Source organism: Moschus berezovskii, chromosome 21 (assembly GCF_049115385.1).
Source record: "Moschus berezovskii isolate FMDL1 chromosome 21, NW_MosBer_1.0, whole genome shotgun sequence".
In the NCBI taxonomy this organism is placed as follows: domain Eukaryota; kingdom Metazoa; phylum Chordata; class Mammalia; order Artiodactyla; family Moschidae; genus Moschus; species Moschus berezovskii.
The window spans coordinates 49,489,417-49,540,854 of record NC_142480.1 but is presented as its reverse complement, the minus strand read 5'-3'; the positions used below and the strand labels follow the sequence as shown (position 1 = coordinate 49,540,854).

Below are 51,438 nucleotides of genomic sequence, written 5' to 3'. Positions count from 1 at the left end.
TGAGCCTTAGAAGGGGCTGAGAGGTGGCTTAGGCAATTTCAGAGTCACCTTGGGTTTCCTGGGCCAGGTGGAGGGTTTGTGACTACTGCCCACCAGTCCACCTGGCCGGCCAGCCAGGGAAACTGGCCAGCAGGAAATATCCAATGCCACAGAGGGACAAGATGACAGACTGGAGTGAAGCTCAGTTTCCCCTTCTGCAAGTGGGACTCCTGGGACTTACTGCAAGTGGGACTTACTGGGGGAACGGAACCATCCCAGAGCAGAGATGCAGAGGGGAAAAGCTGCTCAGTCCCCAGGAGAGGCCCGAACAAGTTTGGTGGTGGGATATGCTCCTAGGAGGGAGTCCTAAAGTCAGTAACCATCCAGAAAGACTCCAGACCCAGACCATGCAGCTCCACAGAGGAGAGCTCTGAAATGGGAAGGAACCCCAGCCCCCAGGGATGGGGAACCCCACCCTCCCAGTTCATTCAGAGACCACAGTCTGAGCCTTTTATTCTGCCCCTGCCCAGCCAAGAAGCCCAGCCAAGCTCTAGGGGAGGAGCCACTTCCAGACTAATTTCCCTGATGAAGTTCCAACAAAACCACACCCTCCCTTTGGCAGCCACATGGCCAGATCTGCAGCCCAGGCGCTGCCTAAATGTGTCAAGGCACACTCCCAAAGTCTGTTCAGGAAAATCCATCTTGTGTCCCAAGACTAAGGGGTGGTCTCATATGCCCCTTTCCCGGCTAGTCAGTCCCTCCTTTATCTGCAGCCCCCCTTCCAGATCACTGATTTGCAGTGTGCCCCCCTACACATGAGCCACTTTCTGATGGCTCCCCGCTAAGGGTGGGGAGTGGGAAGAGGGGTACCCCTGGAGTTTCCTCCCAGCCATGGAGTAAAACTGTCAGTGGCTTCCCAGGACCGAGTGTGCTTATCCAGCAGTGCCTAGCCCCTTTGGCAGAGCCCTGCCACCGTCCCCCCATCCCACACTGCACCCCACCCTGGGGCCTCCCGCGGCTCTAAAAGCAGCCTAGGTTCGCTAAGTTTCTAACAGCTCGTCCAGCCCACCGTTCCAGTGGCAAAGAAAATGGAAACTGCCGAAGGGGAAAACCAGCTGCCTCCGCCTGTTTTCCTGGAGCCGGAAAGGAGCAAAGGCAGGCCTGAAGGAAGCCACTTCGCAGGCTCCCAGGGGCCCCTCACCTGGCAGCAACTAAGGCCCTGGGCTGCATGGCTCTGAAGCAGGAGAACTATGGGGAAGAGTCCTGACCCCTCCAGTGAGACTCCAGCCCCTGCCCCCTAGCAGCCAGGTCCTCCCTCTCTGCAGCCAGGTCAGGTGACACAGAATGCTAGGGCTCAGCGAGGGTTGAGGGCGAGGACAGCAACCAGCCCACGTCTAAGCCCACTGAGTGAGTGAAAGTCGCTCAGTCATGTCCGACTCTTCATGAACTCATGGACTATATAGTCCATGGAATTCTCCAGGCCAGAATACTGCAGTGGATAGCCTTTCCCTTCTCCAGGGGATCTTCCCAACCCAGGGATCAAACCCAGGTCTCCTGCATTGCAGGCAGATTCTTTACCAGCTGAGCCACAAGGGAAGCCCAAGAATACTGGAGTGGGTCACCTAAACCTTCTCCAGCGGATCTTCCCAACCCAGAAATTGAACCGGGGTCTTCTGCATTGCCGGCGGAAGCCCATTTCGACGGAGCAATGATGAATCACAGCAAGCGTTCAGGGAGTGATATAAATATATTTTGGAAGCTGCCTGTGTACTCTGGGGTAAAGAACCAGCACAGAGGGGCTCCCCGCCTTCCCCACGCTCACCAGCCTCCTCCCCCGCCACTCCACAGACCCACCCCACCCCGCCTTCTACCTCTTTCTAGGCTTCAGGATGAGAGTCAAGAGGGGTCTGTGGGGAGTGGAAGGGGATGAGGGGGAAGTCTCGGGGGCCAGGAGTGCAGCGTCATGCCTCGGGCTGTTCTCTCCAGCCTGAGGCCTCAGGGCCTGTTTATTCCTCCAGGGCCCTGGGGGTGTGGGGTGTGGGAGCGGTGCAGGGAGGACACAGGGGGCTGGATATGGAGACCTGGAGAGGCACAGGTCACCCACGCTCTGTAGTTTGCCCTTCCCTGTCCATCCCAGACCTACTCAGCTCCCACCGTGCCTAAGAAAATGGGATGGCTTGAGGGGTGCCAGAGACCCCTGGGAGGGGGCGAGGGAAGAGGAGGGAGGGAGAGGTGACTGGGAGGGAGACACCGCCCACCCCCAGGTCAGCTACAATCAGCAGGGCGGGCGGAGGAGGCAGCAGGTCCACGGGAAGGAGCAGCTGCCCCAGGGCCCTTCCGGTCACTGCGTCTGGCCTGCCACTAACAACCCAGCAGCTCCACGCGCAAGGTGATACGGTTGTGCCAGGCCACAGGCTGGATGCGCACGAAGCGAGCCTGGAACGGCGTCTCAAATATGTTCTTCTTGTGGGAATTATTGTCCATGTTACCAGGGAAAATCTGGAGGCAGAGGAGGTGTCAGGAGGCCCCCAGAGCCAGCCCTCCTCCCCCTCAGACCCCCAGATCTGACTCGCAGGGCAACCCTGGAGTGGGGAAGGCAGGACAGCTGGACACACACTCACCTTGCTTTCCGAGGCCCCCGGGTCCTTGTACTCAGTCCAGGTCACACCATCGTCACTGTAGGCCACCTTGTAGGCAGCCACATATTGAATGTGGCCAAAGTCTCGGGCACCCTGGGTGATGATGCCAGTCACTCGCTTCTGGGAGCCCAGGTCAATCTACAAAGGGGAAAAAAAAAAGAAATCAATCCCGTCTTCTTTGCTTGCACCATTTCCAGTAAGGTAGGAAAAAGTACACAGACACACTGGGGCATACAGTCTAGTCTTGGGAAAATTACTTCATTTGGCAGAGCCTCAGTTTCCCCATCAATCAAATGGGCATAAATAATCCCACCAACTTTGTCAAGCACTTCACTGCAACAAAGGACAGATTTCAGAGCCTGGCCCCAGGCAACCTTTGTACAATGGGAACAGGGGCAGAGAGGCCATAGTCTATAGGGACACGAACTGCTCATGAGGCCCCTGCAGGCTGTCCAGAGCCTGACATTGGTCCTGGGGGATTCCAAACGCACGCAGCTTCTCATGGAACCCAGTCCCCCAGCTTAATGTGCTCCTTGGGACCTAGAGACACCACCACCCTCCTGCTCCCCAGTCCAACCTGGGGAGCCTGCCAGCTGACCAGGGGCAGACCGTGCTCAGTAAGATCCAGGCTACAAACCCATCTCACTGCCAACCAGAAGGGGAGCCCCAGGCAAGTCCTCGCCCTGCCAGGACCTGGCTTCCTCAGAGAAATGAGAGGATGCTCTGGTTTTCCACGACTCTCCTGAGCTTCCCAATTGCAGTGAAATCCAAGGGCTGTCACACGGTGTGCTCTCAGTGAGTTAAAGAGCATCCTCTGGGAGCAGGCACAGAAACCCTAACATGTCCCTCCTCCATCCTGCCCTGCTGTCCCTGGGCTCAGCCTTATCACCCTATGGCAGCCAATGGAGGTGGCCCAACCTCTCCGCACACACACTCATCACCTGGGGCTGAGAGCCTTGACAGAAGCAGCTCTGAGCTCCTCCACCATCCCCCCACCCTTGAGTTACGGAATCAGCAGAAAGGTGGGAACACAAGAGGAAGAAAAGAGCAAAGTCAAACACAAACAAGGCTCAAAGAAACTCCCTCTTGGCAAGAAGCCAGGGTTGGTCCAGGGTCATAGATCCCACAGCCCCACCCAACCCCAACCCTGCGTCCCCGGAGGAGCCTGACCCACCTGCAGCCACTCAGAGGCACTGTTGGTCTGGGCGGTCCAGGCGTTGAACTTGCCCTGATTATCCAGTCGTGCATAGTAGGGAAACCAGCTAAAGGCACTCAGGCCCCATGTTTTGTAGTAGCTGGAGGCTGTGATCTGCTTGTTGGGGATGGTACTATTCTTCAGGCCTAGGGGTTCAGCGCATCCTGCCAACAAGGAGGTGGCGGGTGGGGGGCTGTCACCCAGATCTGGGATCCACAGCCTCCCCCGGTGGGTGTGAAAGCGAGGCAGTGAAGGGAAAAGAACTCTGACTTCTGACAAGCCTCTGGTATCCTCTTGGACAACACACAGAAGCTCCTTCAGGCTTCCCTGGTGGCTCAGTGGTAAAGGATCTGCCTGGCAACGCAGGAGACAAAGGTTCGCTCCCTGGTCCAAGAAGATCCCACATGCCATGGAGCAACTAAGCCCGTGCACCCAGACTACTGAGCCCTGGAGCCGCAACTACTGAAGCCCAGGCACTCTACAGCCTGTGCTCCACAAGAGAAGCCACCGCAGTGAGAAGCCCGTGAACCACAATTAAAGAGCAGCCCTTGGCTGCAGCAGCTAGAGAAAAGCCCACGCAGCAATGAAGACTCAGAACAGCCAAAAGAATAAAATTACACTTAAAAACCATTAAACAACAAAAAAACAATCTCCTTCCACCTTTTAGAGCCAACTAACTGGTCTAAATATTTTCTTGCTGACAGCCCTACCCACACCTCAGCTCAGTTCCCGCCCCACGCCCCTCAGTTGCTCTGTAGAGATCACCCACCACTCTTCTCCCTCTGCACCAGGGCAGGGCCCTGATCCACCACCTCTCACCCTCCTTCAAAGCCTGACTCAGACCCCTCCTCCAAGAAGCCTGCCCTGACCACCTCACTCGGGTGGGACTCCTCTCTCCTCTGGACTCACAGCACTTCCTGCCATTCCTACAGTACAGCTACGATTCATACCGCCAAGTCCTGGAGTAATTAATAATAACCATCTCACTGATTCAGTGCTGACTTCAGCATTTAATCCACCACACAAAAACCGGAATCAACAGGATATTAGCAACCCCATTCCACAGATGAGAAAACTGAGGCTAAGAGCCATTAAGCACTGTCCCCAAGTCTCTCTGACACACAACACACACACACACCATGCCACACTGTGACACTGTCTCCACCACTCCTGCACCCACTCAGAGCTGGGAAGGCCCGCCTGGTGATGACCCAGTGATGAATACCACAGCATTCCTGCTCTCCAGCAGGTGGAAGCTAAGAAGTCAGAACTCCTGAGGCTCAGGAACGACCATGTCTCCATGCCCCACAGCCCCTCCCAAAGGATTTACACATTCACTACTCTGCTGATGTCTGACGTGCCTGGGAAGGTTGCCTGAGAAGCTGGCCTTGGGTTCACTCAGGCCTGCTCCAAACATTCAGGAATGTACCAGGCTGTTTTGTACTCTCATCTGCACCTGCAGGAGGCCAGAAGAGTTGGGGATGGGCAGGAGACAAACTCCCACGAAGGGACTTCCCTGGTGGTCCAGTGGCTAAGACTCCACACTCCCAATGCCAGGAGGCCCAGGTTCAATCCTTGGCCAGGGAACTAGACCCCATAATGCCGAAACTAAGAGTTCACAACTGAGACCTGGTGTAGCCAAATAAATAAATATCTTAAAAAAAAAAAAAAACTCCCAAGAGAATAATGGGTATGTCTCACACATGTCAGAATCTTCTCTGCACAACTGGCTGTCCCTTTGCAGAATCCGGGGTAAGACTTGAAAACCCACGGTGCCATCTGGAAGCAGACTATAGTACACGGTGCTATACATCACCGTCTCCCCAGATGCTGGTCACCTTGCCAGTAAAGACATTTGCCTTCAGACGGTGCCGATGCTGATCAGTCACACCATCTCTTTGGGACGGTGGTACGTCAGGTAACCTCCAGCCTCTCCCATAAAGACAGGCTGATGGGCTGGGAGCTGGCTCATCCCAAAGCTCCAGTCCTGGAAGGCCATGGGGCTGGCACAAACCTGAAGCACTCTGGAGAGGAGCCAAGGCATCATTTGATCACGGTGCACCCTTCTACAGCCTATCTACATCCAGCAGTACATTTCCCCACCATTATGGGCCCCCTCCCCAGAAGTCAGACAGCCTTCCAGATAGAAAAGAACTGGGCAGGGCACAAGCAGAACTCTCAGCTCCGCCACTCCCTGTGTGACCCTGGGGAAGTCTTCTCCCCATTCTGGTCCTCAGACTCCCCATCTAGGTACCAGAGCAGTGTTTCTCATAGATCAGTGGAAGTGAAATGAAGTGTTAGCCGCTCAGTCGTGTCTGACTTTTTTGCAACCCTGGGGACTATAGCCCACCAATCTCCTCTGTCCATGGGATTCTCCAGGCAAGAATATTGGAGTGAGCTGCATTCCCTTCTCCAGGGGATCTTCCCAATCCAGGGATCGAACCTAGGTCTCCTGCATTGCAGGCAGATTCTTCACCATCTGAACCAGACTACTGATGGTTTTTAGATCACTGGTGCGTGCGTGCGAGCTAAGTCACTTCAGTCGTGTCTGACTCTGTGCAACCCCATGGACTGTTGTCCCTCCAGGATCCTCTGTCCATGGGATTCTCCAGGCAAGAATACTGGAATGGGTTGACATGTCCTCCTCCAGGAGATCTTCCCAACCCAGGGATCGAATCCTTGTCTCATGTCTCCTGCACTGGCAGGTGGGTTCTTTACCACTAGTGCCACCTGGGAAGCCCTTAGATCACTGGGGGACCCTGTTAATATAAGGATTCTGTCTCAGCAGGTCTAGGCTGGGGCTGGAAGTTTACAAGCTTCCAAGAGATGCTCATTCTGCCGGGCCATGGAGCTCACTTGGAGTAGAAGACACTCATCCACCCAATCCACTGGCTCTGCCACCCTGACCCAAGCCACCTTATATTCTACATGTCTCCCCCTCACTCACAGTGCCCCTCTGCCTCCATTCTCCCAACACAGCCTGAGGGATCCCTTCGAGACCCAACTCTAACCACAGCCTATCAGCAACCCCCAACAACGGTTGCCTCTTGTTCTGAGGACAAAGGCCTGAATCCTTAAAATGGTCCACGTGGTCCCTGCCTGGCCCATGTCTGCCCATCACCCAAAAAGCTATCCTTCATTTTCTAGGCTCCAGCTCCACTGGCCTCCCTTCTACCCTTCAATGTGTCCCAGGGGCTTTGCACTCACCAATTCCTCACCTGGGATGCCCTTTCCAAGTTCTTCTCATGGCCTGATCTGCATTATTCAAGCTTCTACTCAAAGGCCATCCCAACAGGGCAGTCCCCACGCCATTCCCTCTCTTCACCCCAAGTCACCATCATCACATCTCCTGCTAATTTTTCCTTTATCATTCTTACTGTTATCTGACCTTCCTTTTATATTTGCTTCTTGTCTCACATCAGACTCTCTCATTAGAACCCAACAGCCTTACCCCTAGAGCCAGACACTCTGCTGCTGCTAAGTCACTTCAGTCGTGTCCGACTCTGTGTGACCCCATAGACGGAAGCCCACCAGGCTCCCCCGTCCCTGGGATTCTCCAGGCAGGAACACTGGAGTGGGTTGCCATTTCCTTCTAAAATGTGTGAAAGTGAAAAGTGAAAGTGAAGTTGCTCAATCATGTCCGATCCTTAGCGACCCCACAGACTGAGCCTACCAGGCTCCTCCATCCATGGGATTTTCCAGGCAAGAGTCCTGGAGTGGCTTGCCATTGCCTTCTCCGAGACACTCAGAAGGAGCTTAATAAATACCTTAATAAATATCTACTGAGTTAAATAATCAATTCACCAAGGAGACTGTGCCTGCTGGTGCAGGGCATGCCCAAAAATGTCCAGATCAAGTCCCACACACATGCGCACACGTACACACACACACCAATACTCTCTCCAGCCGCCCCAAACACCTACAAGGGAAAGGAGACTGGTCCAATCCTTAAGGAAAACTAACAAGTCAGCTTCACCTCCTCCCCTTGCCAAACACACCCTCTCTTGGCCTTAGAAGGAGCCCCTGTGACATGAGACTCGGGTCAGCAACTTTAAACAGGCAAGGGCTTCGGACTATGACACCAAGTAGTGAGGGACGCCAGGGAGAGGAGCCCAAGGTGTGGGTCCCCAGACCTGTTTCTGTCCTTTACCAATTGTTTAAATTTTCTTTCAGCAAAAGGGATAGTCTTTAACTCCCCAAAACAAGTAGGTTCAAAAGGCAGTGACCCTGGGAGCAAAAATAAACCGACTTTACTTCATGCTTTAAAAAAAGAATAAACCCAGACAGGCACTGAACTCAGCTCTGAGTGGTTCTGGGTGGTAACTGAAATGCGATAACAGAAAGAGGATCCATAGAGGGGAAGGAGGCGCAAAGGGCAGGCCCCAGGTTAAGACAAGAAAGGCAGAGAGCCATCTCTGCTCAGTTTGCCTGGAGAGCCCTGCAGTTCTGCAGGCAGCAAGCAGGTGGCACTGTGGCAGCAAAGAAAGAAAAATATTCAGCCCTCAGGGAGAAAGCAAGGCTGGACTGAGCAGGCAGACAATGCCCTCAGCCCAACCCCTGTACCCTGATCTCTCCGGAAAGAGAGACAAGAAGCACCGTCTCCAGCCCTATGACCTTCCAAGTCCCGAAATGTTTCTCCTGAATGCAGATTATAGGTTTGGGAGGGAGAAACAGTGGATGAGTGGGTGTCAAAACCCAGGGATTCAGACCAAGTTTTAATATCTACCAGCTGTGTGCCCTTGATAATAATTCATCTGGGCCTCACTTTCCTCCTTTATTCATTCACTCATTAATCAGTATTTATTGAACACCTATGATCAAGGCTCTATTCTATGCCCTGGGAATGCAGCAGTGAACAAAACAAACTCCCTGCCCTTGTAGAACTGACATCTGCAAAAGAGAACTAACATTACACGTTCTAGAAGCTCAAGGAACCAATCAGAGTACGTGAAAATATTTCAAAAACTAGAGTGGTATCTTTTTTCCTCTTTGTTGTCATTCACTAAATCATGTCTGATTCTTTGCAACCCCATGGACTATAGCCCATCAGACTTCTCTAACCACGGGACTTCCCAGGCAAGAATACTGGAATAGGTTGCCATTTCCTCCTGCAGGGGATCTTCCCAACCCAGGGGTCGAACCCGGCTCTCCTGCATTGCAGGCGGATTCTTTATCACTGAGCCACAGAAGTCCTTTTTTGCTCTTCAGTTCAGTTCAGTTCAGTTCAGTTCAGTCGCTCAGTCGTGTCCAACTCTTTGCGACCCCATGAATCACAGCACGCCAGGCCTCAACCAGCAAAGAGTAAGCACCTGGGCAGGACTGCTTAAGGCCTGGTGATCCTTCTGTGTGAGCCCAGGTTCCTGAGCTTTGCTGCCTGCCTACCCAACTCCTCATCCTAGCTGAGAAAAGAGGGGACAAGGACAGCCATCTCCGAGGACAGCAGAGCCACTGGCACTCACCATTCAACTCACAGCCAAGGAGCTCAAAGCGGAGGGTGCAGCCCCGGTGGCAGATGATAGGCACCAGTCTCACATACTGCGCCTCCAAGGGGATATCAAACAGGTTGATCTTCAGGCCACTGTTGTTCACATTACCCATAAATATCTAGAAGGGAAGAGGCAGATTGGAGAAGTGGGTCAGTGTGGGCAGTCCCACTTCCTGGGGTGGTCTCTACCCCGCTTCCACTTTGGGCCTGGAGACAGAGGTGTGCATAGCAGAGTTGGCAGGAGCTCCCTGTTCCTCCAGACAGCCCACAGCCCTCAACAGATTCCCTTTTTCATACCTTCTTTGGTCACAATGGCGTGTAGGTGTAAATCCTCATCCTTCACCCAGAACCACCTATGATCTACAGGGTGTCTCTGTGCAAATTAGGAAAATGTACTCCTCTCTCAGAAGACTTTGTAACAACAATTTTCTCACAGACAGAAGTACACATGAGGTCTACATCGTGAATGATGTGAAGTAGTAGCCCTTGAGCAGTGCACAACCTGGACAACTGTACATGGTATCCGTGAAGGCTATAAATGCATCCCATCTCCACCACTACAGCCACCCTCAACAAGTCACTGAAACTTCTTGAGACTCACTATTCTTATCTATGGGCTTCCCTGGTGGCTCAGTGGTAAAGAATCCACCTGCCAATGCAGGAGACGTGGGTTCAGTCCCTGAGCTGGGAAGATCCCTTGGAGAAGGAAACGGCTATCCACTCTGGTATTCTTGCCTGGGAAATGCCATAGACAGAGGAGCCCAGCAGGCTACAGTCCGTGGGGCCACAAGAGTCAGACATGACTGAGCAACTAAAAACAATTCTTATCTGTAATATAGGCCTATTACTCGTAAATCACAGAGCACAGACCCAATCTGAGCTTCCCAATTTCTGTGCGCCAAGATACACCTGAAAACCCACCTTATGGTTCATCATCCCGCATTCCCTTGCGTCCTTGGGAGCCCTCAAACAGCACTGAGCCCCAGGGGTTGCTGACCACAGCCCTTCTTCAGGGTTCCCAACAAACCTCACCTTATCTCCTGACCGCCCTGCAACCTGGACGAACTGGAATTGGCGCCCATCGGTGCTGTAGGCCACTTTAAAAGTCTTCAGGTACTCGGCACTCCCTGCGCGGCTAGCCCCCTGGGTCACCACGCCCGTCACCCGCATCTTCCGCATCAAGTTTACCTGGACCAGGGCAGGAAGGACAGAACCCCTATCTCCCGGGTTCCTCCTACCCTCCGTCACTCCCCCAATTAGGACAAAGAAGCGGGGGCTTTCTCATCTGGCCCTCTCCAGGCTCTGGACCCCGTGCTCAGGACATAGGGATAAGATTCCTGGGACTTCCCTGCTGGTCCAGGGGTTAAGAATCTGCCTTCCAGTGCAGGGGGTATTAGGCTCCATCCCTGCTCTGGTCGGAGAACTAGATCCCACATGCCTTATGGCCAGAAAAACCAACCAAAAGAAAAGCAATATTGTAACAAATTCAATAAAGGCTATAAAAAAAAAAAAAAAGAACAAGCTTCCAGAGGCTGCAAACAGTGCAAACACCCCTCTAACAGCCTAGTATTCACTCCCTTCATCCCGCCCACCCACTCCAGGCCCCCAGAGCAGCCCTCCACTTAAAGATACTTCACCTGTGCGAACCAGCTACCTTGCTACCTGGGCCCCAGTTCTGAACCCTCCCATGGTGTCCCCCTCAAGGTAGGTACCCACATTCTCCCATCACACCACCTTCACTCCCATCACATCACCCACCCCCGGGCCACCCCTTCCATACCTGGATCCAGGGGTTTTTGTCATAGTTGCTGGATGTCCACGCGTTGACGATGCCCGTGTGGTGCAGGCGGGCCAGCTCCGGGCCCCAGCGCTGCAAACCCATGAAGCCCAAGTGCATGGATGAGGCTGAGATCTGGGAGTCGGCAATGGCGCCCGTCTGCATGCCCAGCGGCGAGGTGCAGACTGAGGGGGGAAGGGCAGTCAGAGGGCCACCCACACAGGCGGGACCCAGAAGACACGAGAACAAGACAGTCGTGGCCTCTGCCGAGGACCCAGAGCAGAAACCGTTCACGGTCAATGAGGACCAAGGAGGAGGTGCGGAAACAAAGTGCAGAGGGAGGAACAGAGCGGCCGGGCAGAGTTGGGAAGAGGTTTGGGACACCAGGCTGCTAGCCGGTTCCAGGCGAGGCCCACATGACACAGCTGGCAGCTGGAGTCCCCCCTCTAGGCTGCAGGAGGTGGTCTCTTTTTTACAGGACAGCAAGCAGCAATTATTCTAACACAGGGGCTGGGCTGGTGACAGACACCAGTATGACCTCCTGTCTTCCTCCATGTCCCGCCCCATCCAGCCCAGCCCCCCGGTCCCCCAGGAGGATGGCTTTGGAAGAAGGGCCCCTCAGACGGCAGCGAACAGTCCTTACACTGCACATAAAGCATTGAGCACATGTGCCTGGAGTTTTCTAGAATCTCACTGGCAGGAGCTTTCTGAATGGAGTGTGAGTGCCATTGTTTTCTCTGGTACCTCTGTGCCTTTTAACTGCTGGTCCTGACCAGCCATCTGGGACGATCCCCCTGGCCAAGGCCCATCACCTTCACCAGTAATGTGGTCTTCGGGGGCCGAGCCTGAAAGCCTGGACCTCAGGTCCCAAGCAGAGAACCTGGGAGGGATCCACTTATGTTCCAACACCCCAGGCTCATGCCAAGCTCGGTGTATGACCCTCCCACAGGGAAAGAGAGGCACAAGCAAGGCCATACGCCCAAGATCAGAGCCAGCCACTGGCTGAACAAAGATCCGAACCCAGATCTGCTCTGTCCTCAGCCCTCATGTCCACACCCAGTGGGCCCCAAACATGCCTGCGGGGTCCTTAAGGGCTCCAAAGACACACACCAGGTAGCAAGTAAGGAGAGGCAGCAAAGGTCCCTATGGGGGATGGGGTTCCTCACCCTTTGTGGTCGCTGCCATATCCAGCCTGGGACAGACCCCAAGCCAAGAAGCAGAAGGAGGCGAGACGAGAAATGCACACTCAGGCACACCCAGGGTTATCTGGGCTCCGGCACGGTAATTAGTGGGCCCACCTGGCTCCACCCAGGGCTCCCAGCGGCCTTGGCCAACGCCCGCTGCCCCCACCTAACATTCCTCTACCCAGTGTCTCAGACACGTTGGTCTCAGCCTTGGGCACAGGGCACAGGCCCTTGGGGCCTGTCTCCTCTGAGATGAAGAGTGAACAGGCACTTACCTGGTCTTCCCCCGGATCTGGCTCCCACCCGGCTGGCCCAGCCCTTTCTCCTTCCCCAGACACCATCCACGTATCTGCCCAGAGCAGGACACTGCCCTCTGTCCACCCGCTCAGTGACAGACCCCCTGGACTGCAGAAATCGGGCACTGCCACCCTCATCCCATCCAGATCTGGGCCTAGATTCGCCCACCCAATCGCAGGTGAAGAAGAGTCCTGGTTTGTGGGAAGAATCTCAGCTAGGCCAGAAGCGAGGACAGCATGGACAGACGCTGCTGGCAAGGTTTGCTGGGCACCCGCCAGGGCCAATCTGTGGCCGGGTGGATAACCAAGCGAGCCAGGCTGGTCAGCCCCTCTGCACACGCCGGGCCTCTGACCGCCTGACCATGAGCAGACGGCCCAGCCTGCCCAGACCTCTCCCTCCTCTCTGAGCTCTGCGAGGAGGCCAGAGGTCACACTTAGGCCAGCACTGTCAGACCCTGAGGATCAAACCTTATTAACTGACTCCCTGGGCCCCAAAAGATTAAGAATGTGTTGGTTTTCCCGTCTCGGTAGAAAAATCCCAGGACTTAACCCTAAGGCTGTATGTCTCGTTCATGGTGGCAGAAAATAACACTCCCACGACCTCTGGGGTCACCACCACCCCTCACTCCCCTGCAGGGACATCAGGCCTGGCCAGCAGTCCCAGGAGAGAGAATCAGGCAGGAAGAAGCCTGGGGAGGGACAACAGAGTCCCTCCCTGCCTCCCCAGTCCCAGTAACTGAGCTCTGCCCTGCTCCAAATCCTCCCAAAGGAGACCCTGACGCAGGAGGAAGGCTGGCATGTGGCCTGAGCCACCAGGCCTGTGGTACAGGGTCTGCCCCTCGGAGCAAGCACCTTGGATACTCACTGCTCTCACAGTGGATGCCCGTGTATCCAAGAGGGCACTTGCAGATGTACTGAGTGAAGACATCCCCTCGGTGGGAGTCGTCAGTTACCTGGCACTCGGCATCATTGTGGCAGGGGTTTGGGAAACAGGGACCTGGGGAGGAAGCAGGTGAGATGGACAGGTGATCATGAAGGAGCTGGAGACAGGCAACGACAGACAGGCCAAGCCCCAAAGGACCCTCCACCCAAATTCGGCCCACAGCCTGCCAGTGCCCACCAGCTCCTCCCTCCCCACTCTCAATCTGCCCGATGGGGCCTAGGCCAGCCTGGAGCCAAGAAGGGTCACGTGGAGGTGAGTCAGCTCAAGTGAAGGAAGCACCCAGGAAAAGGCCGGCGGACAATGGGAGGGGTGCTGGAGACCACTGGCCACAGCAGGACAAGCTAAGCCAGCAGCCTGGGCTGCAGCTGGGAGCTGGTGGGGAGCAGCAGGCATGGCCCAGGACAAGTACCGAGCTCCGTCTCGTTGCATATGAGGCCTGTGAAGCCTTCAGGGCAGAGGCAGTAGAAGGGGGGTTTTTTGTCCTCGTTCAACAAGCAGGTCCCACCATGCAGGCACTGGCTGGAGTCACAGAAGTCACCTGCAATGACAGTTCTAGGTTAGGAACAAGTCATTCATTGAGTAAATATTTGGGCGGGGTGGGGGGGGCAACTACCAGGTATATATTCTGGGCCCCTAAGACAGACGCAGTCTGGGTCTCAGGAAGCCAGAAGAGGGACATCCCTGGTGGTCCATTGGCTGAGACTCCACACTCCCAATGCAAGGGTCCTAGGTTCGATCCCTGGTCAGGCAAGTAGATCCCACATGCCTGAACTAAGAGTTTGCAGGCTGCAATTAAGATCGAAGATCCTGCATGCCACAACTAAGACTGGTACAGCCAAATAAGCAAATATGTATTTTTTAAAAAAATAAGAAGTCAGAGGAAAGAGGTGGTGACCTACAAGTCACCAGGTAATGAGGAGGCACCATAAGCTCTGAAGGAGCCTGCGTGAGGGACTAAGGGAAGATGGTTTCTGCCAGAAAGCTGTAAAGTTCAGAGGTGGGGACATTTGAGCTGGCTAAAAGTCACAGTGGGAAGGTGCCAGGCTGGGGAATGAGGAAAGAACTTTTCAAAAAGAAGCAGAAGCCCAGAGCACACGGTATACTGCTGAACAGGAAGAAAGACATCGCTGAAAAGGGAGGTTGAGGGGGGAACCTTACGAATGACAAGTGGAGACTCTTCATCGGCTCTTAACCCTCCTTCAGTGTCCCCATCAGTGGCCACCAGGAAAAAGTCAGAGATTCGCCAGCATGAGGTGGGAGTGGGGAAGCCATTTCCTAGCTGGTGAGGGAGAATGTCAAGAAAAGGCCATGTGCCGAGATGTGGATGGGCTGCCGGGATAGAGAAGTGGCTCAGAAGTACACAAAGATCCCTCTGGCTCTGCGTGGAAGCGTGACTGAGCAGGTGAGAGAGGAGACCAGGAAGCATCAAGGATGCTGCCAAAGGCCTCCTGGTAAAAGACGAAGTCAGGCTGAGAGGTAAGGAGGAAGGTGGATTCGAGAAACACTGGACAACAACGAGAGGTGGGAAGAGGGCTGGAGACGACTTCACAGCTTCTATCGGGGCCTAGGTGACAAGAGTCCTGTCCCCAGTGCTTTGACTCGGGTGGACTTCAGCCCATTAGGTCCTCCACACCTTCAGAGCAGATTCTAGTTGATCTTTGCATCCCAGAAGGGCTGCCCCAGATCCCACACCCCTACGCATCACTTGGGGTGAGACATGAGAAACCTTTTTTCCTCCCTGCAGAGTCACGCCATCCCAGGCTGGAGGGCCCCCCTCAAATCCCAAAGCCCTGGAGAGCTGGGCGGGGGATCCAGGGAAGGGAACACCGTTAATGAGCGGTGGGGACCTCAGGAGCTTAAGGCGGCTCCCAATGAGCCATTAGTCATTGGCTTTAAATAGCAGGTTAATCCCCTCCCTGACCTGACAGGCAGCAGGCACTGCCTCCGCAGAGGCTTGAGAATGGCCAAAGCCTTGGGCTCCTCCTGGCAAAATCCGACTCCCCTCTGTCCCCCTCCCAAAGGGCCCTCTCCCTGAAGAGCTCCAGGGCAAAGCAGGGGAGGGAGGGAAAGAGAAAGGTGTTCCCTACCTGGCAGGTGCCTGACCCACTCACCCGTGCACCGCAGCTGTGGGGCTTCCCCCTTCCTGCTTAAGCTGGGTCTCCAAAACCACCTTTGGGATTTCAGGGTCCTTGCCTTCTCTGGGAGATCTCCCCAGGGACATTTTGCCAGGGCTCAGGCTGTGGGGCCAGGGGAGGCGAGGCAAGGGAGTTTTAAGACCCAGCCATCTCTCTGTCTCCAAGAGACTTCAAGTGGCTTTAAGGCTTCCACTCCAGTTGTGGCGGGGTGGCGGGGGGTGTCAGACTGGAACCGGATGGCAGAGCCAGGGCTCAACCATGACCCTCCCACCCCAATGTATTTCATCAATCCTATTTCTAGGAAGAAAGGAAGGAGGCAGTGCCTAAACAGTCTTTGCCATATCCCGCTCACCCCATGGGCACCCTTTCCTCAGCCCGCGGTGTAGGGCATCGCCCATCCCCATAACCAGCCTGCTGGAGGCCCAGCTCTCAGCAGGCTGCGTCCTAGGCAGGGGAGGAGGGCCAAGAGAGATAAAGCGGCAGGCCAAGGCCATAGGGAGAGAGGGGAGTCAGGAGCCTCCATCTCCGGTCTGAGCCCTTTTCCGAATTCCTCCCTAGGCTCCTCACCCTCTCCTGGGTTCCCCCCACCCCCACCCAGCCCTAAGCCTATCCAGTCCTCTGGCTCCCTAGCCAGCCCCTCGCTTATCTGACCAAATACCTATTTTTAAACGGAGGATAAAATCCCAATTAACAGACCAGCCGCCGGCATGGCCTAGGAGGGAGTTTCCAGGTAAAGTTGGCTGGAAAAGATTTATTAATACAAGAGTCCTAGAAAATTCCTGGTGGAAGGAGCGCACGAGCACTATGTTAGCCGCTCAGTCGTGTCCGACTCTTTGCGACCCCATGGACTGTAACCCGCCAGGATCCTCTGTCCATGGGATTTTCCCGGCAAGAGTACCGGACTGGGTTGCCATTTCCTCTTCTAGGGGATCTTCCCTACCCCGAGATTGAACCTTGGTCTCCCGCATTGCGGACAGATTCTTTACCGTCTGAGCTATGAGGGATGTGGCCTCATTTTACAGATGGGAAAACAGAGGCCCGACACAGCGGATTCCTTTGTTCTGTGTAAGCCACTTCCCTGGGGGAGGCTGGGCTGTCACCCAGTGTCCCGAGCCCCCGCCCAACGCTCAAGCCTCTAGCACCGGCCAAACCCCCACCCCCAGCAGGAGAGGCCGAGAGCATCCCCGCCGCCCGCCCGGGCGCAGCCGGAGAGGTCGCCCCTCGACTCAGCCCCGGCGCTTGGACCAAGTTTGTAAACAGCGGAGGCAGAGGGAGGGCGCGGCGGCGAACTTCCGAGCGGCGCGGAGAGGAGGGGCGAGGGCGCGAGGGCGGCGCGATCGACTCACCGGAGAAGGCGAAGAGTCCGGAGGCGCAGAAGAGCGCGCCGCAGAGCGCGGCCAGCAGACGGGGACACGGCATGGTGTGCGGACGAGAGCGCGGGACCCGGCGCTGCGGCGGCTCAGACCCGGGGGCTCGCGCTGCTTCTCCTGGACGGGAATAAATCAGGCAGCGCAGCACCTCCCACCGGGCCACGTGCCCCGCCCAGGCCCGCCAGAGGCGGACTCGGGGCGGGGCCCCGCGGACTGGGGCGGGGCTGGGAGGAACCGGGGGTCCGCGGCCGCCCACTTCAGCCCGAGCCACGCCCTGCAGCCCGCCGGGTGCGAGCGGCCGGGCCTTGAGTTCCGAGTGGTCTGAGAGGTAAAGGGCTCAAAAGAGTTTGTTCTTTGCTTTTTGGTTTTGCTTTGGTTTTGGTTTTTGTTTTAACTTTTTAGGCTTAAGAAAAGATGCTCAACCTTATTCATTGTAAGAAAAACCCAGATAACAAGTACGGGTATCATTTGCATTTTTCAGATTGGCAAGCAACAAATTAGTAGCGCACTGTGAGTGCGTGGCTACCGGGATCAGGCTCAAGCATGCATCGTTGGAGAGAATGGAAATTGGTTCAACTTTCCCAGAGAGCTGTGTGGTAATATCTATCAACATGACGAAGGCTGAGACCGGAAGACCTAGCAATTCCCCGTAAAGGAATTCATTCTGCCGAAACGCTCACGCATAAAATGACATGCACACAAAGACTGCATAGCATATCATAGCATCATCCTTTGAAACGGTAAGAGACTTTAAAAAAAAAAAAAATGAAGAATCAGCATATTTTTCTGTAAAGGGCCGGGTAGAAAATACTTCAGGATTTTCATGCTATAAAGTCTCTGAGGCAACTGTTCACCTCTGACCTTCCTTGTAGCAGGAAAACACCTCAGTGTTCCAGGAAATGAAGTGAACACGGTGGTTGTTTAAGGGGGCAGAAACTGGAGTGTCGTGGTCGAAACAGACTTGCTTGTCATGGTTGAATTTTTCCTAAATATTTTTTATCATGTGCAGGTATTGCCTGTTTATGGGGGTAAAAATGTTTTAATAATAGTGTTCTCATCTGACTAGCCACAAAAAAAAAAAAGAGCAGCCAGATATCTCCCCTACCAGCTATGTTGATACCTAGGTTCGGACGAAAGTCAGACTTAACTACTGGCAGGAGACCCTTCTTAAAACCACTCAGAAGGAAAAACACTACACATACATGATCAACTCAGTAGCTACAGAAAAAGCATTTGGTAAAAATCCAGTACCCTTCATGATTTTGTTGTTGCTTAGTCACTAAGTTGTGTCGGGCTCTTTTGCAACATATGGAGTGTAGCTCTCCAGGCTTCTCTGTCCATGGAGTGGGTTGCTATTTCCATCTCCAGGGGGTCCTCCCAACTCAGGGATCAAACCCGAGTCTCCTCCATTGGCAGGGGGATTCTTTACCACTGAGCCACTAGGGAAGCCGGAAATGAACAATACAAAAATGGATTAATAATTAAGAAAATAATTTCATTAACAATAGCATCAAAAAGAATAAAATACTTACAAATAAATTTAACAGAAGAAGTAGAAGACTTGTATATGGAACACTAACAAACATTGAAAGAAATTAAAGAAGACTTAAATAAATGGAAACATTTTTGTTCATGAATTGGAAGACATATAGTTGAGATTTGTTTAGATGGCAATACTTTCCAAACTGATTGACAAGTTGAACATAACTCTTATTAAAATTCCAGCTGTCTTTTTTTTGCAGAAATTGACAAGCTGATCCTAGAATTCAGGTAGAAACGGAAGGGACCTAGAATGATCAAAACAATCTTAGTAGGGGAAGAGCAAAGTTGTAAGACTCATACTTCACAATTTTAAAACCTGTTCCAACACAACCGTAATCAAGACTGTGGGAACTCCTCTGGTGGTCCAGTGGCTAAGACTCCACACTCCCAACAGGGGAGGGGAGTTGGGGGCTTGTCAGGGAACTGGATCCCAAAAGCTGCAACTAACAGCCCACATGCCTCAACTAATTTCTGGAACTGCCAAATATATTTTTTTTAATTAAAAAAAGAACACCATGTGGTACTGGCATAAGGAAAGATACATAGATCAATGGAATAGAACTGAGAGTCCAGAAATAAAGTCATACATCTATGGTCAATTGATTTTCAACGAGTGCCAAGATAATTCAATAGAAAAAGAATAGTCTGGGAATATCCCTGGCTGTCCAGTTGTTAGGACTCAGCACTTTCACTACCATAGGCCTGGGTTTGATCCCTGGTCAGGAGACTGGAATCCCACAGCATATGTGGTACAGCCCATAAAATGAGTAGTCTTTTCACCAAATCATGCTGGAACAACTGCTGCTGCTGCTGCTAAGTCGTTTCAGTCGTGTCCAATTCTGTGCGACCCCAGAGACAGCAGCTCATCAGGCTCCGCCGTCCCTGGAATTCTCCAGGCAAGAACACTGGAGTGGGTTGCCATTTCCTTCTCCAATGCATGAAAGCGAAAAGTGAAAGTGAAGTCACTCAGTCATGTCCGACTCTTTGCAACCCCATGGACTTCAGCCTACCAGGCTCCTCCATCCATGGGATTTTCCAGGCAAGAGTGCTGGAATGGTTTGCCATTGCCTTCTCCAGCTGGAACAACTGGATAGACATAAAAGAATAAAGTTGGACTCCCACATACTTTATACAAAAGACTAACTCAAAAGAGATCAAAGAACTAACCGTAAGAGTTAAAACTATAAAACTTGTAGAACGAAACAGGCATAAATCTTTATGACCTTGGATCAGGTAGTGAATCTGTAGACATGACACCTAAAACATAAGCAACTAAAGGAAAAACAGATCCACTGGACTGCATCAACATTTAAAAACTTTTATACTTCAAAAGACACTTTCAAAAAGGTCTTTTCAACTCACGGAATTGGGAGAAATAAATGCAAGTCATTTGTAAGGATCTAATATCGAGAATATATAAATAATTCAGAATTCAACAACAGAAGGACAAATCAATTTTTAAATGGGAAAAGAATTTGAATGGATATTTCTCCAAAGAAGATAAACAAACAGAAGATATACATGAAAAGATGCTTTAAGTCATCAGAAAAACGGAAATCAAAATCAAAACCACGTGAGGGACTTCCCTGGTGGTCCAGTGGCTAAGACTCCTCACTGTCAATGCAGGGGGCCTGGGTTCGATCCCTGGTCAGGGAACTAGATCCCACCTGCTGCTTCAAAGATCCCATGTACTGCAACTAAGACCCAGTGCAGCTAAATAAGTAAATAATAATTGAAAAAAAAAAAAAAACACATGAGATACCACTTCACATACCCACTACAATGGTTATAATCAAAAAGTCAGATGATAATAAATGCTAGTGAGGATATAGAGAGATTGGAACCCTCACACATTACTGATGGGCTCGTAAGATGGTACAGCCACTGGGGAAAACAGTTAGGCAATTTCCCAAAAAGTTTAACATAGAGTTACCATCAGTTCAGTTCAGTTCAGTTCAGTCGCTCAGTCGTGTCCGACTCTCCGCGACCCCATGAATCACAGCACGCCAGGCCTCCCTGTCCATCACCAACTCCCGGAGTACACTCAAACTCATGTCCACAGAATCGGTGACGCCATCCAGCCATCTCATTCTCCGTCGTCCCCTTCTCCTCCCGCCCCCAACCTTTCCCAGCATTAGAGTCTTTTCCAGTGAGTCAACTCGTCACATGAGGTGGCCAAAGTATTGCAGTTTCAGCTTTAGCATCAGTCCCTCCAATAAACATCCAGGATTGATCTCCTTTAGAATGGACTGGTTGGATCTCCTTGCAGTATAAGGGACTCTCAAGAGTCTTCTCCAACACCACAGTTCAAAAGCATCGATTATTCGGCAATCAGCCTTCTTCACAGTCCAACTCTCACATCCATACATGACCACGGGAAAAACCATTGCCTGCAATTCTACTCCTAGGTACATACCCAAAAGAACTGAAAACAAGTTCATACAAAAACTTACACATGAATGTTCCTGACTCATTATCAACAGCCCACAATTGAAAACAATTCAAATGTCCATCAGCTGATGAATAGATAAACCAACTGGGATATCCATTCAATGAACCATTGTTCAGCCATAAAAATGAATGAAGTATTGATCATTTCTGCAACATGGATGAACCTTGAAAACATGCTAACTGAAAGACAGTTCATGGGTACAAGGTTTCTTTTAGGGGTGATGAAGATGTTCTGAAATTAGCAGTGATGTTTGTACAACTTTGAGAGTGTACTAAAACCACTGTACATTTTTAAAGGGTGAATTTTATGTTCTGTGAATTATATTTCAATAAAAAGGAAATACAGCTCTTCAGAAATCCCACCTAAGGGAATCCCCTAGTGGTCCAGTGGTTACACTCAGTGCTTACACTGTGAGGGCCTGAGTTCGATTCCTGGCCAGGGAACTAAAATCCCACAAGCTGTACAGCACAATCAAAAAAGAAAAGAAAAATGAAATCCCGCCTCAGATAGCAGATAGAGAGGGCTGTGAGTACAGCATCCTTGCTGGTTAATGCCACAAACTCCAGCAGAACTGAAGTTCCTGATCATCCTCACTGACTTTCTGCCACCCACCTGGTACAGATGCAGAGTGACCAACTTAAGTTACATTTCATCATCGAGTCATTCAACAAGCATTTATTGAGTACCAACTGTGGTCAGCATTCAAGCTGGAAATGGTGGCTGCACACTCCCATCAGCTGGGAAGCTTTTGAAAGATACAGATGACCAGGCCACATTTCCACATAATTACATTAGAATCCCTGGGGTGGAGCCTAGGAATCGGTATTCTTCAAGTTTCCCCAGTTAAAGCTAATGCGCAGTGAGAATGGGTACCACTGGCCCCACTCACTAAGGAGAGACAGAAGACCTGGGCCTTGGGATCTGGAGCTGACAGGATTTAACAAGTGAGAGAGGGCTGGAGAGGAAGGGGCTTTTCTTTTATGATCGGCCCCTTTTGGAGTTCAGTGGGATGGGATCTCCTTGGCCTGAACGCTTTCTTACCCAGTACTAGATAATTTCAGGTCTTAGTGCTGCAAAGGCAGCACAGAAATATGACATGATCCGAATAAAGGAGGACAAGTTTAGCTCCGGTGACCTGGAGAGACCTCTTTAAAAAGGTGACTTTCACGCTGATCCTGAATAAGAAACCAGCTTCACAAGCATCTGAAGAAGCAAAAGCTCGGAGAAAGGAACAGAGCAGAGAGCTCAGAAATTAACCCCAATATATACACCAATTTGATCAACTGAATTTTGAAGGTGCCAGGGCGATACCTGGCAAAGGATAGTTTTTTTGAACTAAAAGTACTGGAAGAATCAGATAACTGCATGCCAAAAAAAATTAATCTTATATAAAACTTAACTCAAAAAGGATCATAGAAATAACTCTATATACCAGAAAACTATAGAACTTCTAGAAGAAAGTCTGCGTAACTTCTGTTTGGGTGATGAGCTTGAAATACTGTACTGAAAGCAGGATCCATGAAAGAAAAATTGACAAACTGGACTTCATGAAAGAAAACTGTTTGCTCTGAAATAACATTGTTAAGAGAAATAAAGACAAGCCACACACTAAGAAAACATCTGCAAATCACGTATCTTATAAAGAACATGTATCCAGAATAAAGAACTCTTTTTCCCTGGTGGCTCAGAGGTTAAAGCGTCTGCCCCCAATGCGGGAGACCCGGGTTCGATCCCTGGGTCAGGAAGATCCCCTGGAGAAGGAAACGGTAACCCACTCCAGTATTCTTGCCTGGAGAATCCCATGGACGGAGAAGCCTGGTAGGCTACAGTCCACGGGGTCGCATAGAGTCGGACACGACTGAGTGACTGAAAGAAGAAGAAGAAAGAAAACTCAAAAATAAGAAAATAAACAACCCAGCTTGTTAAATAGGCAAAATATCTAAACTGACAAAGAAAATAGTGAAAGTCTCTCAGTCATGTCCAACTCTTTGTGACCCCATGGCCTATACAGTCCATGGAATTCTCTAGGCCAGAATACTGGAATGGGTAGCCTTTCCCTTCTCCAGGGGATCTTCCCAACCCAGGGATAGAACCCAAGTCTCAGACAGATTAGATTCTTTACTCGAATCTGAGCCACAAGGGAAGCCCAAGAATACTGGAGTGGGTAGCCTATTCCTTCTCCGTCCATGGGATTCTTCCTGACCCAGGAATCAAACTGGTGTCTCCTGCATTGCAGGCAGATTCTTTACCAACTGAGCTATCAGGGAAACCCAACAAAGAAGATAAGTGGATGGCAAATAAGCATAGGAAGAGATGCTCAAAGTAATTTTTCACTAAGAAAATAAAAATGCAAACAACTATTTAATATCGCTGCAGACCTATAGAATGGCCAAAATCCAAAAAAACAAATAAACAACCTTGATCTCCCCCAAATACTTATTGACAGCAATGCAGAGCAATAGGAACCCTCATTCACTGCCCAGGAGGATGGAAGATGGTACAGTCATTTTGGAAGACAGTTTGGTGGTTTCTTATAAAATTTAACATACTTATGACACACGGGCAGTTACACTCGAGATGTGTATCCAAGTGAATTAAAACATATGTTAACATGGAAACCTGTACACAAATGTTTACAGCAGCCTCATTCATAGCCATCAAAAACTGGAAGACTTCCCTGGTGGTCCAGTGGTTAAAAATCCACCTGTTAATGCAGGGGACATGGGTTCAATCCCTGATCCAGGAAGATTCTACATGCCCCAGGGCAACTAACCACAACTTCTGAAGCCCACCCGCCCTAGAGCCTGTGCTTTGCAACTAGAGAAACCATCTCAATAAGAAGCTCGTGCACCACAATGAAGAGTAGCCCTCGCTTGCTGCAACTAGAGAAAGCCCAGGCACAGACAAAATAAATAAATAAAAATGTTTTAAAAACTGGAAGCAACAAAGATTTCTTTTAATCATTGAATTGGCAAATGGTAGTGTAACCGTATGATGGCATACTTATCTGGGAAGACAGTACTGAGAGAGTGATTCATATGGCAACATGGATGAATCTTAAATGCATTTTGCTAAGATAGAGAAGACAGACCCAAAAAGCTAAATGTTTTATGATTTCATTCACACAACATTCTGGGAAAAGTAAAGCTACAGGGATGAAGAATGAATGAGTAGCTGCCAGGGGTTTGGGGAAGCAGGAGTGGTTAACCGCAAACTTGGGGGAATTTTTGGGTGATGGAATATTCTGTATAACACTGGAGTGCTAGATACGTGATGCTACCCAATTTAGCCAAATCCACAGACTTCACAACACCAAGAGTGAACTTTATTAACATAGACAAATACTTAAAAATCAGCCAGGATGGCTGGGGGACCCCCGACTGTGACAGAAGAGTCTAACTTGATTGCAAATGTATGACAAACCTCAGTGTAAGTAGTTGGTGGGGGAGGCGGGAAGGGGAGTGGAGAGGAACTGACATAAGTAGCTTAGGAAAACAGTGTTTTGACTGGAAACTATAAGGCTAAGGACAAACAGGATTCCGCATAATCCCCAAAAGCTAGTCAGTAAAGGCAGTGAAGTTGTTTTTCATGGAGTTTCAGGCTAACACGTGCATATACGTGCTCAGTTGTTCAGTCGTATCCAACTCTTTGCAACCCAAGGACTGTAGCCCATCAGGCTCCTCTGCTCATGGGATTTCCCAGGCAAGAATACTGGAGTGGGTTGCCATTTCCTCCTCCAGGGGATCCTCCAGACCCAGGGATCAAACCGCATCTTCTGCATTGGCAGGCACCTTCTTTACCACTAAGCCACCTGGGAAGTCCCCTATGTGCCTGTATGCTGCTACTGCTGCTAAGTCACTTCAGTCGTGTCCGACTCTGTGTGACCCCATAGATGGCAGCCACCAGGCTCCGCCATCCCTGGGATTCTCCAGGTGAGAACACCAGAGTGGGTCGCCATTTCCCTCTCCAATGCGTGAAAGTGAAAAGTAAAAGTGAAGTCGCTCAGTCGTGTCCGACTCGTAGTGACCCCATGGACTGTAGCCCACCAGGCTCCTCTGTCCGTGGGATTTTCTAGGCAAGAGTACTGGAGTGGCTTGCCATTGCCTTCTCCTAATACTGGGGCTTAAACAAGTGAGTAAATGGATGGCTGATGGTAGGACTCAGATTTCTCACTGTTGGAGAAAGAAGTTGTAGATAAGCAAGGAAGGAGGTTGGAATAATCCACATAGTACTAGATTAATCAGAGATACTAGTATGACTTCAAGTTCAACTTAACCTAGATACAGATGGATGAGTACAGAAATAATATAGATATGTGTGTATACAAGAGTTGTAATGTTGTTGTAGTTTAGTTGCTAAGTCATGTCCAACTCTTTGGCGACCCCACTGACTGTAGCCCACCAGGCTCTTCTGTCCATGGGATTTTCCAAGCAAGAATACTAGAGTGGGTTGCCATTTCCTTCTCCAAAGAGTTATAATATGTTTATTTCCTAGCTCTGTCTGCTAAGAGGGCCTAGAAACAGTGACACCCCAGTAGCAATGAGCACCTTAGTGCTCAGACCTTCATCTCTAATACCATTCTCCAACAAAAGGGATGAGAGTGCTTTGGAGAAATGGCTGGTTCTAGGGCAGGCAGGATATAAGAAGAGCCTGGAGCATCCAGCAAGTGCTCAAAAAGAAAACAATGCTCTCCAATGATAGCTGCTATGTTTGCATTGGGAAACAGATTGTTGTTGTGCAGGGGTGGGTCCCTGTGGCTGGACGGATTCAAACAAAGGGCATGAGTCAGGAGGAGGGTATATGAGAGGCACAGTGAGGACAGGTGATCTCTCAGATCTTCACTATCTCTAAGATGCTGGTTTGTGATTATGTATTTGTCAACACTGCCCAACTCCATTGATGTGGAGAGGAAGGAAGAGTTTGTCTAGTCCAGCCACTCCTCTTCTGCCCTCCAGCATCTGTGAGTGCAGGCGGGACTGGAGCAGAACGGCACGGCAGTCCCATGCTCACGCTCCTTAGATGCACACCCCCTTCCCCAGACCAGATGCTCCAAGCACACATCATGATCTGTGAGCAAACATCCCAGCCTAGGGACTGAACAACCTCCTTTTGTTTTTCAGCCAAAGGCCAAGGGCCAAGGGCCGGCACTGGGGAATAAATATGCTTTCAGTTTAAAAATGTAAAAGTGTTTTCTCGCTGAAACCAAAAGGTAGGCCAAATTCTGAGGTTCCTTTATATGATTTTCCTCACCTCTGAACACTATCCTCACTAATTTCCCTGGCAACTCCCTCCACCCTCACTAATTTCTCCTTCTCTGAACTCCTGAAACCCTGATGCTCAGAACAGCCAACGGTCTCCTGTTCACAGTTCCTGGCACCTGAGATGCCTCCCCACCTGATTTGTCTGCTCCTCTGAGAGACAGTTGGGTGTTGCACAGAGAGATTTAGACCCGGGACCTGGATTTGAGCCCCAGCTTCCCATGTTACCTGCCTGGTGCCTCGACCAAAGCTGCTAACCAGGGACATTAATCTTCTTCATTCAAAATCTGCTTCCTTTTCTCCTTCCTGGGAGGTTAGTGGCATGCAGGGAGGTTGCCTCGCTGGCCCAGAGCAGTCCTCAGAGTCAGCATCTGGTGTAGAAAAGAAATACCACCACACCTGGGTCGGTGATTTGATCTGCAGAACAGAAAGGGGACATAGAAGAAATGCCTTAGAAAGATCTATTTTTGTAGGTCTCTGTTCAAAGCCTTTTTAATGGGGCCAGCTGGACATCTGGACAAACCATCTCCTGCCTGAGTCCAGAGCAACTCCATTTTCGGGAAGAACATCAAGTCCTTTCTTAGAAATTGAACCCAGGGAGGAATGAAGCCAGAGCCCCAGGTTGGGCAGGGTTGAAGGGTGGTTAGTAAACCACAGGCCCAGGAGGGTTTGTCACGGACTAACTTCCGCCCCCCAACTCGCCCACCCGACACTCTCTCATCCTCCAGCTGGAAGGGTCCCCCTTTAAGGATGTGGGTGCCTCGTCCATGCAGAGATCCTAGCCCCGTCTTCCTTCTCCTTTTCAAGCCAGCAGCCCCAAGAGAACTTGTCAGACGCTCATTTTGCCATTTCTCCCAAGAAATAGTCAACCCTCTTGTTAAAAAGAAAACAGAGACAACAACAATAAAAATAAAAGGTTCAAAATAGAATTACTTATGTTAAAACCCTTCCTTAGCAAACCAAGACTTAATACCTAACCCAAATGCAATTACTACCTCCCCCAGGAATGTAATCTTTAACCAACTTGAAATTACCTGGTCAGCACTAATGAGATATTCTGCCTTGTAGGTCCCTTCCGTTCCCCTTAGGAGGGCGACCCTGACTGAAACAATGCATTGTTTTGCTCATGATTTCCTTTTTCTGCCCCCTCTCTGTCTTTAGAAATCTTTCATTTTTTCCAGCTTGGTGGAGCTCCTTTCTACTTGCTAAGTGGAATGCTGCCCAATTCACGAATTGTTTAATAAAGCCAATGAGATCTTTAAGATTTACTTGCTTGTGTTATTTAACTCTCAATGAACTGAGCAGCAGACTTAAAATTTCTAATTGCTTGCTCGAAACCTACTACGCTACAGCTCTGGCCCCAATGCCCCTTTGAACTCAACTCCCAAGTCCTAGCAGAGGTCACATGCACTTTTGTAAAACTGCCAGGTGACCAAGTTGGTCTCCCCAGTCTTTGCCATTTTCCAAAAATATCACTAAGCCCAGAGGGAGCTCAGCTTGGCTGTGGGGCAAACATCTCTCCAGAGAGGAACTGGACTACATCTCTTGCCCCAATCCTCGGTGTGAAATGTGTAACCACAAATCAATATCCTCCCTGCCTAATCTCTACTTTGTTCAGTCATTCATTCATTGAAAAATGTTTACTGAGCAACTGACAAGCTATGTGGCATGAGGGCCATTCAGCACCTCAGAGTTGGAATAAGGATTATTTTAAGCTGAAGACATCTGGAACGCAATTGATGTGGAAAGACGCCTTCTCAGAGCTTCCCTGTATGACTAAAAGCAGAAAACTTTGAGACTTGAGGATTGTCATAAATGCCCTCTTTGGGGTGGCTCTGCTCCCAGGAAGAGACCAAGAGTAAACTACAGTAAACCCCTCTCTATAGGAGTTTTAGGGTCCTGTAGGTGACAGAAAGACCACTCATACCTTTTTAGAGAAATATTTTTGCAAATATTCTTATGTCCCCTTAGTTCTCCTAGAGAAACCTATTTCTTCCATAGGATCCTTTTCTTCCTCTTTCCTTTCACCTACTAAGTTAGATACTTAGATACCTACTAAGTTAGACCCCTAATTCTAACTCCCCTTTTGGGTTGCTCATCACTGATCACCTGTGTGTAAGTAAATTCTCATTAAACTGTCTTTTGTCAGTTTAATTCACAGACCCTCATAGCTGAACATAAGAGTGTACAGGAGGAATTTTTTCCTTGTCGGCAATGGTTTGTAATGAATCTTGTTTTACCCTGCAGTTCTCAACAAGACCTGGAGCCCCTAAAGCCCTTACCTAGCACTGCCAACCTCTTGATCCTAAGGCATTAAATCCTCCTCACAGGACCTTTAGGGGGTATGCCAATTACTAGCCTTGCACACTTCCCATCCTCACGTTCCAAGTGTCTGCTAACCTCAGTCGAGGAACTTGCTGAGATTCCTGCCTGGAGCCAGAATCTACTCCCTTCCCAGTATATCCACAGGTCTAAGCTATTTGTCTTTCTAGAATTTAGATTCCAGAGTCTATTTGTCTTTTTAGAATCTAGAACCTTGATTAATGCCCTGGGGACTAGACAGCTTGCGTGATGACCTTTGGCTGGGAAAGCTTTGGCCTACCAAGTTCAGACCTGGTCAAGGTCTCACCAGCAAGGTAACCTGCAGAAAAGCCTCTTCATTTTCCCACTAATCCAGCCCATCACTGCTGAATCAGATGCCCCCACATTTCCCAAGGGCAAACACTCATTCTCAGAAATAGCTTCCCAGGTGGTAAAGAATCCTCCTGCCAATGGAGGAGAGCCAAGAGACACAGGTCAGATCCCTGAGTTGGGAAGAGACCCTGGAGGAAATGGCAATCAAAATTCCGTGGACAGTGGAACCTGGTGGGCTTACAGTCTGTGGGGTCGCAAAGATTCGGACATGACTGAGCGACTGAGCAGAGTACACAGCAGTAAAACCCTTAAGAAGGACAGAGCAGTGTTCCTAACGGCCCTCAGATACCGAGTTAGCACTTCACAGCACCCCACCCCCAGCCCCTTGGGCTGCCAGGAGTGAGAAAGAGTCCCAGCAAGCACGGTCTCCTTAAAGGGCCGTTCTCAGCTACATTCACAAAGACCTGGCTGGGGCTCTGAAATGAAACTTGTAAAAAGGCGACTGCATTCTTAGCCGAGGGTGGCCCTCCTCCTCCTCCTTCACTCTGCTGTCTGGTGTGGTGGGGGGAGGCTGTTCTTTCGGTGATCTTTGTGTTTGAGAATATAAAGCTGGGATGTCCTGAGGCATTGGGGAAGTTGGCAATAAAGCCCCTGGGAGCTAGTTGATCCATACAGATAGAAGTGAAAATCACCAACTCTAAGGTGGCGACCCAAGGTGTGAAAATGCAGATGCAGGAAGAAAGTCAAACCTGTGTGCTTTCACCTGCAGGGCTCTGCAAACACACGCTCCCTCACCTCAGTCCAAGCTCACTTTGCTTGCTGCAAGCCAGGCCAATGGATCCGAGATGAGGTGTAGAGGCAAGGAATGCGACTTTATTCAGAAAGCCAGCTGACCGAGAAGAGGCCAGACTAAGGGGTCTGGATGCCATGTTCTTTTATAGAACCAGAGAGAGAAGTGATGAGGAACTAAAGTCAAAAGGCAGAATAGAGAGGGAGGAGCAGTGAGGAAGTAAAGTAAAAAGGGCCCTCAGTCTTGTGAAACATCTCTGGGGAGGGCCAGACGTTGGAAGGGGTGAGTTAATCTCTCCTCTGTGGCCATTCACAGGTGGGCAGGGTCAGATTATCTCTCTATGAGTTGAACAAAGGCACTTTAACAGTCAGGCAGAGGGGCTGGTCAGTTCAGTTCAGTTCAGTCACTCAGTCGTGTCCGACTCTTTGCGACTCCATGAATCACAGCACGCCAGGCCTCCCTGTCCATCACCAACTCCCGGAGTTCACTCAAACTCAAGTCCATCGAGTCGGTGATGCCATTCAGCCATCTCATTCTCTGTCGTCCCCTTCTCCTCCTGCCCCCCAATCCCTCCCAGCATCAGAGTCTTTTCCAATGAGTCAACTCCTCGCATGAGGTGGCCAAAGTATTGGAGTTTCAGCTTTAGCATCAGTCCTTCCAATGAACACCCAAGATTGATCTCCTTTAGAATGGACTGGTTGGATCTCCTTGCAGTCCAAGGGACTCTCAAGAGTCTTCTCCAACACCACAGTTCAAAAGCATCAATTCTTCGGCGCTCAGCTTTCTTCACAGTCCAACTCTCACATCCATACATGACCACTGGAGAAATATCAATAACCTCAGATATGCAGATGACACCACCCTTATGGCAGAAAGTGAAGAGGAACTCAAAAGCCTCTTGATGAAAGTGAAAGAGCAGAGTGAAAAGGTTGGCTTGAAGCTCAACATTCAGAAAACAAAACATGGCATCTGGTCCCATCACTTCATGGGAAATAGATAGAGAAACAGTGGAAATAGTGTCAGACTTTATTTTTTTGGGCTTCAAAATCACTGCAGATGCTGATTGCAGCCATGAAGTTAAAAGACGCTTACTCCTTGGAAGGAAAGTTATGACCAACCTAGATAACATATTAAAAAGCAGAGACATTACTTTGCCAACAAAGGTCCATCTAGTCAAGGAAAGCCATTATGAATGATTATAATAGCAATGAAAAGAACCCAATACTTCAGCCACCTAATGTGAAGAGCCCACTCATTGGAAAAGACCCTCAGGCTGGGCAAGATTCTCCTCTTCACCCAGGAGAAGAGGGTGGCAGAGGATGAGACGGTTAGATAGCATCACCAACTCAATAGACTGAGCAAACTCCGGGAGATAGTGAAAAACAGGGAAGCATGGGGTGCTGCAGTCCACAGGGTTCCAAAGAGTTGGACATGACTGAGGGACTGAACAACAACAACAGCAGCAATGAAAGCAAGTCAAAGAAACAGTTCCAACATAGAGTCAGAACCGGTTCTTCTCTACAAGTCCAGATTTCCTGGATGCTTGAAGGAGAAGAAGGGGCAGCAGAAAATGAAAAGGTTTTGAGTGCCTGCTGGCCCTAAGGCAGCATTAAGACATGAGAGGCCCATGGACTTCTGAATCCTCCAAACTGGAACGTGTCAACTGCAAACTGGCACTTGCCACCAGTCCATCCTAAAAGAAATCAACCCTAAATATTCATTGGAAGGACTGATGCTGAAGCTGAAGCTCCAGTACTTTGGCCACTTGATGTGAAGAACCGACTCATTGGAAAAGACCCTGATGCTGGGAAAGATTGAAGGCGGGAGGAGAAGAGGGCAGCACTAGATGTGATGGTGAGATAGCATCACCGACTCAATGGACATGAATTCAAGCAAATTCCAGGAAATAGTGAAGGACAGGGGAGCCTGGCGTGCTGTAGTCCCTGGGGTCACACGGGGTTGGACACAACTGAGCGACTGAACCACAGCAACACAAGGGCCTTTGCCATCCCTCTGGGAGGTTGAATCCTGTGCTGCTGCAGCTGCTGACCTTTGATACTCCCTGAAGGGAATTCAGTTTGGAGAGTGAGGCATTCTGTGCTCCAGGGAAACTGGTGGAACAAGTCTTTAGATGGATATTTTCAAGAACTGACTTCATGGTCCCAATCCTTGCGTCTCCTCATACCTGGAAAAGCACTAAATCCCTTCATGGTGACCTCAGCTCCTCATGACTAGTAGAAAACCTTCTGTAAAGTAAGTGCTTGATTGCACTGAACTCTCCCTTCACCGAAATCTTATTTAATGACCTCCCACTGCCCCTTTGGAGCAGTCTCTCAGAACTATCTGAGGTGCTGTCTTCCGGGCTACAGGCCTCATTTGGCCCCAACTTAACTCACAGCTCTCATGCATCTTTTTCAACAAATGGAAACTTGGCTCTGCCATTTTTTATGGTGGGGTACTTAAGACCCAGATTATTCCCAGGTGGCACAGAGGTCAAGAGTCCACCTGCCAATGGAGGAGCTGAAGGAGAAGCGAGTTCAATCCCTGGATCGGGAAGATCCCCTGGAGGAGAAAATGGCAACCCACTCCAGTATTCTTGCCTGGAGAATCCCATGGACAGAGGAGCCTGGTGGGCTACAGTCTGTGGGGCTGCAAAGAGTCAGAGACGACTGAGCAACGGAGCACGCACGCACTCAACCGGCACCCACGACGTAATGTGCCAGGGCTCAGCAGCCCTTTGAGCCCTCATCAGATGCGTCAGGGTGAGAATCAGCGGCTCAGGCAGACCCTTCTCATTGCCTGTAAACTTGACTTTGCTACATTATTATACTAAAAGACCTCTTTTCTACTGGGATGGGAGGGGAAGGAAGTAAAGTAGGGAGGGATTCAGAAAAGCAGTTGGACCTCACATTACCAGCCACAGTTAATCCAGATTACTTATCCAGCCTTGCAAAGTGGCCCTGGAAAATTACAGATGATTCACTGAATTCTCCATCTTCACCGTGAGGATTTAGCATCTGCCAGGCCTGGTGTGAATGCCAAAGGGGCATAAAGGTGACCAAAAGGGGCTCGAAGCCCAGCAGGGACGCAAGCTCATCCAAGGCTAATGAGGCACACCTTGATGGGGCCCCCTGACACATTCTAACGTAGACCACCATGGCTCTCAGAGGCTGGACGAACTGCTGGAATCGCACACCGCACTCTCCAGCTCTCTCTCCATAAGGCCTTCCAGTGGCAGCTTTAAACCTCTCCAATGCCAGGGATCTTGGCAGAGCTCTGAGACCCATTTCTTCCTTGAACTAGCAAGTGGATGCCCTTGAGTTGGGCTTCCCGGGTGGTGTTAATGGTAAAGAATCTGCCTGTCAAGACAGGAGACATAAGAGACGTGGGTTCAGTCCTGAGGTCAGGAAGATCCCCTGGAGGAGGGCATGGCAACCCGCTCCAGTATTCTCCCCTAAAGAATCCCATGGACAGTGGAGCCTGGAGGGTTACAGTCCGGTGGGTCACAAGGAGCTGGACACGACTGAGCAACTTAGCACGCCTGCCCGTGAGTTACCAAACCTCCCTGATGAATGTGGAAGGAGGGGGTCTCCCAAGGCCCTCCCCCTTCAGAGTTATCACTGGCACCTGGCTCCTGTGTCCTAACAGTGACAGTTCCCAAATGGCTTCCCCAGCACTTTCCAAAGAACTGGTGCACGCCCATTGTCCTGCCATCCCCACCTAGGCTTTTTCTTTCTTTGTTTCTTTCTTTCTTTTTTAATATTATTATTATTATTATTATTATTATTATTATTATTATTATTATTTTGGCCACACCATTTGGCATGCAGGATCTTAGTTCCCTGACCAGGGATGGAACCCGTGGCCCCTGCAGTGGAAACTTGGAGTCTTAACCTACTGGACCACCAGGAAAGCCATCAACAGGCTCTTTCTTGCCCATTTTCCACACTGCTGCTACTGAAAACTCCAGCGTGCATTACCTCCCTGAGCTGCCACCAGCAGTCCCTTTGAGTGGGGGCTCAGACCATATCTTGCTGCTCAGTTCTCAGGGGGTAGGCTCTGCACTCTGAACACTGGATGCCCCTCTTTGTCATCCTTCAAAAGACAGGTTCACTGCTGAAGATGCCTGGAGGTACACCTCCCTAATGCTAGTCTAGAGTCCCACTTCCCCCGGGGGTGAGCATGGACCCCAGCCAAACCAAAGCCCTCTCCCTGCCCGCCCCAGCAGGTCCCTCTGTTTCTGCCCTTCCATCCAAACTTCCAGCTCTTCCAGCCAAACTTCGCCCGTAGAGACTGCAGCCTGCCGCCTCCCGGCTTCAGCTGGGCTCTCTCGCTGCTGTCTTCAGATCTCGCTATTACACCCATTTCACAGTTGGGAGGATGAAGCTCAGAGAACTCTCCACCTGCTGTCCTGCTCAGGGACACTGCCGCTGGGCGTTTTGTCCATAAGCCCAGCTTCTGAGGACAGAGAGAGTAGATCCTGGCTTGGGACCTGGCGCTCCCAGGAAGAAACCTCATCAAAGCTGTCCCCTGTGGGCAGCTTCCAGGCTCCCGTCTGGCCTCCCTCCCTCCTCCAGTGAGCTTGGAAGTGGAGGGCAGGCTCCCTGGGAATCAAGTGCACCGGAAGGAAGCCAAAGGCAGACCTTCCAGACCCAGTGTTGTGCAGGAGCAGAGAGCCTGGGGAGGGGGTGGGGAGTGGAGGACAGTGGGTGACAGAGAGGCCATAAACAGGGCTCTCTGTGGGGAAAAGCAGAAAAACACACTTAACTCCCAGTGACATTTCCTCATCAGCCCGGGGTTGGCCAGCGCTCCCTGGCCTCCTACCCCCACGCCAATCCCAGAAGGCCAGCTGTCTGGGCACGGGCATGGAGAGTTCCTTCCCAGCACAGCAATTAGGTCCAGACGTGGAGCAGATGTACATTCCCAGGGAGGCCAGGCCCCCCGGCCTTGGCAGGGACCTCCGAGGCTGCCCACCGCCAGCATGGCCATCAAAAGCGGGTGAGGCGTGGGAGCTGGGCCCTTGGAGGGACCAGCACAAGACCCACTGAACTGCCATTGGGTCTTGGCAGGAAGAGAAAACTTTTTTTTTTTTCTGCTGTTATAGACAGCAGAGAGAAAGACAGCATGGCACCCGGACAGGCCAACTCCTGCCAGTCTTCATGGGGTGGAGAACAAAACCCTTTTTTCCTCCAGGTCCTGGAACCTTCTGCCAGGCCAAGCCATTGGCTGGTTTTTTTCCCAGCTCTCTTGGCACCCGGAGGCGTGTCGATCAGAGCTGCCCAGGCCCATTGAGGGAAAGTCCTGAATAGGAACACGGCTTTCGGATGCGCCCTCCCAGAGTCAGCGCCTTACAGACTTTGCATCCTGAGAGACCTGATTTGCCATCCAGGCTCCATAACCCCAGGAACCTCGAGGGTTTAAAAATAATGCAGAGAGGGACTTCCCTGTTAGTCCAGTGATTAATATTTCCCCGTGTAATGCTAGGGGTATAGGTTCCATCCCTGGTTGGGGAACTAAGATCCCACATGTCTCACGGCCAAAAAACCAAAACATAAAACAGAAACAATATTGTAACAAATTCAATAAAGACTTTAAAAATGGTCCACATAAAAAAAAATAACTTTAAAAAGGTATTAATATTGGGGAGGCTGTATTGCTAAGTAAAGTAGGTGAGGTACAGATTGAGTGGATAGTGGGCCACAATTGGAGAAGGCGGAGGAGGAGGACATAATATTTATACACGTCTCCTTGTGTGTGCAAGAAGTACGTCTGGAAGGATAAACAAAAAAAATGGGCTGTTTGGGTTGCTGCCAGGAAAGGAAATTGGGTGGCTGAGGACCAAGGGAGGGAAGGAGACTTTTTAGAAGTGTATGTTTTGGAGCTTTAAAGTTCTGAATTATTTCAATGACTATATATTAAAAAACAGAAGTGGAATTAGATAAACAAAACCCAAGGGTAGCAGTGAGTACCTCCCTGGATTGCCTCAAGGACAGAGTGAGTTAATGCAAATGAAATGCCAGCAGGATGTGAGTGAGAGCCCTGGGGGTTACAAAGCACACACACACACACACACACAGGCAGGAGCACTGACTCTCGCCACTGAACAAGGAAGGGTGCAGGCAGTCACAGGTGGGACCGTGTGGTCCAGAAGGGACCTGCCAAGCTCTCGCGGCTCAAAGTGATCGAAGCCTAAAGTGAAGGATAGTGTATCTTGGACTGGAATCCCAGAGGGCCTTGGAACCTTTGCAGAAACTAGTAAAACTATTAAGATCTCTGGAGACACCAGAACCAAATGAAAATCAGACCCTTCCATGATGATGTGGCTTTCAAGTTCAGCTTTCAGAAGACAGGATGCTCAGTCCTTAGCTGATCAAGGTAGGACTTTGGGCTAAGGCCTAATGGCAGAGAGACTGGATCCAGAATCTAGCCTCCTGCCAGACCAGGTCCAGCCCAGAGGCTCATTTGCAGACGCTTCTATCTGTGATTTGTCCTCCCAGTCCGGAACTCTGCATCAGCTGAAGATGAATCTTTTCAAAATGTCCCCAGTTCCTCCCACACTTCTTCACTGACATTGTATGCCCACTCTGTACTAGCCATTCAACCATGCCATGAGGACATCAAGAGGTCTGAGGCATCTCTTTTTTAACATTACTTTTCTCTTTTTAATTTTTTTTATTTTTTAGCCATGCTATGCAGCATGTGGGATCTTAGTTCCCCAACCAGGGATTAGACCCACGCCCCCGGCAGTGGAGTTGTAACTGCCAGCACCTCTTAGAGCTTCTAGTTTAATCAGAAGATAGGTCAGGCAAGAAGTGAAGCACAGACCCATGTCTTTTCTTGGAGTTTTGGCTTTGCCACTTCCCAGTTATGTGACCTCAATTCAGATACTGCGCGACTTTCAGCCTCTGCTTCCTTGTCTGGAAAAATGGATTTGATAAAAGCCACTGCTTAGCGTTTTTAGAAGATTAAATGAGATAGCGTCTCAGGTGGCACAGTAGTAAAGAATCTGCTTGCTAATGCAGGAGACACAAGAGACTCTGGTTCAATGACTGGGTCAGGAAGATCTCCTGGAGGAGGAAATGGCAACCCACTCCAAGTATTCTTGCCTGGAGAATCCAGGACAGAAGAGCCTGGGAAGCTACAGTCCATGGGGGGCAAAGAGTTGGGCACAACTGAGCAGAGCATATATATATACGTAAATGAGATAATCCACAAAACGCACTGAGACTATCCACAGGAAGTGCCTGATCCATCACTGTATCAGCCACTGTTGTTTTACGAGAGAGATAGGGAAAAGAGGCATTTCAAGACAGAACCAAAGGTTGGGTGAGTGGTGTATGTCTGTACTCCAGAGTCCTATGACCAAGTGGATCATGAATTAAGCCTTGAAGCAAAGTGAAAAAGGATAGGGCCTTCCAAGGAGGAGGATCAGTGATGGCAAGATATGAATTGAGAATGAATCCTGCATATCCAGCTGTGGAGTCCAAGCCAGCAGTCTGTCTTTGGGGAACTGGCCCCTCAACCTCGAAAAGTATCTGCCTGCAATGCGGGAGACCCGAGTTCGATCCCTGGGTCAGGGGGAAGATTCCCTGGAGAAGGAAATGGCAACCCACTCTGGTACTCTTGCCTGGAAAATCCCATGGACGGAGGAGCCTGTAGGCTACAATCTATGATAGGCTACACTCTATGGGGTCACAAAGAGTTGGACACGACTGAGCGACTACACTCTACTCCTTCCTTCTTCCAGATGAGAGTGAAAAAAGTGAGTGTTCACTCAGTCATGTCCAACTCTTTGTGACCCCATGGGCCTGCCAGGCTCCTCTGTCCATGGAATTCTCCAGGCAAGAATCCTGGAGTGGGTACCTATTCCCTTCTCCAGGGGATCTTCCCAACCCAGGGATCAAACTCATGTCTCCTTCTTTGCAGGAAGATTCTTTACCATCTGAGTCACCAGGGAAACCCAAAGTGAAAGTGAAAGTATTGGTTGGTCAGTCATGTCCGACTTTTTGCAACCCCATGGGCTGTAGCCCACCAGGCTCATCTGTCCATGGAATTCTCCAAGCAAGAATACTGGAATGGGTAGCCATTCCCTTCTCCAGGGGATCTTCCCAACCCAGGGATCAAACCTGGGTCTTCTGCATTGTAGGCAGATTCTTTACTGTCTGAGGCACCAGGGAAGCCCCCCATGTGAGAGTGCCAGGATCTGAAGTAGTCCTCCCTGGGCAGCACCCAGGAATGGCCAGAGGTCACCCAGAATACTTGCTCGCAGCTCACTGGTGTCAGTTTACCTCTTCCCTCAGACTCAGAGTCAGGATGCTCCAGTCCCATTCCTGGGCAAGACCAAGGCAGTGGGTACAGGTGGCCTGATCCTGTGCCCATTGCCCTCGCTTTGACTCTAACCCACACCGGAGTATGGCTACACACTCGTCAGACTCGTTCCTGCTTGAGCAGTCAATAGAACAAAATTTCTTTTCATAGGAATTACATGCTCCTTATTAGAATTTCAGAAAATATGGAAACCTTTCAAAAAGGAAAGAAACAATACCTTGAGGACTTCCCTGGTTGCCCAGCAGTTAAGAATCGGCCTTTCCAAGCAGTAGACATGGTTCAGGAACTAACAGCCCATGTGCCTCGGGGGAACTAAGTCCGCCCACCACAACTAGAGAAACCGGCATACCTCAGTGAAGATGCAGAACAGTCGAAAAAATAATAAATTAATGTTTTAAATTTTTTCAGTAATTTTTTAAAAGTTATTTATTTTTAATTGGAGTATAATTGCTTTACAATATTTTGTTGGTTTCTGCCACTTGTCATATGCCACCCGTCAAGGCTCTGGACCTAATTTTGTACTTATATTTACATAAATTAATTTGTTTTAAAAGAGGGCCCCCCAATTGTATAAGCTTCAGGGCCTCACAAACTTGGATCTATTCCTAGGAAAGATAATAAAGGAATAGCAATTACCACACTGGGTGACTGTAAAGATTGAGGAGACAATGCATTTAGTGACTTAAAAAAATCAAATCTGATGAGACTTCCCTCATGGTTAAGACTCCATACTTCAATGCAGGGGACACGGGTTCGATTCCTGGTTGGGTAACTAACATCCCACATGCCACATAGTGCAGCCAATTAAAAAAAAAAAGTTAAAAAAAAAATCAAGTCTGACAAGAGAAAGCCCTGGCTATATGTTGCAGCTGCCTCTTTGCAGCGTGTGAGAGCAGAGCTTGCTTTCTTCCTTTTCTTCTTTTCACAAGTAACTGACACACGGCAGGACTCTATGGTCCTTCCCCCATGTTCTCTGCCTGCCTTTTGTCTGTGGAAAACTTTAAAGAATGAGTTTAATCAGAGAAATGAGAACACGCAGAAACGAAGGAAAACAAAGGAGACCAAATAATAATAATGAACTCATTAAGCGTAGTCAAGGACCTTTAGTTTCTCCTCAAGGACTAGATAATATTCTGAGCCATGTCCTGTGAGCTGTCTTATAGATACTGAAACCCCCACCAGGTGGAAGAAGTTAACCACACGATGACCAGACTGTAGCCGTGACACAAGCTGCCACAGTTCCAAGAAACGGCCTGAAAGAAATGGAAGCAAACCGACCCTGGAACTGAAGATTAACTGTACCTAAAACAATCGAGATGACGCTGGTCAGTCTACCAATGACCAATCTGAAGGTGACTGTCAGAGCTGACTGTGTTGTTTCTGCATGTAGCCCCCTCCCTCAGCTTATAAAAGCTCTCACCTCCTGCTTGGCAGTGAGGTAAGTTGGCCTTTGAGCAGACATCCACACTCCCCCCACCAGTTGCCAGCATCTAAAAGAAAGCAAACTTTTCTTTCCACCAACCTGGCCTGTTTATTGGCTTTTAAGCAGCGAGTGGCCGGACCCCACACCTCTCAGTAACATAACCACTTCAGGAAACCTAATGTACAAAACCCAAGTTTGGGGAAAGAGGATCCATGAGAGGATGATCATTCTAGCTTTGACTCACTGACCAGTGTCAGGAACTTGACGTTTTCAGCTGATGTCTGAAAAGCATCAGTCCATCCACTGAGCAAGCAAAATTACTGAGATGCTGCTAAGCACTGCGAAATCCTGGGAGAAAAGAGGGATAAATGGAACTCTGGCAGCAGCATGCGGGAAGCCGCAGGAGGCTCCTAGTTCACTGAAGAGTGGAGGGCCTCATCCCCTTCTCTAGCTCAACCCCGAGCCTCTCACAATCCTTTAACACCAGCCTCCTTCAGACCTAGCCTGTCCTTTTGGAAATTCCCTGAATTTCAGTCGCATCCTCCCCCAAGAACAAAGTCACAGACCACTGAACACAGCTGGAGGCAATATTTCCTGCCTGGCCCTCCTGGCCTGCTAAGGAGATGAGCCAGCTCTAGGCAAGAGTGGAAGCCCTGAGTCAGATGGCCTCGGGCGCGTACCCATCAGAACTTGTCCTCTGTCCCTGGGCAGTGTGGGCTGAGGCTCCACACTGTCCCACAAGGCCCTCAGAGGAGCAGCCCAGCCCCAGCCCATGCTAGAACAGTTCCTTGGACGACCTGCCTGTGGCCAGATGTTCTATGATCTTGAGGCACTTGTCCCCAGTCCTCTGGTCAATGGGAGTTCTAGGTCAAGGCCTGACTCCCTGGGAAGGGGTGTCCTCTGGGGATAGACGCCTGGGCCACCACATCCTTTCAAAAGCTGCAGAGCCTTCACCAGTCTCAACATAAGGCCCAAAGTGCTCTGCGGCCCAGCACACGCTGGACTGCAGCTCCCACCACCTAGCAAACAAAATCATAGCTAACCTTAGATAATAGTCCCTGGGTTTTCCTGGTGGCTCAGTGGTAAAGAATCCACTTGCCAAGCAGGAGATACAGCTTCTATCCCTGGGTCAGGAAGATTCCCCTGGAGAAGGAAATGGCAACCCGCTCCAGTATTCTTGACTAGAGGATTCCATGGACAGAGGAACCTGGTGGGCTACAGTCCATGGGGTCGCAAATGGTCAGACATGATTGAGCAACTAACACACGCACATGGTTGGGAAAGAAATTCTGCTGACCCATATCTAAATTTCATCTCTTCCTCTTCCCGCTCCATCAAGGAAACACACAGGAACCAATGATATTGGGACAGCACAGTGGCTAAGTTCATAGTTGGTTTTTTTGGAGGGGGGTTCTTAAGGGAATTTTCAAATACACAAAAGTAAAGTGAATAGTAAGATCAAACTCTTTGGATGTATTATCCACTTTCAACAATTATCAATATTTAAGAAACTGTTGGGGTTTGGGGGACTTTCCTGGCAGTCCAGTGGTTAAGACTCTGTGCTTTCAACACAGCGGGCAAGGGTTCAATCCCTGGCTGGGGAACTAAGATCCCACATGGCCCATGGTGTGGCAAAAATAAATAAGGAGAAGAACCTGAGGGAGGAGGAATTTGGGGATCAAGCCAATGCTGGAGCTAGGGCTGCGACTACCAATTAGTGTTGGTATCCTGGGCAATGTGTTCGGTCTCTCGGAGTCTGTTTCTTCATGCAATAGGTAGAAATATTACCTTATACCTGAAGCAGTTGTTCTGGAGTAAATGAAATAAGGCAATTCTAAGACACTAGTCGAATGCCAGCCCAATCCACCCCCGACCCCTAGCCCACCCCTCGTCAAGGTAAGAGTTCATTCAATAGTGATAATCATTGCTAAAGGCAATGTGATGTAGGCTGAGTGTGGGTTCTGGAGCCCTGCTGCCAGGGTTCAAATCCCAGCTCTCACTGCCTTCTAGCTATGTGACCTGGGGTAAGCTCCTGACTCTCTCTGGGCCCTCAGTGTTTTCATAGCAGTATCTACCTTAGGGGTGTTTTGTTAGGTAAGAACACTTAAAGCATAGAATAGTGTTTGGCATACATTAATAGTAAGAGCTCAGTAAAGATAGGCTTTGTTACTATTAACACAACCTGTCAAATTTTAATTTGGCACTTCCTGCATTCCGTTCTCACCCATAAGCATTCACCTACTGAAGTGGAATCTCACCAGACTTTTCCAAAGAAAAAGACTGGACAAAGGAAATAGAAGTCAAGTCTCAGAGTCTCACTTCCCCCAGTCATACTCCACTGACACATCTCCTATTTCCTTTCCAGGAACCCCAGACCGGCAGACCCAAGACTTACAAGCAACTGATTTGTTTGCTTGGTGTATTGGTCATAGATTATTTGCAGGACATCCCAAAATGCTTTTCCACTGAACTGACACAGTCTTGAAAAGCTGGTATCATGAATCAGAAGGTGCCTTTTCCCACCACTAGATAAACAAAAAGAATCTCAGGACTTGAAGACCTCTGCCCTGCTGCCTGGCCCTTCAGTGGGCATCCTGTTGCCTGGAAATCCTGTCCTGGGATCCATGGATGAGTCTACCCTGTTATTCTTCTCTCATTAAGCAAACATAGACCCAGTACCCAATGGGGTGTGGGGGTTCCCTGTATTGGAAGGCAGCTTCTTAACCACTGGACCACCAGGGAAGTCTCTTTTTTTTCAATAGGCTGCACCCAAATGATATCCAGCATCCCTTCCAACTTTGCCTTTTATGATTATATAATTCAATTTTTGATCTGAAATTTTACTATTCTAACAATTTGACTCTTTTACCAAAACAAAGAGTGAGGTGCGGGGAGGGGGACAATAGATAGAGAAATCGGCGCCTGTGGCTTCCGGAGAGCGTGGCTTTCCTCTGGGTCTGCGTCTGCCCACACCGCCTCCTGCAAAAGATGTTTATGGCAGCCCAAACCACAGCACTTCCGGAGGTTTCAAACAGTAAGGCCAGCTCATCCCATCTGACTCCTTGCTTTGTTTATTAGGAAAAAAACACCCAAAAAATTCCTACCACCAAGGTCCCAGACAGGCTGAACCCATAACCCCGGAGAGGGCAGTGTCCTGAGCCCTGGGGGCCAGAGGGAAAGCCCAGAGGCCACATGAGGGCTGGACATCCTTCTGGCGCCCTGCCAGGATGTCAGGAACTGGAAAGAGAGTCTCTGCCCAAGTCCTGACATTGTCACCCAGTGCCTGTGAGGTAGGCTGGGACCTGGGACCTGAGACCCTTGACTGAAGGGCTTGTACCTCAACAAACATTTCCTCAAGCACAGACATAAAGGAACTATAAAAGGCTAAAAATAACTGCATGAAGTCAGGGCAGTTATGAACAACAAAATACAAAAATGTGTGCCTGCTCAGTCCCTTCGGGCATGTCTGACTCTTTACGACCCCTGGACTGTAGCCCTCCAGACTCCTCTGTCCATGGGATTCTCTGGGCAAGAATGCTGGAGTGAGTTGCCATACCCTTCTCCAGGGGATCTTTCCAACCTAGAGATCAAACCCACGTCTCCTGCATTGTAGGCAGATTCTCTACTGCTAAGCCATCAGGGAAACCCAGATACAAAGATGCCAAAACCTTTGCCTTGCCATTTTCTGACATGCTGGTAGCAAAAGCAGGGTACCAGGGCACTGTGCATGACCCCTGCACACAGCCCCACTCTGGGGGTGGGCAGACCACCTAAGCTACGCCTCCGGCCAGACCCATCTACCTGCCCATCCTCACCCCATTTGAGGACCCAGTTTTCCCCCTTTCCCCCAGGGAGCAAACAAGGGCACTTTGTTGCCTCTTTTCGGCCCCTCGTGCTTCAGCCCAAGTTCCAACAAAGCCTTGCTTGAATTTCTCGCCAGGCTTCTTATCAATTCCTATTGATTAAACAGTCCAAGAACCCGGGTAGGTAAGACCTGGTTTTATTACTTTGCTCCCTCCCATGAACTCCCTCCAAAAACGACTTTCTTCTCTGTCAGTCATATTAGTTAAATGATGCTGTTAAAGAGGCCAGCTGGAACTCTAAGAATCAGGCAGATGGGGGCTTGACATACTGTGCTGTGGTTCCCATTATCCACTGCCCTCCCTTCCTGTGAAAGGATTGTTTATGCCCACATGAGATTCATGGTCCCCGCCCTGTTGTCAGAACTAGCAATGTGATTTTTCTTCTCTGGAAAATTTTTTATTTAAATTTTAAAGTTGTTATAATTACTGGTCAGAACTTCCTAAAATATATTTTTTAATATGTATTTATTTGACTGCGCTGGGTCTTAGTTGCAGCATCTGGGATCTCATTCCCTGATCAGGGATCGAACCCAAGCATCCTGTATCAGGAGCTTGGAGCCTTAGCCACTGGACCACCAGGTAGTCCCTGGCCCTGTGATTTAGCACCGCCTGTGAGATAGGACACTTGCTCCTTGAAAGAAAAGCTATGACAAACTTAGACACTGTATTAAAAGGCAGAGATATCACTTTGCTGACAAAAGTCCATATAGTCAAAGCTATGGTTTTTCTAGTAGTCCATGGATGGATGTGAGAGTTGGGCCATAAAGAAGGCTAAACACCGAAGAACTGAAGCTTTTGAATTGTGCCGGAGAAGACTCTTGAGAGTCCCTTGGACTGCAAGGAAATCAAGGAGATCATTTCTCCTTGATCTTGAGAGTCCCCTGGACTCCAAGGAGATCAAGGAGATAATTTCCTTTAGTCAATCCTAAAGGAAATCAACCCTGAATACTCACTGGAAGGACTGATGCTAAAGCTGAAGCCAACTTTGGCCAACTGATGCAAAGAGCCAACTCAGGGGAAAAGACTCTGATGCTGGGAAAGATTGAGGGCAGGAGAAGGCGGCAACAGAGGATGAGATGGTTGCTTGGCATCACTGACTCAACGGACACGAGTTTGAGCAAACTCCTGGAGAAAGTGAAGGACAAGAAAGCCTGGCATGCTGCAATCCATGGGGTCGAAAAGAGGCAGACATGACTGAGCGACTGAACACCGACAACACGAGACAGGAGTATGAGTGATATGCCATCTCCAAGTAGAAGCCTGGAGTGTTTCCTGCAGCAGTCTCGCTTTCTTTTTGCCGTGGGAACACCAGATTCTAGATAGGAGATCCTCCTTCAGCATGTGTCCTGGAATAAACAGTCGCGTGGACAGAACTGTAGCCATGGATATATAACATGAGTGAGAAACATGCTGTGGCTGTTCCAAGCCGCCAAGATGTGGGGGCAGTCTGTCACTGCATCATGAACTGGTGGAAGCCAACTAACCCAGTAGTGTTGCTCCAAGATGCTGTCATGGCTTGCCTATTGGCCTTTCCCGCCTCAGTTCAGTTCAGTCGCTCAGTCATGTTCAATTCTTTGTGACCCCATGGACTGCAGTACACCAGGCTTCCCTGTCCATCACCAACTCCTGGAGTTCACTCAAACTCATGTCCATTGAGTTGGTGATGCCATCCAACCATCTTATCCCCTATCATCCCCTTCTCCTCTCGCCTTCAATCTTTCCCAGCATCAGGGTCTTTTCCAACGTGGCCAAAGTATTGGAGTTTCAGCTTCAGCCTCAGTGCTTCCAGTGAACACTCAGGACTGATTTCCTTTAGGATAGACCGGCTGGATCTCCTTGCTGTCCAAGGGACTCTCAAGAGTCTTCTCCAACACCACAGTTCAAAAGCATCAATTCTTCAACACTCAGCTTTCTTTATGGTCCAACTCTCACATCCATACATGACTACTGGAAAAACCGTAGCTTTGACTACACAGACCTTTGTTGGCAAAGTAACGTCTCTGCTTTTTAATATGCTGTCTAGGTTGGTCATAGCTTTCCTTCCAAGGAGCAAGCGTCTTTTATTTTCAAGGCTGCAGTCACCATCTGCAGTGATTTTGGAGCCCAAGAAAATAATGTCTCTCACTGTTTCCATTGTTTCCTCATCTATTTGCTACGAAGTGATGGGACCGGATGCTATTATCTTAGGTTTCTAAATGTTGAGTTTTAAGGTAACTATAGGGTATAGTGTCTGATATTTAATCAAACATGAATCTAGGAGTTGCTGTGAAGCTACGAGTTGGCCAGAAAGTTCATTTCCATAATATCTTATGGAAAAACCAAAGCAAACTTTTTGGCCAACCCAATATTAACAGATAGGATTAATTATAATCAGTTGACTTCTAGTAAAGAAGATATCCTTCATAATGTTCATCAGCCCCATTCAATCAGTTCAATTTTGCTCATAAGAGCAAACTCTGAGATTTCCTCGGGAAGAAAAAGTTCTATAGCACAAGTTTCCAGCCTGCCTTAGAAATTTCAGACTTATCCGCCCTTTCATTAAAAGAAATCTCTGTCTCCCCTTCCCGTTCCTCTCCAACCAGAGCCAGTCCAGATTTTCTTGTATTCCCAGGTCTGAGGGTCCTCACTACCCTCAGGGCTGCTGAGAGGGAAGCCCCAGGTCTCAGCCAGTCCCCTTCACACTAGGGATGTGGGATGTGGGATGTGGCCGGGGCGGGGTTGAGTGGGGGACTGAGAAGAAGGAGAGGCTCCCTCTCCTTACCCTTCCTTATTGTAAATAGCCCAGCAGGTGGTAAACTGGGGACCTCTCTCCCCTTTGCCAGAACCTCCTCTCCTATACCTCTCTCTGTTCCCCTTCCACATTCACCCCTCAGCACGTCTGTCACCCTTTGCTGACTTCTCTACCCAGTTAAAGCTATCTGTAAGCATGATTTTATCCTAATTCCAGCATTATAAAAAGTGTATTGGTGCTTCCCTGGTGGCTCAGTAGTAAAGAATTCGCCTGCCAATGCAGAAGACAAAGGTGTTTCAGTCCCTGACCTGGGACACGCCATGGAACAGCTAAGCCTGTGCGCCACAACTACTGAACCTGTGCTCCAGAGCTGGGGAGCCGCAACTACTACACCCAAGTGCCACGACTACTGAAGCCTGCAGACCTCAGAGCCCATGCTCGCCTGCAACAAGAGAAGCCACCGCAGTGAGAAGCGTATGCACTGGACTAGAGAGTGCCCCTGTTTGGCACAACTAGAGGAAAGCCCACGCAGCAATGCAGACCCAGCACAGCCAAAAATAAATAAATAAAATGTGAAAAACACGTGTATGGAACAAAGGCGCATCAGTAGCCTTCCACCTTCAGGAGTGACCCAGCCTCCAGCCTCTCCTCTTTCTTTCCGTCCTACTTCCTGCTCTTCCTCACTCCTTCCTCCCCGTCTTTCCTCTCATTTCCACAGAAGTGAGGACAGTGGAAACAGTGGGGGAGAAAGGGAGCTCTGGCAGAGGTGAGTGTAAAGAACTGGGGCGGGAACCGAGCCAGACCCCGAGGCATGGAAAGGCAGGTACTGGCATGGACAGAGGACAGAGGACGGAGAGAGAGCTGGCAAAGGACAGTACAGTGCTGTGATTTATGATAAGAATATGTATTTGGTCCTCCCTTTTTCCTGGCACAGGGCTCCTAAAAGTCCTAGAATTTCCTAAGTAGTAAGAGCCATAAAGATGTATTTTGTTATTTATAACAAGCCCCTTTCAATCACATCAGAGTTCATATTAGCAAGGAGACTTTCGGAAAACCCCCAGGATGGGCTGGTTGGCGAGGAACCAACCCTGTGATCAGAGAGAGGGGTTGGAACTTTCAGCTTCACTCCCAACCTCGGCAGAGCGGGGAGGGACTACAGAATATGTCCAGTCACCCATAGCTAGTGATATAAGCAATTGGTGTCTATGTAATAAAGCCTCCCAAAAAACCCAGAAGGAAAATCCCAGAAGGATGGACTGATGAACAAGAATGCATCCACATGCCAGGATGCTGGCACACTCTGGACTCCACAGGATCAGAAACTCCTGTGTTCAGGGCCCTCCTGCACCTCACCTTGTGTGTCTCTTCATCTGGCTGCTCCTTTGTGATTTTGTTCAGTCACTCAGTCATGTCTAACTCTTTTGTGGCTGTAGCCCATCAGCTCCCCAAATTCATGAAATTTCCCAGGCAAGAATACTGGAGTGGGTTATCATTTCCTCCTCCAGGGGATCTTCCCATCCCAGAGATTGAACCCATGTCTCTTGCATCTCCTGCGTTGGCAGGTAGATTCTTTACCACTGCGCCACCAGGGAAGCCTGGCTGTTCCTTTTCCCTTTGTGATAAACCAATAACTAGTAAGGAAACTGTTTTCCTGACTTCTATGAGCTGCTCTAGCAAATGAATCAAATGCAAGGACGGGGTGGTGAGAACCCTCTTATTTATAGTCGGTTGGTCAGAGGCACAGGTGACAACCTGAACTTGTGATTAGCAATGGGTGTGTCTGAAAATTCTTTAACAGATGAGAATACCAGACCACCTTACCTGTTTCCTGAGACATCTGCATACAGGTCAGGAAGCAACAGTTAGAACCAGACATGGTTCAACAGACTGGCTCCAAATCGGGAAAGGGGTACGCCAAGGCTATATATTGTCACCCTGCTTGTTTAACTTATATGCAGAGTACGTCATGGAAAATGCCAGGCTGGATGAAGCACAAGCTGGAATCAAGATTGCTGGGAGAAATATAAATAAACTCAGATACTGCCCTTATGGCAGAAAGCAAAGAAGAATTAAAGAACCTCTTGATGAAAGTGAAAGAGGAGAGTGAAAAAGCTGGCTTAAAACTCAACATTCAGAAAACTAAGATCATGGCATCCGGTCCCATCACTTCATGGCAAACAGATTGAGAAACAATGGAAACATTATTTTGGGGGGCTCCAAAATCACTGCAGATGGTGACTGCAGCCTTGAAATTAAAAGACGCTTGCTCCTCGGAAGAAAAGCTATGACCAACCTAGACAGCATATTAAAAAGCAGAGACATTACTTTGCCAACAGAGGTCTGTGTAGTCAAAGCTATGGTTTTTCCAGTGGTCATGTATGGATGTGAGAGTTGGACTGTGAAGAAAGCTGAGTGTTGAAGAATTGATGCTTTTGAACTGTGGTGTTGGAGAAGACTCTTGAGAGTCCCTTGGACAGCAAGGAGATCCAACAAGTCCATCCTGAAGGAAATCAGTCCTGAGTATTCATTGGAAGGACTGAGGCTGAAGCTGAAGCTCCAATACTTTGGCCACCTGATGCGAAGAACTGACTCATTGGAAAAGATCCTGATGTTGGGAAAGATTGAAGGCGAGAGGAGAAAGCGATGACAGGGGATGAGATGATTGGATGGCATCACCGATTCAATAGACATGAGTTTGAGAAAACTCCAGGAGTTGGTGATGGACAGGGAAGCCTGGCGACCTGCAGTTCATGCGGTCACAAAGAGTCGGACACGACTGAATGACTGAACTGAACTGCACTGTGTCTGAAAAGGGGGAGGGGAGCGTAAGCTGTGGATTTGATGTTATCTTCAGGTAGACAGTATCAGAATTTAGTTAACTGTGGGACATCTGGCTGGGTCACAGAATTGTTTCATGTAGGAACCCCTCCCAACACACAAACACACATATGGTGACCACAAGGGTCAGGCGTGGTGAACTGAGTATAGCGAAAACACACAGGAGTATGTGTTTTTCTTTCCAGGTAGGAAGAAAGTGATTTTCACTAAGATTTTAAGTTATCTGTGAAATACTGTGTGGGCTGAGCAGGTGGAAGGAAATTTGGGGCTAAACACCTGAGACTTGTGGATAAATGAATTATCGTTTCGACAGGCCTCAAAATATAGGAGAGAGGTTAGGTTGTGGGAGTAGATATGATCACTCGGAGAGGAAGAGGTGAGTGACAGAGACACTCTGGCTGGTTCCCGGGGGAAATTCCAGCACTTGGAGGACTAGCGGATAAAGAAATTTTTTAAAAAAGAAGAAAATAATAAGGGACAGGAAAGCCAACCATCTGAAAGTTCTAGAGAAACAGGAGAAAGAAAGGAAAGAAACAGGATGGAAATAATAGAAAAATATATCCACAAATTGAAGAAAGGCATGAATCTTTCAGATTGAAAAGACTCATGTGTCAAGCAAGATAAACAAAGGAACAACACAAAAGTCCAACAAAACTCCCAGATGATAACTCTAAGGATAATGAAAAAAAAAATTATAAGTTTCCAGAGAGGAAAAACAGGTCACCTGCAAAAGAATAAATATCCAACTAGCCTCAGACGTCTCAGCAATATTGGATTCTAGAAGATTGAAACAATGCCTTCCAAATCCTCAGGGAATATGGTTTTGATTCTGTAGTTGTATGCCCAGCCAAAAGATCAAATAACCATTTTCTTCAGATATGGGACTTAGCAACATTGACTTTCAGGACTTCCCTGGCTGTCCGTGGTTAGGACTCTGAGCTTCCAATTCAGGGGGCACAGGTTCAATCCCTGGTCAGGGAACTAAGATCTCATTTGTCCTGCAACTAAAAAAAAAAAAGAATGTTGACTTCTGTGTGCCTTTTTCGGGAAAAAAATAAAATTCAAGGACAAACTCTAGCAAAATGAATTCAGTAAAAAGAAATGAACAATGTGACAGGGGAAAAAATCCCAGAATGATAGTTGTCCACAGATCTGTGAGTTAGTGCCTCAGTTAGAGTAAGAAGTCAAAGAGTTACATGAAGAATGCTTTCAAGGAGAAAGTAGATTTCAACTAACAGGGAGTGTTTATGAAAGAGGATAATCTTTGCTCCCCGTCAATAAAAAAAAATAGGGGAAGCAATTTCAATTTAAAAAAAAAAGGGCAGAGAAGCAATTTTAAAAAGTTCTAGGGAAAGCAAATGGCAACCCACTCCAGTGTTCTTGCCTGGAGAATCCCAGGGACGGGGGAGCCTGCTGGGCTGCCGTCTATGGGGTCACACAGAGTCGGACACGACTGAAGTGACTTAGCAGCAGCAGCAGCAGCAGCAGCAGCAGGGAAAGCAAAAAAATGATATAAGAAAGTCAGAATTTATATATAAAATGCTGGGGAGGAAGACATTTCCCGATACTTTTCTAGGTCCTTCTGGCAGCTCTAATAACTAAATTGACATGAGATAGATCAACAGGAGAAAATCAAATTTTAATCTTGTGTGTATGAGAGTTCATAGCAGTTTTTAAGTCTTTTAGATGAAGAAACTATAAGTTTCTTTGACAAGACAAAGAAACTTAGGCTTAGGTACTAATTAGTGAAGAAACTGAATAGAGTTTGTTTACACAGCCCCTCTGGGCTCCAAATTCCTTATCTCTGGCAATAAGGATGTCTAGTGTGGGAGGGTACCTTTCATGTGGGAGGTTTATTTCCTGCTTTCAGGGGGATAGGGAGGAGGGTCAGAGTGTCCTTGCACCTGCTGTTTCTCAAGTAACTTTAATTCAATCAATATGACAGAGTGGCATATATTGGGGCAATCTGCTCTGAACAACATTATAAACTATTTGTTTCATTTTAAATTGAGGTATAGGGGCTTCACTGGTGGTTCAGTGGTTAAGATTTCATCCTCCACTGTAGGGAATGTGGGTTTGATCCCTGGTTGGGGAGCAAAGATCCCACATGCCTCACGGCCCAAAACCAAAAACATAAAACAGAAACAATATTGTAAAACATAGGCCACGTTAAAAATAAGTCTTAAAACATAAAATAAGATTGAGGTATAATATACATACGGAAAAGTGCGTGAATGCCTGCTCAGTCGCATCCGACTCTTTTGACTCTATGGACCCCGGGGCTGAACCTGCATTTCCTGTGTTGCAGGCTGATTATCACAGAGCCAGCAGGGCTTCCCAGGTGGCTCAGTGGTAAAGAACCTGTCAATTCAGGAGATAGGGGTTTGATCCCTGGGTGGGGAAGATCCCCTGGAGGAGGAAATGGCAACCCACTCCAGTATTCTTGCCAGAAAAATCCCATGGACAGAGGAGCCCGGCAGGGCTACAGTCCAAAGGGTTGCCAAGAATCAGATGTGATTGAGCGACTGAGCACGCATAAACACAAGCCCATTTGACCTGGATTCTTAGAACATCTC

At 49.3% G+C, this 51,438-nt stretch overlaps 1 protein-coding gene across 1 annotated transcript; it reads right to left on the bottom strand.

The window, feature by feature from the left end:
- Positions 1-1,707: 1,707 nt before the first annotated feature.
- On the bottom strand, positions 1,708-17,111 carry MFGE8 (milk fat globule EGF and factor V/VIII domain containing). Its single transcript, XM_055417796.2, has 9 exons — positions 16,980-17,111; positions 13,908-14,036; positions 13,421-13,552; positions 11,079-11,260; positions 10,331-10,486; positions 9,273-9,417; positions 3,793-3,977; positions 2,601-2,756; positions 1,708-2,478 (listed from the first exon to the last, which is right to left on the bottom strand). The coding sequence occupies exons 1-9, from the start codon at positions 17,050-17,052 to the stop codon at positions 2,341-2,343; spliced, it is 1,296 nt and encodes a 431-aa protein (XP_055273771.1). The 5' UTR covers positions 17,053-17,111; the 3' UTR covers positions 1,708-2,340.
- Between the last annotated feature and the right edge of the window lie 34,327 nt (positions 17,112-51,438).

Excerpts from the sequence above, each read along its gene's own strand:
- MFGE8 (XM_055417796.2), bottom strand. The coding sequence starts at position 17,052 with ATGCCGTGTCCCCGTCTGCTGGCCGCGCTCTGCGGCGCGCTCTTCTGC. Across the intron at positions 14,037-16,979 it reads CGGACTCTTCGCCTTCTCCG|GTGACTTCTGTGACTCCAGC; the intron begins GTGAGTCGATCG and ends CTGTCATTGCAG. Across the intron at positions 3,978-9,272 it reads CCTTGGCTGTGAGTTGAATG|GATGCGCTGAACCCCTAGGC; the intron begins GTGAGTGCCAGT and ends CCTTGTTGGCAG.